A 72,089-nucleotide genomic window follows, 5' to 3' on the forward strand; every position below is an offset into this window, starting at 1 on the left:
ACGAGGTTATTGTCAGACTGAAACTTTTACTGGTTCGAAAATCATAAATATTCACTGCATAAGTCCCGACTTTGAAATAGAAAAGCATGAAAAACTGTCTGCTTACTGAAAGCTTTGGATATAATAAATGTTGCTTTTGTGCGGGGAAACTACGACAGGTGAATAGAGAATATTCCAAGAGGAAAATTTATTTAAAAATTTTATAATGAGACCATAAAATTAAACGAACCTATCTCCGATTCACAAGATTTTTAATTCTGATAAAATTTAAATTACTTTTGAAATATTACACAAATAATTTTCAAATTATTATTTAAGATGTCCCTAAATTGGGTATTATGGCCCGCTTATATGGAGGCATAAGAAGTTTAACAAATGTCTGCAGGGATCTACTTTCTAAAATATTTACCCAAGTATTTTATGCACAAACTTTTTTAGCTTGTCATAAAAGCACTGAGGGAACGATGATCCGCAATTGTCAAATCAATGTGTTGGACAAGAACAAAAAAGTTTGACGTAATGGCTATGAATATATACATAATTAAATATTTTTAGTTTTTAAATCAATACCACGTCACTATCATAAGTTTGGTCTTTTTTTCTTAACGTAAATTAAACTTGATGAATATTGCAACTCTTAAAATCTATTGTGATTATTATTTTAAATATCATTTTATAAATGATAATCACAATAGATCATTGTATTTTGATGCATTTCATTTCATCATCAAGCATCGAAATTTGATAATGATTTTGATGTATCGAAACAAGCATGACAATAAATTTTAATTTTAATGACATTTAAAACAAATTTATATCACCACAAGGTTACGATGATTAATGAAACTAACAATTGTTAAGTTTTACTTCGTTTTTCATCATTTTTTTATTGTAATAACAGATTTTTAGAAATAGTTGTATTTACTAAGTAAAACTTTAATTTAAAATAGATCAATTTTACCACAAATTAACTGCCGAATCAATTTATAAAATTCATTTTATTTTGTTACAGTATAATTTGTAATTACCAATGACTATTTTTTGTATTTTACATCTTTTATATAAAAAATAAAATAATATATAATATTGGATACAATTTCAATTAATATTTTAATACATACATATACATAAGTGAAATTGAATGCCATTTTTATTAAATTTGAATCCGTCACAGCAACCCTATTTAAATAATCCCTTAATCCAAATCTCCAAAACAGGTGACCTGGATTATATGGTGTAACAGTCTCATTTCTCCTGTCCCTTTCAGTAAAACTGAAATGGACATATAGAAGTTAATGTTGACTGAAATAATATTGGGAATGTCAGCCCTGCAAGAGAAATATGTTCGACGTTAATTTAATTATGTTCTTGTTTCGTCTGTTAAAAATACACCCATGTTGTTTGTATATTTTTGTTACTTTTTACTCAACAACATTAATCGTTGTCAAAATATACAAATTAAAATGACACACTCACATACGTCAAAACGTCATGAAGCTAGACTTTGAGAACATTAAACTATACAAATTCTAATAATTGAAATACCAGCAACAACAAAAACTGAAAAATTATAAACATTACAAATTAAAACCTATTGCTGCTGTTTACAAATACTTTGTCGTCTTCAGAATGTATATATTTATAAACATTCTGAAGATGACAAAGTATTTGTTAAAAGTATTAGATATGAGTATTAATTTATTTTAATATAAAGGATCTTTGAAAATACTACAATTAAATATACTTTAAATACTAATTACATATACTTTTGCGCTTCGAAATATTCCTCTTTACTTTTTATATTTATGCAACTCGATACTACAACTCGAACTATATTATCCATAAATTTCTTTGTCTAGTGACTCCTTTGATTATTATTTCTCATTTTATATAACATTTAAAAATAAAATAAAGGTAACGTCAATTTTTTCTATTTATCTAATTAATATTACTGGCATTATTGGGGAACCATCACGTTATATTTAAATAAACAGATACTCGAAACAGTTCTCAGTAATTTACTATGCAAAGCAAAATATTTCATATTTACCATCATAGTTGGAAAGCTCAATGAATTCATAACACATGAAAAAAAATAGATGAGGCAAAAATTTGAAAGTTCTGAAAGCTCCCATCGGGATCTACTATGGGTTTGACAAATATCTAGCACTCCCATATTCACCGCCAATGTATTATTCACAATGTACAGTCATATTAAAAACTCAACAGTTTATTCATGGAAAGCGTCACCCGAGGGTTTGATACATTTTCACATACAACCAAACTTTTATCTGTAATATATTTTCGCTTAGCGTTGATGAAACTAACCGTAACAAGCTACAATGTCGAATTTGTTTTAACAAATATTATGTCAATAAATTGTTTGTGCTTCAACTATTTGTTTTATCATAAAGTCATAAGTATTTTTTCAATAAATTTCTAAATATGAAAGGTGTGTATATTAAAGGATAAAATGAACAGCATGGTAAACGTTATATGTGTAAGTGTAAAAAAATGATCACTTAAAAAAACTTAATATCTGGTTTTTAGCCTAGGGATGCTACGACTTCGATAAATGTTTCATCTTGAGCTAAGACACTTTTAATATTGAATTAATATTGTTTCGAGAAAAAAATATTTCATTATTTGGTTCGGCCGTCACTTTGTAGTAAAATCTGACTTCAACCTGCCCCCTGTTGTCTATGTTCCCACTGATAAAAATAAATACATAAAAATAAGAAACAGCTCCTTCTCCCTCTTTATTTTTCAACGTCTTAAGGACACAACTCTATAATTTAGACTTTGCATCACATACGGTGTTTAAAAATGATGCAGAATGCATCGGAACCCATGTCGTAATATATTTTAAGAAATAGTGGTATTTGCCCAGTAAAACTTAAATTAAAAATCAAATAATTCTTACCTTATAAACAATTTATTCAGTGTAGAAGCAGCTTTGCGACTGGATTATAAAATTAGGGAAGTAATTTAATTAAATCTGGCATTCATAAGAGGTAATAAAATCGGTGGGCAAATCAGGTGTTCCGGCGGCCCCGTTCCTCTCACGGACTGCAATAAACGGAAAAACTCCGCAGGGGGGCAAGCTGCATAGCAATTAGTGTGGATGGTATTGTTAACTCCACAACTCTAAGCGGCGGTAACAAATTGCATTCCACGGAAACAGGACTGTTTCCAGCCCGTTCTGTATTTTTGAACCGGCGAATAGTCGTAGTTGGTCTACTTTATTCGATTTTCCGAATTGCCCTTCCACCATATCGGCCACCCATTCACTTGAAATACGAGTACTTTTCTAGGATTGTATCATGCACGGTACTTTGTAATGCAACACAATACCGAGGGTAACTAGCTTGTAGCATATTACGTTCGGCCATATTTATGAAACTTCAAATTCGATTCCCGACTCGGTCAGTTTATCTGGATTTGCAACCGTTGACAACATTAATTGCCTTGCCTAAATTGCATCATTTATGTACAGTACAGATAATATCATTCATTAAACGCTGATATTAGTGTTTCATTATTACAAAATGCTGATGACGTGAAATGGGGATGATTTTTTATTAAATAAATTTCATAAAATGTTTTTAGTATGTTCATACACTGGATACAACTCCCTAATAATTGTTTTTCAAATTAAATAAGTATTTGTTTAAACTGACGAACTAAAAAAGAAGCACATTAAAAAACTTATGTAGAGATACATGCATATATCGACGCTTTGGCCATCTCTGACATCAAGTATACACAAGTTTCAAATTTCAAAGGTAAACAATGTCTAAACATTGGCAGAATCGTGAATGTTACAAGTGTATAAAGTGATCACTCAACCAGCCAATGTCTAGTTGTAAGCCCTATAACTTTATATAACAAAAAATATTTGTTTTATATTTATTTTAAAAAAAACACATTACAAATACTCGTATGTGGTTAACGTATATTAATGCATATATCATAGAAACTGTAATTTAGCAAAATTTACAAAGCTCGTTTTTAAATTTTCCAAATTTGCAACCTAAATAATGTAATTTTATACTTCCAGTCTTTTTATTATTTTTCTTTAGAAACTAAAAATTATTTTACTGCATTCTTAATGCACTCCTCCGTTTAATATCCGCTTTTATGGGTCTCTTTCCAGGATGCCGACTTTCTTCTTCCGATAGTTAAATATAATGTAATTGGTTTCCAGCTAAAATACACCTACATATTACCATCGTAACTGAGTACTTCCGTATCTGTATTCACAAATTCTGCTTTTATTTGACCGAGTGTCCTACGCTTATCCTGTTAAAATTTATTTGATTTTGACGATAGTTTACTTGAGAATATGATTATAAAACAATGGTTTAATCTTTTTATGTTTAATTATAAGAGCTAAACTCCTGACCACACATCTTCTCCCGCTCTTTGTCCAAAACGAGATTTTTAGATTTTTGTATGACTCGATGCGTACCGATTTAATCGTATGAATGTTGAGGGTGTATTTTTTAAGACAGTGTTCGTTAATTAACGAATAACTTTATGTTTTGCATTCAGTAAATGCTATGATAACAAACAAGATAAACTCACAAAATTTCATCCAATCGGTTTGTGTTTCATGTATATTTTTAAATCGTTACCAGGCCAGGGTGAAAACATTTAAGCACTTCGGAGAGCCAGCTATGTATATTACGTTTACAAGGAAGTTCGGAGTTTAAACAGTATTAACATTTTAAAATAGGCGCAAAGTTTGGTAATCAACACTGCCTACATTTCTTGAATGAGATATCTGAACCGGAGAGAGAAAACTAACCTCTGTTTCATAATACGGAATAAATAAATGAATTACAAATCAGTTTGTTAGCGAGTTGAGAGAAGCTTTCATCCTCCTCGACCACACAAAACGCGAAACAAACTCCTGCTTTCAACAGTTTTTAGTTGCGGTATTGTGTCAAAGAGATAGAAAATTGTTTCAATGTAGGCGGAATAATACGAGACAATAATGAATTGCTCTTTTTATTACTTTTGTTTCCTTGAAAACTTTCATTTTTTATTAATCGTGATGAATGGTGCACAAAACTTTAAGTTTTGAGTTCTCTAACGAAATAAAAAGCTTTATGACAAAAGTTTTTTTTCATAACTTATTGTACTTTCAAATATAATTTACATTTCAAAACTGTTTTTTGTATCATTAATTTGCTTATATAAGCACTTTTCAAAAAAATCTAAAATATAAATTAAATTTGTGAATTGAGATTATCCACTAATATTTCTTGGTGAAACTTCATTTAATAAAATCATAAAACACCAATAAAAAACTTTTGGGGTTATCCATATTTGATTTTAAAATATTACCATTTAGATAAAACTTCATACTAAAAAACCTTTACAGCGGTTCTTTCAAACTGTAACGAACTTTTTCATGTAAAATCTTATTGTTCTCTATTAAAATACTATGGCTCTAGAACCATTCGTCAAAAATACATAGTGTAACCAATGGCCTACGTGATTTTATGGTTTAGGGTTTCATTATGAGGTCAAATTTTAACAATATGTGTAAATACGGATATTTGTCAGTAAACATGAAAAAAGGTTGTCGATAAAAATAAATCACTCGAAAAGCAACATTCTTCATTTTCTTACCCTTATCCGCCCTCAATATTTCAAAGAGTATTGCATCGCATGGATTATGTGTTATCTTAATTGTGAAACACGTAAAAGCAAAATAATTAGTCCGGCACATGAAATATCAATTCACGGCAATATTTTAAAAATATTCTGAAAAATGACTTATTTTACCTACCTGAGAATCGAACTCTTGATCCTTAGTACCCCAAATGCTCTTCCTCCTATATTACAAGGGTTTATGTAGCTATACAGTTAGTGTTTTATTATATATTTATAAAGTAATATTTATTTTAAAGTAATATTTTAAACAAATTTTATAATTATACAAGCGTTAATATTGTAATAATTGTAAAATAGTATTTTTTCCTTTTGTGTGTTTATTATTATATGTTTTTTTTTAAATAATAATACCTCTACCGACAAGAAATACTCGTATAAGGTGGCTTGATCTCTGCAAAAAATATGCAAAAAATGTTTGAATTTATGTATATATATATATATATATATATACGTTTATATTGTTTAACAAACAAATATAAATTCAAAAAATATATGAATGAGATTTAAATTTATTATTATGAAATTGAAAAACAAACTAAAAACAGATTAGTACTTCATTTTAAAATTAAGATATTTTATTGAAAATTCGCTTTTCATAAACCCTAGTTTTTGTGACCCCTTGTATAAATTCGAAGGGTAAATTTATCGTTAGTGGCAGTTCCCTCAGTCAACCTACAGGCAAAAAGCTTAGATTTCAGGCTCAGAAACAGTTCTGGAAACTGATCTGATTGGGCATTACTAACGATCGAATTTAGCCCGAACATATCTGAATTATCCGGATTCGAGGAGGCACACTTATCGTTAATGGGATGTAAAATCATTAGGCCAAAAAATAAAACACATATGTACGATACTAATGATGCAAGCAATCTGCTCCTAATAAAAACGTTATTTATTTATTGATTTGGCGTTTAATTTGTAGAACTCTATTTAAGAACGTTTTACCAAAGGGCTTATTCCACACAAAAAAAAATGAACAATATGTTAACAGTTACCATCTTCATGATAAATACATAAATGTTGCCTATGTATTATTTCAAAACCTGTAAGAAAAAAAGATGCAAGAGCAATTTTAAATGAGACAAGTTTTTCGATATTTCAAATTGTGATAGATTGAACGTATTTATATATATATATATATATATATATATATATATATATATATATATATATATATATATATATATATATATATATATATATATATATAAGAAGGTCGGAAGCAAAATCCATATTTTATAAAAAAATTGGTTAATAAAAAACAAAGTTAACATTTTTCCACCCTTTTTTTTAAGATAAAAGTTTATGGGAGGGTATTTTTATAAATTAATTCAAGATATTTATCCTGTTCCCAGAGTGAATACCGGGAACAGGGTTAATGGTGCACTGAAATCAGTTGTATCAAATGAAAACCAAACGGCGGAAACGGAGTGCTGATACCAACCTAAATAATGCATAGAAGAGGAAAATGGAGTTGGTAAAATAATACTGGGAGTAGACTAAATGAAGTCGAAATGAGATCTTTCGGAAAACGATGTATGATTGATGTTCAAATGATGAAATAAAGAAAAAATGCGAGGCTGAGATAAACACTATCGAAAAATTAAGAATTATGTAATATTCAGATGATTTGGACGTGATAAATTAAAATACTTTATATTCATCATATCAGGGGAGTAGGCATGAGGAAACGTATGAATGTGGAAGAGGCGAATCATTTTTGCAAAGACAGAGTTGTGCGGTGTTCTATTCCCTTTGAAAAGTTTTTAAATCCTTTTTATTTTAATAATTTTTTTCAATAATATTAAACAGCAATTAAAAAGCTAAGCAATTTTCGTATTTTTTAAGGAAAATATTTTTTTTTTATTTGTCAGTAAAAGAGGCTGACGAACGACAAAAAAAAATAATAAGCACTTTGTACGTGACATAGGAAAATTATATTTATGTACTTTAAAATCATGATACATAAATATAAAAAATTAACATATTTTCCATACGAGGCAGGTACTTGCATTCATTTTTTAAATAACTGTAGCTGCGGGAAAATTTTGATAGCTCTGCTATTTTCAGATTTTGTAATATTCGGGGAATTTTAGTGATGCTGACAAAAAGGATACGGATAAAACAGTCAGAGTTATGTCTTTAATGTCACAACAAACGATATTTTGTTTTAAATATGTTGCGACGGGAACTCGCTCACACTCCAGTTTCACATTTTACAACGTACAAAAGAGACAAAAATAATTACGTCATTCTCTTCAACTTCTTTGATGGATTCCAGAAGCATAACTCAGCAGTTTCCTCATACGAATATGCGGCAGTTAAGGGGGTATGCGCAAACATAGAATTCATTAAGCAAACGGCTGCGCGAGGGGATAGACGTGTTCATTGAAAATATTTATATTTATATTTTTAAAATCCTTACATTGCAATAACTCTTTTCATTTCGAAATTGTATATTTATTTCGAAGTAAAACTCATTATCCTCATACAAAAACGGTATTTTAACAAAAAATCAATTACGTTGAATGTTACTTGGGTTTTAAAAAATATGCAGGCTATCGAATATCTCACCTTAAACCTCTTCATTTAAACTATTTTTAAACTTAAAAATAACACTACGGATAAACAGTTATTTTCCCACGGCAGTGAAATTTATTTTATAATTATCAAAATTGAAATAAAGCACGATCATATAACAATTCATTCAACAAGCACAAATAAAGGAGAAAACGAAAAGATGTCAAAGATTTTTTTATTTTTTATTTCAAGTCCTATTCGTCCGGGTAGAAACTTTTTTTTAAAATAACAATTCTTTAAGTACCAAAAGATGGTTAAAATGGAAACCTAGAAAAATGTACATCTTAAACATTCCTAAATGATTTAAGATGATATAAATTAATGTTGTCACAATATAAAATAAAAATTAAATAATAATGAAATCAGCGGATGCAATTCAAAAACTCAAATAAAAAACGATTGAACGACAATAATGGCCGAATCAATAGCTCTTTACAGAGATTCGTGTTTAATTTACAACTTTTAATATTCACGTAGAAATTTATCAGTTGAACGTGAGCTTTTGCAAAAAAAGGGTGTTCGGGGAATATAAATGATTTACATGCGGTTTTAAACACGTGAATTATTTATTGCTCACGAATGGAAATTTCATACATATTCCACACAGATAAATTTAATGTAGCAATTTATAGAAAATTTCGCAGCTTTTTATAAGCGTGATGTATTTTATTTTGATAAAGTGCGAGAAGTGATCAACGAAGTGTACTGGGTTTAATGACTCGTCACATTTCTTATTCATCATCAAAGCTTTTACTTAAGAAGAGTCATTGACTTAAAGCGATCGTCATTAGTCAACGGGATCCCTTTCATAATACAGTCAGTCGACTTGTCTGACTGAAAAGTTGGTGGTCGTTTATGGGTAGGTATCATTCGACATAATAACAACATCACCTAGATTCGCTTACCATTTAATTATCATTTTAATTACGTAATTTTAGCAAACCTTATTTCAGCCTGAGTTTACTTATTTAATATCCTTACATTTTAAAAATATTGAAACCTCTCTAATTTGTTCTTATAATACACCAGTTATCTTCGTAACATTTTTTTTATAAAAAAATCAAATTGTACAATGACCGAATTTCCTTCTTCACTTTGTCATTTTATTATAAGTCATGATCAAAAAACATTATATTAAAATTTAAATTTAATATAACGATTTAATAGAATCTCGCTTTTTATCCACGCCCTTAGTGTAGTGGTTACAACCTGTAGCTACCATTCTGGAGGTCCCGGGTTTAATTTCCCGGGGGATCAAAATATGTTTAATTTTTAAATTTTACATAACACAGTTTTCATTTTAATATTACGCTGGATTGATTATATTGCTTTCATATATCTAATGATCAGCTTAACATTGCATCAAATTGATGTAGTGCCCTATTCACTATAGTGTGCGAATGATGGTAGGTAAGAAGATCGTTTTTTTTGTCTCCCCGCATACACCCAAAGCCATCATCTTTGTAGATTGAACCAAATTAAAAAAAAACATCTTTGCAAGTTATTTTTTGGAGTTGACGTAAAACGCATGAACCGAAAAGTGCAAAGATTTTAATTCGAAATTTTCTTTTAGCATCCGGATGAAGCGAGTAAAAATAATGAAATTATATTTACGGATAAATATATACGCACATTGACTGCCAACGTTTAAACTAGAATTAACAGGCACCGTGGCGTAGTTTGTTAGAAGCTCGACCACGAAACTGGCGTCGCGGGTTCGATTCCCGCCAATTGCAAAATAAATTAAAGAAAAAATATTTTCAATTGGTCTTAGTGTTTGTGATGTATTTTTCACATTTATCTTCCCTAGCCTTATTATCCTACCTGCAGACGAGGCACAAAATATAAACGCTTTGCAGGTTATGTCTTTAAAAAAAAACACCACAAAAAAATGTTCGGGACAACGTACGGTATAGACACCAATCTTCCACACATAAAATGATATACAAGATGATGTTACTAACATCACAACTTAACTGTGACTCACTAGAGTCACAGTTAAAAGATTTACATTTGATAAGTAATCACTAACCCGATTCATATAAATAAGAAATTTAAAAAAATTAAAGCTCCTTTTAATCCACCCCAGTCCTTATGTTCAAAGTTTCACATCGAGATATTATTAGATTTAGAAGAATAATAGAACACAGTGTATTATATTACAGTAGTAACTGGTACACTTACATGAGTGTTAGCATGTAACATATCTTCTCATCATACGAATGACAAAGTAACACACAATACGCTAACTTTGTTAACGACTTATAAGTTTAATACGTCATGTCACACACTTCCATGTTCACTTGAAGACATGTGCTTTACTTACGACAAAGTTGTGCAAATTTTACTAGCTTTCATTATCAGTTTCTGTGAATAACTGCCTCGTAAAATACACTTTTATTGCGTCACTGAATTTCATTGTGCACTTTTATATCAGCACATTCTTACATTCTTAGTAAGTATATCCATGGCCTTTGGGATTTTTAGGGCAACCCATAGTGCAGGAAGTAAGAGGTCCTGACTGTTAAAAAGATGTTGTAAAGAAAAAACGCCTTGAAGAAATTTTCATGATCCCCTCGCTCTGCAGATTTTTTATTCTTGTACTGAAAATAAATAAAAATTCGAAATGTCAACCTTTTTCAAGGAAAATAAGACTTTTCAAATTTAAACACTTGTAAGTATTAGCCAATTCAGTTTTATTATATTTCACAATACTTGTTTCGAAAACTACAAATCGTAACAAATCTGGTAAAATAGAATAAAACTCAATTCACAAAGTTAATGCTAAATCAATAAATATAAGAAAAATATTTATTATAATTTTATTTCATAAATGCCACTTTTTCTTAAAACCTACAGTGACAAATATGTATTTTGATCCATTCAGCATCATGTTCAAATTCCATACGTAAAATTTAATCTCAATTTTAGACTTAATTTTTTTTACGGATTTTGATTTCGAGTAGAAATCATTTTATTATTATTCGACAAAGTTATTTTCCAGAATGAAAACGAACTTTACCTAACTGGTTTTCACGAAAATATGCCATTGTGGTAACGTATTCTGTTTGAAGCTTAAATTTAATTTAATCCCAGTTTCATATATTTCGCCCAATTAACGTATTATCAAAATATAATATAAAAAATAATATTGCTATAAAATCACGATAAACAAAGTCTTAAAATGGAATATTTCAAAGTTAGTTTGTTAAATATTTATTAAAAGAATGTTTTATTTTAATATTTTCACTCAAAAATAGGTAATAAGTTTATTTTTTCGATTTAATATCAAGTAGGATACTATTTCATTTAGTTTGTTAAAATTTCACTATATTTTAGAACAAAAAGAGAACAGAACAAATATTCCATTATTTTTACAAATAAAATTCAAATATATACTAATGTCATGAAAATAACTATATTTATCAGATTTAATCAACGCATACTTCCGTCATCCTTTAACATCCTTCAAAATCTGTCAACAACATTTTAAGGGTGTCAAATGGATATCCAAGATTGTTTTATATTCGTAATTAATGAATGGCGAAATAGGTATTTAAATTTATTAATGTCGAAATTTTTAAGCGAATTTGGATCATCCTAAAATTCAGGTATTTTCGTAGAATTTTCTAATAAAAGCCTTACTAAATAAACTCGTATAATGAGAAAATATACGAATAGCTTTAAGACTGTTATCTTTAAAATGAAGATTACGATCTGATGAAAATACAGAATTCTTTGGACGTTAATTAAATTAATTTGATTTCATTAATGAAGTGAACGGATAAAACTCCTTTTTGTCCATGATTTCGTTCCTGTCATTTAAATATTATGTTGAACTCCCATTTACCCTAATGGATTTTATCGTAGACACTTTTGACTGAATATTCATGAAATCTCTACAATTTTCACCCAATAATATATATTTCAAAGGATATAAAAATAACAACTATATATCATGTCTGATGATGTCGGTTACGACAAAATTCAGTCGCTAGTCAAATAAAATTATATTGGGAAAAAGGTAAATAGTTATTATTTTATTATATAAAATTCAGATCCACCAAGAAATTTTAGTTCAAAACAAAAATATCACAAAGAATTTATTTAAGCAATAATAAAATCAAGAATAAAAAAAAAACTAAAGTCATCACTATCGGTTCTAGCTCTCCAAAATTAATTTCAAGTAATACATACATACTACTAATATATATCCGCCCCCTATATGAAGCATATGGAGTCCACAAACTGCCTCCAGTATAAATATATTTATATATATATATATATATATATATATATATATATATATATATATATATATATATATATATATATATATATATATATATATATAATGTTACCCTTATTCCTAAGCATAAATAACAGCTGTCGTGGAACAAGTGAGCGTATTAATTAAGACAGAAACAGCAATTTATTAATATCATAAATTACAAGACTTCAAAATAAAAACCATTAATACCATGAGTATTTCAGCAATTTGCTACATATTTTTTTTCTCCATATTATTTTCTGAAATAATAATTTCAAAAATAAGGATCACCAAACACAGAACATATAATAGATAATGAACGCTTTTTCCGTCAGATTTTATTCTCTCCTTTCTCCCTCTTTATACTTTTAGTACTTTAGGCAATGCTAAGACGACTGGTATTGAGTAAGGCTGGAAGTTTGACAATTTATGCCGCTGTGGGGGTTGGCTTCTCTCCTCGGAATAATTTTCGGATGGAATGATATTCTAATTCCTACGCTATTTCTACCGAGTTCTAGAAAGCTCGATTGAACTGCATTAACCTCTTAGAATATTTAAATCAAACGGATAACGTAGATACTGTGAGATACGAAAGTCCCTTGACATTACGAGTTTAGTAGTATTTTTTATCAAATGATAAAATCAATATTCAAACTTCAATTATATCGCCGGTACGAATACATATTTTTCATTTTAACCATTATTTGACCCAATAGTATAAAGGGCAAAGTTTTTTTTTTAATGTTCAGTAATTTTTATTTATTTTATAATACATAGATACATTCAAATATACATATTCATTTCAAACATACATTTATTATATGTATTACGGCTCTTTAGGCATGGCCTGTGTTGAGCCGAATAATAACATGTTAATACAATTTTTATATTATTTTTTTATTTTTAATCATATATATTTATATATATATATATATATATATATATATATATATATATATATATATATATATATATATATATATATATATATATATATATATATATATATATATTTATTCATAAATATATATATATATATATATGTATATATATATATATATATATATATATATATATATATATATATATATATATACATATATATATATGTATATATATATGTATATATAACATACAGGAGATACAAAAATAATTTCCAGTATAAAGGTTTTTCTATAAGATATTACACCTGGACTTTAATTAATTCACTTTCTACCTTGTCCCTTCCAATGCTAAGCAACCATCGACGGACACTGTTCTTAAAGACCTGATCACTCCTGGAAATCTTAATGGTTCAATACATCGGATCAACGCGGTGTTATCTTAATTGTTACTTATTCAATGTCAATATAAGTAATCATGTATTTAATGTACCAGTCCAGAGTAATATGAAATAAATATTAATGTCAAGACTTTGTGACACATTTTTTTAAGCTTTATTTTTAATCACTTTTATTTTTGGTTCTTTTATCCTACTTTGTCATCTTCAGGGATGTATATGTACTTAACTTAAAATTGTGAAATATTCATAGTTAGGTGAGTAGATGTGATAGGGAATGGTTAATTAACTAAGGTTTGAAGTAAGGCAGGATGGAGGCATGGAGTTCTTATTACAATTATTTCTAGAAATTGGGAAACAAATCAAATATGAATATTTACTACTAAATATTTTAATTGGTTTTTAAAAATGTATAAATTATGATTAAATGTTTTTTTCAATACCTAAGTCTGAATTATTGTTTAAATGCTTTTTCAGTTCCTAAAGTGAGTTAACATTATTTGCTAATAAAAAAAATGGTACCGAAGGAGTGAAGAAAGAACAATTACACTCATTTATGAGGCGAATGAGGCGTTGGAAATAGAAGTAGTAGAAAATCTAGGATTATTTGGCATGATCAAGTATTTCAGATACTTGAAAGTAGTAAGGTTAGAAGTAGAGATAATCAACTGGTATGTATGAAAAAATTCATGAATGTGGAAAAGGCGACGATTGTTTGCAACGACAAATTTATGTGGCGTTCTACTTTCTCTGATTATCCTTTCGAAAAGCTGTGTGATGGTTGGTCACAATATACAATTACTTTTAAAATAAACACAAATTACAAAATATTATTATAATCATAAGGATATAATTATAATTCATGAGGAAATTATTCTAATAATTTTTACCTCTCTACCTTAAGTATCTAATGCACGTCCGATTTCAGATTTTGCAGCTGTCATTCAGAAGAGCAGTTAATAAATAGCGACCCTTACGGGGGTAGGTAGTTGGAGCACTCCAGTACCGGCACTTTGGCAATTCTTCATAAAACTTCTGAAAGTTCACTACTGAAGATTCGTAACTTATAATGCAGTGCAGTTAAACCGCCGAGAAAGGCAGCTTTGGCACTGCTGAGAGGATTTACAACCAACTTCATACAGCTGAGATTACGGATTTATAACGCCGTATTTAATAAGATTTTTCATAACGAAGATAGTGTATCACATTAATAAAATACAATATTCCACGATATAATGAAATATTTAGTATAAATAATATATAAATATGTATATATATATAAATATATATATATAAACATACATGTATATATATATAAACATCACCTTAGTGTTAGGTTTAACGAGTTTAGTTGCCAACCTTTTAGTCCCGGGTTTGATTCCCAAGAGGGGTCAAAATAAATATGTTTAATAAGTGTTTTTTCACTCTGAAGTTCATGGAATAATACCCTGGACTTAACATCCCTAAGGCTAACATCCCATTAATTTGAAGAACTGCCTTGTGCATCATTGGGTGCAGATAAGGATCAGTAGAGGTATTTATATGTATTTATCTGTATGCACATTAAAATGCTTTCTAATACTCTTTATATGGAAATTACGTTGTATCTACTTATTAAAAAAACGTTTCCGTCATCCTTAATACAGAAAAGATTGGTAAACAAATTGCAATAATTGATCCTCAATACTTTCTTTCTGACTACTATTTGCACCCAATGGTGCATAGGGCACTGAATCGTATATAAGCTGATATTTACTTGATCGTTAATTGCATAAAGGCAAGGTGATCAGTGTTTCGCTTCAGGTACCGATCCAGGTTATTATTAAATCATATCAAGTTAGAAAAACATTTTTTTGTTTCCCATGAAAATCGAACCCGAGACCTCCAGCATGGTAACTACGCGTTTTATCGAATATACCATAGATAGAAGCGGTCATAAAATTACCTAAATACTGACTCGATATAAATCGATTATTAAAAAAACGGGGAGTTGTTTTATTAAACGACGATTTTTCTTTTCTTTTCAAACACGTACATATTTATAAAATTGGTGTTTGATTTAGTACAAAAAATGAGCACTTTACATTTCAATTAATAAAAATTAAGTAAAGTAAAGTGTTTTATTAATGATGAAATAATAATAATGATAATGACGTTAAACTGACCCGAGTTTATTTTAAACCGTCTGTTAATTTCGGAATTGCTTTTATAATGATCTTAATTGGAGATAAAATTTTGAATGTTTTAATAATTCGCTAAAAATCGACAAACTGCCAATCCAACTTTGTATTTTCGAATATTTAAGCCACAGCTTTTAATTAAATATTGCTCCAATTTTCAAATAAAAAAAAAACATCCGCGAATATTATATTCACGTCAAGGATATTAATTTAACATTAATATTAAAATTAGAAGGGAAATAGGTCGCTGGAAAAGGCCTTGGGAAGAAATCTTTGGGTGAGTACCTAATATTTTTTGTTCTCCCGGAGGAAGCATTTTAAATTGTTCAATTAGATTAAAAGCATGCTTGAGAAATTTTATTAGTTTTTCTGCCATAATTTTCGTCCGTTTACCACAGGAAACGCAATTTCGTAGTACCATTTTTTCTACGAAGATATTTACGGAAGTACATATTTTATTATACCCATAAGCTATTTTTAGAAAGATGCATAACTTACGTATTTAGGGAACATAATTATTTTTATATGAAATACAAAGCCTAAAAATAGTAATTTTTGGTTTCTAGTTTAGTAGAGTAATTTTTTCACGAAAATATTTCTCCTTTTTCTTCCAACCCTTATCCGTACCAAGTGGTGCATAGGGCACTGCATCGTATTGACGAAGTATTATCTTGATCGTTACTTACTTCGTTAGGGGGGCAGTCCAGGGTAATATTTAATAAATATTATAGTATAAAATCACTACTATTTATTTTCTACCCCCGTGGGAATCGAACCCGGGACCTCCAGTACGGTAGCTAAACATGCTGATTATTACACCACGGAGGCGGAGTTTGAAGATATTTACGGAACGGAATTTTATTTTACTCATAAACATACTATGTAAAGAGAGATACATATACATATGTTAAGATAACATTAAGATAAAAATCCATTCAAAATCTAATTTTAACCCCAAAATATCTAATTTTTGGTATTTAGTATTTTTTTTCTATGAATGATTTACCAAACTTCATATTTTATTATACTTAAATAATAATTATACAAATATAGATGTGTATGTTTTTATGGAACAATTTTTATTTTTATTTGTGATTTAAACAACAAAAATTTGTTTGTTTTCGGAATCAAGTAAAGTTTAGAAAAAATTTTCAGCTAAGATATTTACTAAAACATTCATTTTATTATTCTTATAAACTATGTACAGAGAGAAACATAAGTATTTTAAATTAATTATAAAAATAAAATTAAAAAACTTTTTTTTTTAAATATTTTTGGATTACGATAACTTTTTATACAAAGATATTTACGGAAGTGAATATTTTATAATACTTACGAATCATTTTTAGAAAAACACATACATTTGTATTCAGAGAACATTATGAACTGCTTCCATCTTCAAATGTAATCGAAATATCAAATTTTCATTTTATTTTTGGCAGTTTCTTCTTGGATTAAGAGACATCAATCATACAAAACAATTTCATTATTCAAACAAACATATATCTATTAAACGTCATCGTATTTTCCAAGTAATATTATTGACTTATTGTAGTCTTGCTTGCGGCTCACCTCAATCATTATTGACATTAATAATTGGCCAATAAAAGCCAAACGTTTTCAAAAAAGAGGAAGGAAACAACAAAAAAAAATATTTCCCCATTAAAGCGTTAAAATTTATTCCTCATTTTAAAACAACCCTTTTTACCCAGTGGTATACTTTTACTTGACAAATTTTGATTTACTTTATCCGAAAAGCTTTGATCCGTAATCCTTTTCTCAACATACGGTAGTAAGACGAGGGTTGTGACGTCATGTGACACTTATATTATCCCGATACTAACTCGGTAAACCCTGGAGCCTATTTTGGAAAAGAAGAAATATCATATTTTAATATTATTATACTATTATTAGTTTGCCCTGGGCATGACGCTTATTACAAGCATTTCAATATCAACATATGACTGGATTGCGTATTTATCATATAAATGGGTGTGTAATTCGAGATTCTAAATATATTATCAAAAACGTTATACTGGTAATTTTTTGTCATAAAATTCAACCTTTGTTTTTATTTTTATAAACTCTTTGTACAAAAAAAAAATCGGTCAAATGACTTATTAAAACATTTTTTATAAAGGTTATGCATACAACAACAAAAAATTGCCTTGAATGAGACCAATTTTTTAGGTATTAAAATGTCTACTTCCGAAGTGTAATGGTTAGTTCGTTTGGCTACCATGCCGGAGGTTTGGGGTTAAGTTTTCAAAGGTTTAAATATATTTATATGAATTTTCTCTCTTATATTTATTTATCATTTTCCGTCTAGATGAAAAATGCACCATTTTTGATTTAGAAACTTTACTATTTATCACTGGAACCATTACTGTCCATCAATTCTTCCTCGGTTTACTTTACCTCTCACCTTACCTTTTTCTTTTCATCAATTTACATTTTGTTTTCATCAATTTACTGTTTTATTAATATGTTATTATTTACAAGCACCATCTGATTTCTCATATCTAACGGATGTTTCAAAAGATTCAAATTTTGACTCTCTACTAAGCATCAAGTCTATATTTGGTTGATAAAAAGATATTGTTGTAATACAATAAACCTACTTATATACATTTATTCAGTTCAAAAACATAAATTTTATAATATTTATCCACATAATAGATGAAAAAAAGGTAAATACTAAAATAATTTAAATATTAAGAAATACATAATTTTCAACATTTTTGGGTTCGTCCAAATCCCTGGTAAAAAGGTCTCTGCTAAATGACAGCTTGCTCAAAATACCCATAGATGGCTCCCGTGAACTCAAACATAAAGCGTCATGAGATTTATGATAAATTTATTTTTTCAATAATTTCATTAGTGTGGTTGTCAATCATGGTATAAATGGTGAATCTTACGCGTGTGTAAAGCGATCACTTAACCAGTCAATAGTAGGCCATAAGCCTTAAAATACTTTAACTTCCATATTCTTCTTCATCTTTATTGATAAGTTAAAATGCAAAAAATACCAAATTTCACTGGTGAATGGTTTAGACTCCATCAATCTTATCATTATTTCAAACTTATCATGACTTACCAGTATTGACTTAAAATCAGACAAATTATATTTCAATGCATCCCATATAAAATGTTGCATCCGATATCGCTTACTCCTTTCAAGAACGTCTAAAATAAAAAAAAAACTTGATTTTTCAGTAGAACGTTTTTAAAGTTTAAAAATATAACTAAAAATAAATTAAAAATAAATATAAAGCCACTTATTGAACTTTTTACTGTGCAACAGATCTTTTTAGGTAAAACCTGAAGGTTTTTTCTCCATTTGAAAAATATTTAGTATATTTAAAAAAATAATTAAACTATGCATTTTCTTCAAAATGCAAAAACCACATTTTCTGCCCTGTAGCGAGTAAATATTAAGTTAAAAATATGCCTCTTTTGCTGGGATATAGTACATTTTCTGGGCATTCCGAAAGCATGTACAATTGAAAATTGACGATTTTTGATTTATGACGTTCTTGAAAGGAGTGAGCGATATATTATAGTTCGACCATTAAAAAAAATATCGGATAACTGAATAACCGGATAATCGGAGTCGGACCGCTTATGTGATTGAACCGACATATTCAAAAAACAAAAAGTATAAATACATTTCCGACTCAGGAACCACTAAAGCAATACACAATTTCCGTTCAATCTTCTGTTAGTCAATCACGTTATGACATTTGACGTTTAATCCAGTGATCAGCGGAAGAACTTTTCTACGAGTAACTACGCCTGATGTTTTGTTGTTGTTGTTGCATGATATGTAATTTTTTTAAACTTGAACGTTTACGACGATAACTCTCTCCGAATTGTTATTTTATTTCAATTAAACTGTCTATCTAACTAACCCGCAGGGGTAGGTAGAGGGAATAGAATGCCTTAGCAATTTGTCCTTACACAATATTCACCTCTTCCACATTCATATAATAAAATACTTCATTGTGCCGATTTTTTCTCGGTCTTCCTCTGCTTCTATTGCCAACCACATTCGCCTCATAAATTTCTTTAACTATCCTCTATTTACCCAATCGATTCACATGCCCGAACCGTCCCATTCCCAGGGGGACTGAACATAAATACTAGTGATTTTACACTCTAATATTTATTTATTTATTAACCTTGGACTGGTCCCTGAAGCACAGGACTAATCACCTTACCATTATCTGTTAACGATCAAGATAACACTGCGTCAATACGATGCAGTGCCCTATGCACCATTTGGTATGGATAAGGGCTAGAAGAAGTTTTTTTTACCGATATATTTATATCAAACCTAATAAAATATTGTTATATGTACATATTTAGGACATTCGCAATGTATGTCACAACAGCAAACAAGGTTTTTTATTATTATTTTAAACAGTCAGTGGTTCAAGTTATCTGTTCCTGACATGATGCCAATTTGGACCTAATCGCTTTTAGGAAAGAACCCTTACAAGGTTCATTGAACTTCACTACACTTCAATGAACTGCAATGAACATACACTAATTTTGATGTTTCATTTTCTTTGGCGGAAAATGTTTTGCAGAAACATCGCTACTTTTAAATTTTAAACACGTATAACGGGACGAATTATTATTTGAAAACTGTTTTCAGATGATGATTCTTCAATATCTGTCATATTAATCATCCAAATTGATACATTTAAACGAAGGGAAAACATAAAAATAAATCTCTATGTTCAGACATTTGAAACGTACCCATTTTATTGGGTTGTTTTGCATATTTTTATCTAAAACGCGTTTATTTACTGCTCAGTTTACCGTTCGTGAGACCGGAAGCGGAAATTACCTCGTGCGTCCGGGAGCTTCCGGTGGTATTCTATTCGGGAACTTTTTCAAATTCGAAACATTATTCGTTTCCGAATGTGTGAGTACGGTACTATGTACTGATTTCCATTGAAAAATTGAAATTGGTATATTGACAAAGCGTTTTGAGGAAACAATGTTTTAGACAAAAAAAACTTTTATTTCATTTTCAAAAAGAGTTGACAGCTTTTCAATTCATGTAACTGCACCCATAAATAGAAATTTACTAATTGTATTTTCATGTAATTGAATTATTCTGTTTTTTTATATCGTGCTACTGTTTGAAGTTTTTGATGAAAACAGAACTCAGAAAAAGAGTAAATATATTTTGTTATATTGATATGAATATTTTTTAAAGCAATAAATAATCACTTACTTTTAAATGAATTTCATAATTTTTTTGATTAGAAAATAATAAAAATAGAATTACAAATTTTACTTATTAAACCTACAAAAAGCTCAATGTAACACTGAAGTCAGTTCTAACCTAACCTAACCCAACCTAAAATATTTCAACAATTATTGTAGTTGTGATAACTTCTCACTAGTTCAAGAAATAGGGTCAGTTGTATTGTTATTCAAAAGCACAAGTCAATGCGTACTTTTTACAAAAGCTGAATTTTTTAATTTATTCGATAATCGTTTTGAAAGTTCACTTCAAACATCAAAAGAATACTGTCATTTTATTGTATTACGCACACACTCACACATACACACACACATACACAAACATACATATATATACATATATATAAATATATATATAAATATATGTATATATATATATATATATATATATATATATATATATATATATATATATATACATATATATATATATTTATATATGTATATATATATATATATATATATATATATATATATATATATATATATATATATATATATATATATATATATATATATATATATATATATATATATATATATATATATATATATATATATATATATATATATATATATATATATATATATATATATATGTATATATAAATTTGCAAACACATACCATATGAACCTTAGAAATATGCACGCTTTAGCTCATGGTCTACACATTTAATAATTACGCTAATTTATGGATGGTTTAAAGTAACTAGTAAAAATTTATTGTAAATAAATCTTCGGTTTTTGTATTAAATTATTTAACAAGAAAATTTAAAAATAAGTTTAATTTTCATAACGATACAATAACTTTGTTTAAAAAAAGATTAATCATATAGATTAGAAAGAAACTAGAAACGATTTATAGTTTGTAGGTACAAAAGAAATCATATTTCATTGAGACCTAAATAAATATTTTTACACTATCAAAATTCTGAAACTCATAATAAATAAACCTTTAAATATCAGAGGCAGGCTTTAAATTTAATTTTTAAACGTACTAATTTTTTTTTTAAAAAAACAAAGAAAATTCACTGTTGTACTCACACGAACTACAATTTAATAACAATAAATCAGTCTCTAGGTCTGGAGTGTATTCAGTAGAAACGCAACAAAGCGATAAAAGAGTGTTTAAACATTGTTACTAATGCACTGCGCACGAATTGCTCAGCACCTTTATTTATTTCGTGTTTTTCAGGCACCAACCTGAAAGCTAGACAAGTTAAATTTCAGTTGAGTCACGTAAATCCACGTTGTTCCAATGGCCGACTTTAAATTCCGTATATCTGGCTGTAAAGCAAATTTCCCACTCGACGCTAGCCCCGACGCCGACGCCTTCGGAATCAGCGCCGATTCTTCGAGCGTCCGAACCTCTAAGAGAGGATCCACTGTCCTAATGCCGACAGTACGTGAGCTTGCATAACATAGCATCTACTTGGGCTTGTTTATATAAAAATATAAGTTTTACAGTTTTAGCTTTTATGTGTATATATTGTAATTAGTTATTAAAATTTCTTAATGATTCAAATTTCATCATAACTTACGAAAAAAAAGCATATTTATTTTAAAATTAATTTACTTTACAAAATTGTGTAAAGATAAACGGCATTTATTTAAAGGTAAATATAATATGTTTCGTTACATGAAAAATTAAACGCTTTAATTTTCATGCATTAATTTAGTTGACTGGACTTTTGGAAAGTCAGAATATAAGGCATGCATAGACCAATCATGACGTATGCGGTGGAGACAAGCGCCGACACAATCTGAACCAAAAACCTAACCAGAACATAAAAATAAAGTCTCAAGGGTTATGACAGAGAAAACGCTCAGAAATAGAATATGAAACGAAGATATTAAGTGGACATGTGGGACTGAAGACATCGTACAATAAAGTACAGAAAGAAGAAGATTTTGAAGAGACCATGTCGAGAGAATGGGTGAATCAAGGATCCTATACATTGCGGCTAACGAGATACTACCGAGTCACCGCCTTTCCGGTAGACTACCGAAGAGATTAAAAGATAGAAGGGAGTCATCACAAAAGAAGCCACTTTCTTGAAAAAAAAATTTGAGTAGTGTGGTTTTCAATAATGGGTAGAATTGGTGAATGTTACACGTGTGTGAAGTGATCACTTAAACCAGCCTATGACGGTCGTCAGCCCTGTAAATGCCCAGACTTCCATAGTCTTCTTCATCTTTGATGAGATATCAAAAAATAATATAATAATTATTTATTTCACAAAAAAAGAATGAATACAAAACATATTTTTTCGGTTATTATTATTTGTTAAACAGATCATAAAACCACAAAGTAAGAGAATGAAATAACACATTACTGCTTATACCACTACAACACCTTTCTCTCAATTGAGCTCACTCAATACTTTCTGAAGTTCACTTATTCCGCCATTAAATACCCAAGTAGACTACCATTCCGGCGTTAATGAAAAACAAACAACCCCAGCACTTCCCAGAAATGGTGTACTATTATTTATCGAAGAAATAGATTATAAACTGAATGGATATAAAATATCGTTACAGGGCTGAAATAACAAACTCCACTTGTATCGTTTTGCAGTAAATAGCAGAACGGAAAATCTGCCTGGAAATTCTATTAGATACTATAATAAAGACTTTATAGGTTTATCGCTTAGTAAAGGAGAGTAATAGCTTTTTCATATTTTTTGCTACCTTTAGTATCAAAACCTGACACATCCATTTTTGGACGTAAGTTATTAATAACTTTAATTTTGAGGGATGTAAAATGTGAAATAACCTTTTTTGTATATTAAAAGCATTGTTAAGTTTATGGTACGGTAATATAACACTCTCCTTATCATTTATGGTTCACTTTGTGTAATATCACTTTAAAGTGGTATTACACAAAGTGAACGATGAATGATAAGGATAGTGTTTCACGTAATAAGCCACTGAAATCTAAAGCTTGACTGCAAATTTGGTCAATCCAAAAACATAAACTATTTTAGTGAATTTTTCGTTGTTAAGATATTTGTGTTCTTATTATAAACACAAATATTTACACTATTTTTTTACATTTAAGCGGCTAAATGCTTTTTTTAAATCGTGTGTTTTTGTTTATTTCAAATCTCAATGTCAACTTTTTATTATTAATGTACAATACATTTCCAATAATGATTTTTTTATTTGGGTAAGGATACGATAGTATAGAATATTCCCATAAAATCTACAAACTCAGCGGAACCATTTTAAACGATATTAGACCCGACTAATTTAGAGAAAAGTGAATTCAGTTTATTGATTACATAGGAGCACGGAAGGGCCGTGTTTAAGTAAGTGAAACTTTGAAATTGGTCTTTTCTTTTAAAAAGTCGCATAATTTATTTCCCTTTGTTCGAAGTAAATCGCATTATGCTGTTTGAGAGTCGGATAAATCACTTAAATTTCCATCGCGTATCTTCGATGATAAATGAATTTTAAAAGACATTTTCCACTTGGACATAGCGACGAAGAATTTCAATGAGGTTTAAATACATATTATTCTACGAATGAATAATATTACTGAAAATATTGGTGCCTCAAATTTAAATCCGATCTTAAATTATTGAGAATCGTTAACCACATTTTTATCAAAATGGATACTAAAGAATTTATTACAAATCGATTTGATTGATAAAGTTTTCAATTCTTAGTTCATAGTAAAATTTTAGTTTTTTTAATAAAAAAAAATACTACAAATGATTTGAAGCTTCTTAATTATACTTTTTCTTGTCACAAATGGGTAGAAATGGTGAATGTTACACGTGTGTGAAGTGATTACTATTGACACTTAAACCCGCCTATGATAGTCGTCAGCCGCGTAAATGCCCAGACGTCCATATTCTTCATCATCTTTAATGAAATGTGAAAAAATAATATGAAAAATAACACCTATAATTGGAGATAATCCAGATTTGTGAACAAGTATTTGGACAGACTCAAAATGTTGTAAATGAATTCAGTGTTTGCTTCACATAATGAATGTTGAAATGTAAATTTCTTAAGCTGTAATATCATTTCGATTTGAAACATCGTTTCTCACTTGAAAGGAGGCCCTAATGAACTCACCTTATGAGAGAATTTTAATCATAGGCTTTAGAATATTTTATTAAACATATCTCTAATTGTGTTTCGGCTGTGATTTCCGTCTCAATACCGCGTAAAAGGTTTTAATTTCCTTTTACCGCTTTATAAATTGAAAATCCTCCTCTTAAGGGTTTTACCTCAGAAGATCTTGAATAAAACATTTACTTTCTGTAGTCGTCACTTTTCTGTAATCGTCTCAAATAACTCAAAAGATTCTCTGTTACTAACTCGTTAATCCTTTTTAATTATAACTTTAAATTAATTTATTTTTAATAAAATCAGTTTATTTTTTCAAATGACGTCAATGAAAATTCCGTATTTTACATTAAAAGAAATAATTGACTTGTAAAAAAAACACATGTTTTTTATATTATTTTTTGACATCTCATCAAAGAAAACTTTGTTTCTATACATTTAAATATATAAACATTTTTTGAGATATGATTTTTAACATTCATTTTTTTTCTTTGCTCATATATATCAAATGTTTTATTATACATTTATTAAATTTATTTATTTATTTTAAATTTAGAATCTATTTTATTTTATTTTCTCCTTAATTAAGTATAACACGATAAAAAAAGTACCTCTCCAAGCACAAAAATAAAATATTTTTAATTAAGTGGAAATTCCTGGATGGTAAATTTACGTTTTATAATTTTTATAAAAATATTTAAACAATGGTTGAAATATATATTTACCAATTTTAAATGAACTATCCACCTATCTCAAATAATCATTACTATCTAATGAGCTATATGCCAATCATACTGACATAGCAGTGGCGTGCACAGAGAATTAATAAGAGTAGGCAGTAAAGGTAGGTAATAAGGTATTCTAGCACTACATACTAGGGTAGGCAGTAGAGGTAGGTAATAAGGTAAGCTAGGTACTACTCTCCGTCATCCGCCTCTGTGATGTAATGGTCAGCGTGTTTAGCTACCATGCTGGAGGTCCCGGGTTCGATTCCCAGGGGGGTGAAAATAAATATTAGTGATTTTACACTGTAATATTTATTTAATATTACTCTGGACTGGTTCCTGAAGCGCAAGAGTGATCACCTTACCTTCATGTAAGAAATTATCAAAATGACACTGCGTCAATTCGATGCAGTGCCCTGTGCACCATTGGGTGCGGATAAGGGTTATAAGTAAAGGTACTACTTAGTAAGGTAGGGTAAGTACTGGTTGCGTTTTTATATCACGCGGATGGGTTAGGATAGGCACTGCTTTCCTGCCTATAGGGAATACACGCCCCTGCTTATTATATCGCTCACTGCTTTCAAGAACGTCATAAATCAAAAATTTAGAATTTTCAGTTTTGCATGTTTTCGGAATGCCCAGAAAATGTACTATATCCCAGAAAAAGTGGCATATTTTTAACATAATATTTACCCGCTACAGGGCAAATGTGTTGTTTTTGCATTTTGAAGAAAAGGTATTTTTTAATTATTTTTTTAAATGTATTAAATATTTTTCAAATGGAGAAATAACCTTCAGGTTTCACCTAAAAAGATCTGTTACACAGTAAAAAGTTCAGTAAGTGGCTTGATATTTATTTTTATTACATTGTATTATATTTCAAAACTTTAAAAACGTTCTACTGAAAAATCAAGTTTTTTGATTTATGACGTTATTGAAAGGAGTGAGCGATATGTTTAATTTTTCTTACAGTTTTCGACCAACATTGAACAAATGAATAGAACGAAGTCATAATTCTCAAAGAAACTGATCTATGCTATCATCGCCCTATCATTGTTGACGTATTTATCTGTCTATTATAAAACGAATTTATTTGTTTTCTTAGCCATATTTTCATGGACACTTTCACGATAACAAAAGACTTTAAGAAACTTTGTAAATAAATACGACTGGGAGAACAATGATTTATCCAATTCCATGGCGTGCATTTTCTTCCCCATTGTTCCACAAAATGGCGTTTCAGATATTCAATTCACACTTATTATTTTGTTTTGTTGGTGAATCTGCGGTATGTTTTGTGGCTTTTATCTCGCAGTCACCGCTAATTACCCTATTGTGCGCGATTCCGACTGTTTAAACCTTCTGAGCACGGGAACGTTGACAATAGAACCAAATTGTCATTTTCCGAAGATGGAAAAACTCAAGTTTTGTACTAAACTTTTTACCGGTAGGGCTCACCTTCGGGCAACTCACTGGAGTTTTGAAATATTTGGAAATATTTAAATGATATTATTTATTTAAAAAAATATATCTTCTTTGCTTTTAACCACTATTTTAATAGTACTTCTATTTAACCGGTTTCGACAAGAACCTTGTCATCTTCGGGGATAGATATGTACATTTCTATCCCTGAAGATATCAAGATTCTCGCCGAAACTGGTTGGAGAAAAGAGCAAAAAAAATTATTAAAAACAAAATTGTAGATTTATTTTATAAAGTTTTATTAATGTGCCACAAATTATTTGGGGAAAATATTCAAGAAAAAAATCTGTTTTTATGGAAACGTTCTTCAGTAACCTTAACAAATAAAAATAAGAATGTTCGTTTGCTAAAAATATTATATTTCCTACAGTTATTCACAGATTGCATTGAAAATTCGACACAACGTTGCTCTTAAATACGCGCGTGTTTCAATATATAATATATGTGACAAGTGATTTTACTTGTGGCAGAAAAAAACATGCTTTATTTACCGATTACTTTGAACTTTACACTTTACACTTGAACACGCGCGTGTTTTAATATGTACATATATCTGTGATAGATCTTAAGGGGATTTAAGATTTTGAACAAACGAACATCTTTTATTTGTTGTTTCGGCATTAATATTAAGGCATTAGTTTACACTCGAACCCGTAGATGGAAGCATCTGTAGCTTTCGAAACTATTCGTTACAATATAATACTCAAGAGATAAAAAACAAGTGATATTTTATAATTAATTTACTTTTATTTTTATTTGTGTAAAATCTGATAAAGGCATAATTAAAGACGGTTAAAAAGTAACGAGGTAGCCTTGTTTTTAATTTCAGATTTAGAGTTTCTCGGCTGGTAAAAAATATAGTCTTGGACGGAAGTTTGTATTACATGAGGAAAACTCAAAGCTGTGGCAGTATTAATGAAAAGTTTTCCACTATGACACAGCACTTTCCTTAGAACAGCGTTAGTTACTCCGAAGCTCTTATCACTATGCATTAATTAAAGTTTAGCGAAATAGCTCCAGGAGCCTCCATCCTTCACAAGAGGCGATGCGCGATGGATAAAATGAGAAACAAGGTAAAATTTTCATTCAAAATGTATGATTATGAACCTTTAAAGACAGGGCGTTTTTCGAAAAATAATTCAAAAGCTTTTCTCGTTATTTAAAAACCGGTGGAGAAAACTCTGATTTATTAACAAGTATTTGGATGCACTCAAATGTTAATCACATATAACGCTTTGAACAAATCATCATTATTCCCATAATCACGGAAAGAATGATATAATTTATGAATGTTCATCATTTATTGTTTTGGCATTAACTGTGTGGTAATATATGTTACAATGATTAAAGAAAACACTTCGTTTTTTACCACTTGAGTTTTATTATAGACTACATGTTTCAGAAGTTGAAATTCCATCATTCAGGTCTGTATAATATGTTATTATACCGACCTGATGGTGGAAGTTTAACTTCTGAAACATGTAGTCTATAATAAAACTCAAATGGTAAAAAACGAAGTGTTTTCTTTAATCAATGTTCATCATGTTTTTATTTATTGTTTCGGCATTAACTTTGTGGTAAGAGATGTTACAATGATTAAAGAAAACACTTGTTTTTTACCACTAAAACAAGTGTTTTTTTTAATCATTCATCATGTTTAATCAAAAGAATGTTTGAATAAAATAATATAATTACTCGTGTTAAGTATTTTTTAATAATCAACATGTCATTGCACAAAGTTAATGCCGATTTATTAAACAATATAAAAATATGTACAATATTAACACGTTTAGTTTCTTATTTTTCCTTTTATTATTAAATAAAATCAAAAATAAGAATAAATCATTATTTCCGTGATCATGGGAATAACGAATAGTTCACAGCATTTTGTGATCAACATTTTGAGTGTGTTCAAATACTTCTTAACAAATTTGGATTTTCTCCACTTCGGAGATATTTTGTTTATTTTTGACATCTCACACAATTATTTGGACACACTCAAAATGTTATATAACTGATCAAGTTATAAGCTGCGTAAAAAAAATGTTTTCAGGCATTTAACATTATGTTAAAATAATATTGGGTTCAGATCTTGCATGAATCCAAATAAAAAAGCCTCAGCTTAATAAAAAACTTTCTCAATCCAACATAGATGTTTGTTGTTAAATATTATATACTGTGTCATAAGATTGTTGATTGTTGAACTAGGAGTCCCAAAATCTTGAGTAGTGTGGTTGTCAGTCATCGGTAGGATTATGCATATTACACATATATAAAGCGATAATTTAACCAGCCTATGACAGGTCATAAACCGTGTATATACACAGACTTCCAAATTCTAATTCATCTTTGTTGAGATGTCAAAGCAAATTTTCAATATCCATCGTTTGTTGCGTTGATTAACGGTGTCCGTATTAAAGGATTAAGGTTTCACTTTTCAAAAAAGGGATATTTTTCTTGTAATTTTTTTTCCTTTTTTTATATTTCAATAAATATATCGACGGCCTCTACGTAAAGTACTCTATCTGCAAATCTGTTTCTTTACAGAAGAGAGCTTAGAAGATTTTTTCAACTTTTTTTTTTATTAATAATTAACGGTTAAATCTGAAATTTTAAACAAGTATTAAACATTAAAAATAATGGATTAAATCTATTTAAAAATTTATGCTTAATCAAAATTAAGTAGTAAGCGATATAGGAGTTCAGTTCACTTCGAAAATTTGATGTAGATGGCGTCTTATACGCTTGAAAACTAGTATTTTTTTTGTTTATGTTTGTAGATAACGGTCAGTTGATAACATATAACAAATATCTCAAAATTGACGAAAATGTAGTTAGAGCACTTTACGTAGGGCACGTCGATGTGTATTGTTTTATTTTTCTGTCATAAAAATCTAAACTCATTCTTAAAAAATGTAAAAATACACTTGTTTAGTACGGAACGAAATATTTGTGTGTACGTAAAGACAAAGGTATATACATATAGTATCCTGTGTGACCGCCTTCATAAATAAAGATAAATCCATGATTTGATATGACCATAATCACAATCACGCCTAACAAATAGTCTGCCCTAATAGCCGCCTATCTCCAGCCGTCTGCCGCCCTCCGCCTAGTACCGCCCTGTGATTGATAAGGGTCGGCTAACTGATTACTCTATTCTACCGCCCTACGCAACATAAACTCGTATAAGTTCATTATTCACGAAAGAAAAGTGAAAAATTCACGAATTATTTACGCTTGTACTTTACACGTTTTTTCATTTGTTCCAACAACATTGAGATTTCCGATTTTCTAATAAATAATTCAAATAATTTACTGGAGATCGTATTTTTTTACATTTTTTTATTTCAATAACTAACTGTACAGAACGTGGACGGTTGAAAAAGACTTGGTACGATCAGATCCATCAGAACTTAAAATCTGGTGGTGTCAAAAGTCTGCGTAATCGGAAGGCATATGGTATATGACTAGATGTATGGATGTGAAGGAAGTGAGGAGTGTATGTCAGGACAGAAGAGTGAGGTATTCCATTCTCTCTGTCTACCCCTGCGGGGAAACGGGGTGATAGTAGTAGTAGTAATTGTTCATTAAAAAAATCTTACCCCTGAAACGATCAATATTTTGTTTTGATATTCACAAATTTCCGAAAGATAATATCTACTGAAGTAGAATTTATATTTTTTATATTACGATATGTAACCAGCCACGCATTGCTGTGGCTAAGCCTAGTTAAATAGAAAGAAATAAAAGACATATCGCTTATTTTTATATATTTAATTTCACAATACATATCGCTCACTCCACTCAAAAACGTCATAAATAAAAAATTGTCAATTTTCAGTTGTGCATGTTTTCGGAATGCCCAGAAAATGTTCTATATGCCAGCAAAAGAGGCATATTTTAACTTAATATTTACCCTCTACAAGGCAGAAAGTGTTGATTTTGTATTTTGAAGAAAAAATATTGTTTTATTTTTTTTTAAATATACTAATAGTGTTGTTTTGCATTTTGAAGAAAAAAAAACTTAAAAAACGTTCTCCTGAAAAATCAAGTTTTTTGATTTATGACGTTCTTGAAAGGAGTGAGCGATATGGGTTAACAATATTTTAGCGCCTATCAAGAAACATGTTGTTTGCACGAACAATGTTTAGTGATGCATGTGTTGATGTTACGATCAACACATGGTACTACCAGTGCGGTCGTTAAAAGTTTTTTTTTAAACATGTTTTTACCTGTCACAGATAGAAATACCTGTCGCAGTATGAAAATATACACAAGCATATTCAATATCTCAAAGCATTCAATGAATAACTTACAGAAATTAAAGATAAAAATACGTACATCAAACGCAATACTGCGTAAAAACTTCAAGTGAATCGTCTAATAACTTGAAGAAATTTGGACATACTAAAATTTACACTTTTATCGATATTGATTTGATGTACGAAATACATTTTTAATTTTTTTTTCTAAGGTTATGTGAAAATTTTAAGAGACATCTTTAATGAGGTATGAGTAAATAATTATAGGTGTGTAGAAATATTTCAATATCGATACCAAATTCAACCCTTCAGGAAACAGCTTTGATTTATTTTTTAATTTATACCTTACAATATATAAATATATAAAAACATAAATAAAAATCAACATTTTTATACAGATTTAGAAGAAAATTATATTCATATTGTTCAATCAGTTCATTTTATCATCATCAGTCTTATTACGCTGGAGAAAACAATATATTTCCCGACTAAGAAATCTTTTAGAAACATAATACCTATCTTAGAAATCCTCGTGTTCCAATTATTCCTTGTTTTGGTTAATGATTTTCCGAGAAAATCTCTGTTAATGTACCTAATTTTCCTTCTTAGTGAATGAAAACTAAAGGATATATCTATCTATTAATGGGCTTACCTTCACGCCATGAATTTGTGAGAGAATCCATTTATTTGGCAAAGTAATGCTTTACTTAATCTACCTATATGAAAACTCAATTAAGACATTTATTCAAGGGGCTTTACAAACTAAATATTTTTTTCTTAATAATTCTTACTCTTCTTAATTAAATACAGTGTTTATTTTATTTATTATTTCTCTTTATTAAAACCGTGAAGTAAAATGTACAGGCCTCCAAGATAATATGGATGATACATTTGATAAACTAAAATAAAACAATTAAAATAAGAATATAGCATTTAAATGATAAATTATTATTAATTTCAGCATTCACTTTGTGGTAAGATATGATAAAATTGTAAAAGAAAAACCCTTTTTTTAGCATATGAGTTATATTTATTTTATTTTAACGACTAGTTCCGGAAGCTATGCTTTCGTCTCCAGGTTTAATTATAAACATATATTTATTTTTATATTTAAACCTGAGGATTAAAAGTGATAGAGAACAAGTGTTTTTGTATTACAATTTGTAAACGATAACATTTTACTATAAACAATGAAGCAATAAATTTAAGATTTGTGTGTATTCTTGTATTTTTTAAATTATTAAATGGTACCCAATGGTGCATAGGGCACTGCATGGTTATGAGGCTATATTTTTTTATCGTTTCTTACATGAAAGCAATGTGATCATTTCTGGGCATCAGATATGGTCAGCAGCAATGAATATTTGAGGTAAATCGCAAATATTTAATTTTGACCCCTGAAAAACGAAGCCTAGAGAACGGTAGCTAAACGCGCTAACCACTACACAACAACATACAAACAAACATATACACACACAGATAATATTATGTCAAGCAATTGTTTGATATTGTCATAAGTATGTGATTTCCGATTCTAAGTGGACGGTTTCTTAGTTGTATCACTGCTAGCTTCATGGGGTTCAGTAAATCTAATATCATTGATACTGGAAGTTAGTAAAGCACAAGTAAATACCCTTGGCTTTTGAAAGGTCTGCCGCAATGGTGAGATATCAGTAGTGGTAGAACCTACAGTTACATACACACATAGCCATCTGTTTGGCGCACAGTGTAAACTAATTAAATCCCAACTTGCAGCTTCTCAGTTCTATTCCCATTGAGAAGTTACAAGCGATAACCCATTTATTCTGACAATACTTCGACATTCTTAAAACAAGTCCAATTTATAATTGACTGTAACAAACAATTTAACAGCTTGCAATCGTGTTCTGTCGTCGCAATGTTCTAGGCTTTTTAACGGTATTCCAAATACTTTATTTATTGTGTACGTGAGTATAAGCATAAATGTTCATTTTTTATTGTTCTTTAAGCCAAAAGAAGGCAACAATTTAAGTATTCAATAAATTTAATTAAGTGATATGGTTGGTTTACTTACCACTGTAAATTAACACAATTTACTAAAAAATGTTTTAAGAGACACGAATATTCTGTATGAATTTATATCTTTGTTTTGACTTATGGAATAAATACATGATTGCATTTTAAAAATCATCTCGAATAATATTTTTCCTAATTTTAACAATAAAAAATTTTCCAGCCAGTTTTAAGGCGTGAAATCTTCATGAACTCCCTTCTGAGTTGATAGGTGGGAAGATTAGATCGGAGTACAGCTTTAGATAAAACGACAAACTTTATGCGCACTTATATATATAGGAAAACGATATGGAATGATCGGGGGCTGAAAGTTTTTAAAACGTTTGCTTAAAAATAAATTCAGATAACGCGAGCATTTCCAAGTTTTGCACAAACTTAAGCGAGTTCTAGAAGAGTGACGTGGCGGGGAGGGGTTTTGTCGTCACAATTGAAAAATTGGGAAAGAAGCAAATGAAAAAATGTATTAAATTCGAGGATTTGTTTCTGTCTCATATTAAGAAAGTTTTGCGGCCAATGACAAAGATGGGGTGTTCGGAGAAAGCAATTTATTTCAATAGACTTTTTGTCTCAAACTTTGAAAGAGATTTGCCACTTTAAAGTCCCGATTTTCTGATAACTGTGACCTGGGAAACTTAGAGGAATGAGTAGACAATACCTCGAGGGTAGATTTGTATTTTTGAATTACAAAGTTACGCTAGTTTACAATCGTTCTATGTCCAATGAGCAAAAGAAAAGAGCGAAAGGATATATTCGATATTAATTAATTAATAAACTTTTTCGATCTACTTGTCTATATATATTATTTATGTGTGCTGATGTCATATGGATGATGGATAAAATACCAACGAAAGCATATTTTTCCACAGCGTCTTTAGTATAAATGTGACGGTATGACATCGCACCCATTTTCGTTTATCAAAGAAGTCACCATCATTAAAAATCTGTATTTCTAAAAGTATTTCATTTTATAACACTGAAATAACAGGCCCCAGGTTATATTTCAGGGTATTTTTTTTAACAATAATAATTTAATATAAAGGAAAGATTAAGGATCTTACTTTTATGTTATTAATTAACAAAGGAACGTTGCATTCTATTTTGAAATGCTCTATGTACAATTGATTGTAAACAATGAAAAATAATCAAACAAATATATTTCTGAGCAAAAAAATATATATCATAGGTTTCTAAATTTGAGATGAAATATTTATCGTTGATGATCCGTAGGGTAAATTATTCAGATTTTGATAAATAAATTATAATTGTTTGTAATAATAATACAAATAATGCATCAAAATAAAAACAAATACTACAACAATAAAAAATACAACGAAGTTTCTATCGCGCTTTTGCAGTGGATTGCACGAAGTTTGGTATTTTATTTGAGGTGAATACAAAACTTAAGAGACAGATCGGAAGTAGGAAGGTAGGTTTTGTGCGTAAGCTGTATTTAAATCACTATTGATTCCCTTACAGAAGGGGACGTAGTGGGTGGATGAGGGGTTGGAGGAGGTCCCATTTCGCTGGGTATATTAGTTTAAATGCGCACAATTGGATAATGTTGGGTCGGGCCGGTTGCCCCGGTTTGTTTCGCGTCGAAAAGGGAAAAAAAACTAATTGAAATATTTCAAACGGGCTTTTTTAATATCGGCCGGGTATGTTTGATGAAGTATTCCATGTTGCTGAAGAATTTCACTGAAACGTTTTATCCTGAAGAGTTGAAATAGTTTAGAGGAGTATGACATTTAGGCTGTTTTAATATGTACATTTTTTTAAACTTTTTTAAAAGGCGCAATGAAAATAAAACTGAGATTTTAGGAATTGTTTACTATGTTTGGAGTTATTTATTAATGATTTTATTTTGAAATAAATCAATGAACAATTTTTTTTAATAATAAAATAAAACCGCCATACTGCAGTATCTTGAATGATCTCTCGCCAGGGCAATCAGATCTTAGGCTCGTTTTACTCCAATTTAGTTTTGGATCCAGGACTGTCAATACTTGTTCTGCCCTCCAATTCTTCAGGAAATAATGACGGGGGACGTCATTATTTCCTGAAGAAGAAGTTGGTGTCCCATGATGTATACCAAGCATTCAACTTTCCCTCATTCATTGATTTAGATAAGACATTTTTATGACTGTACCAAGTAAAAAAAATATTTTTTTTAGTGATGATTTTCTATTTATTTTTTGACAACATTTTTTAAAAATCTTTTTGTACCTCTCCACGTTGAAGCTTGCCAATTATCATCATATTCCTTCTTTACGGTAGGTTTAGTGAGAGTCCAGTTTTTAGAAAAACAAAAAACACTGAACAAATGTAGCACCTTACTTCATACGAAGAATATATTAAAACGTTCATATCATATTTATTTACGTAAAATGTTCAACAATTAAATTATCTAATAATCGAATTATTTAAAAATCTGTTTATAATAAGACCCGAAGATGGAAGCGTCTGTAGCTTCTGAAACTAGCCGTTAAAATAAATATAACTAAAATTGTAAAAAACCATTGTTTTTATTTACAATTTAAAAATCGAATAGTTTATTATGAGATTAATAAATACCTAGATAACTTTTGGAACATCCTATATAAAGTGTATTTCGAATTCATTTCCATATTTAAGTTTGGAGAATATTTTTAATTTTGTTCTAATAGGGGATGAAATCCGTACAAATATTTGACTATGCAGTCATGAGTCTATTTAATATTTAGTTTACCTTAGCATTTTGTGTAAATGTATTGAATAAGAGCATTATAATGAATGAAGCTTTACGCTTTAAGGAACAAGGCATTTCACTTGCAAGATCAGCTTTTCTCCGTCTCTATTGTTCTCAAAGAAAGTGCATTATTGCGATTGCAACTCATGTATTCTGTTCGTTGCATTTCCAGTGCATTATTAGAATTGTCTCTTGCAAAATATTTTCCAGATGATGTGAGTACTTTTGTGAGTCGACCGTTTATTTCCGTACATTGTTAAAAATGCTATACACGTCATATTCTCAAAATGGCCTCCGGAAAATAATTTATTTTTTTAATTCCATTTCTTTTTTAATATGTTTAGTGCCTCTTTTTACATATTTTATAATTTTTATATTTTTAAAAATACAATCATTCAAATTTACAATAACCTATATTTTTATTAATTAAGATAAAAAATATTTCTGTTATTTTTATTTTGATATTCTACCCTCCAATTAAGACGATTCTCTTCAATAAACAATCTCAGATTAACTGAAGGGTCCAATATCATATTAATTAATAATGAGTAGAGCATATTATTTTTAAACACGTGTGTTAATTCAATTTGATTTTTTTTTACTTAAAAATATGAATAAATAAGTATTTTTAAATAAAATATATAACCCTTATCTGCACCCCAATGGTGCATAGGGCACTGCTTCATATAAACGCAGTGTTATCTTGATCGTTTGCACATGTAGGAAAAGTGATCAGCCCCCCGCTTCAGGTACCAGTCCAGGGTAATATTGAATAAATATTACAGTGAAAAAATCACTTGACCCCCCCCTGGGAATCGAACCCGGGACCTCCAGAACGGTAGCCGAGCGTGCTGACCATTACACTACGGAGGCGGAAATAAGTATTTTACTATCTTAAATATGTATTTTTTTACAACCCAGATAAAATATATTCTGTTATCCCGTAAAGTCACTTTTATTTTCCTTAACAAAGTATTTTGTAATGCAGGGTTAAGGGTAGTAAACAAGCCACCCTTTTTGAATATATCATTATTCCCTACACTTTAAATTTTGGATACTAAGGGATATAAACGCATTCGCTGGCATTGCACCTAACGTGATTGAAATACTATTCCCTGTATTCATAGTCCGTTTCTTAAAACACCCCTATATTTATATGGCTTCGTTTTAACGTATTTGTCCTCATTCATTTATTTTCCTGAATTTGTATGCATCTATTTGATAAAGATAATGAACACCCGGTCGATATTGAAGTTGTACATGTATATGCCCTTTTTATAACAGAAATCCTCTATGAATACTGGAACGAATCCATTGAAATAAAAATAAAAACTTCTGATATATGTATTCTCAGTCGTGAAATGGGTCGAACAAAAAGAATATGCATATACGATCTTTTTAATCGTAATATGGGTCTGCCTCCATAGTATAGTAAACGTCGTATTCGACTACCATGCTAGAAGTCCCAAGTTCGACAACAAGGGGGGGGTCAAATAAATATAAGTGTTTTGTTTTTTACTCTAATATTTATATAATCAATTTATTACTCTAGACTGTTACCGTAAACGCAGGACTGGTCACTTTGCCTTCCTTCAATAAACGATCAAATTAACAATACATCAATTTAATGCAGTGCCCTATACAGCATATGGTGCGGAAAAGGGTCAGCAATCATGTATCATAACACACACACGCTCACACGCACACATGCACACACACGCAAACTTTCACACGCGCACACAAGAACGCACATAGTAGTATGTGCCAAGTAAAACTTAAATTTAAATTAGAAATTGTTATCAGGCTGTGCGCTTTCTCATGCGAATCGATTTTTTTTTCATTAAAACACTTTTAAATGATGCATGTTCTTATGTTTTCACCTATATACTTTTGTGATTTTAATATTCATAATATATTTGAAATCCCGATAAATCGATTAATAAATCGACAAGCGCAGTGGTGTAGATGGTTTGATACTCTAGAGCGAAACTGGCGTCGCAGATTCGATTAAAAATAGGGTTGATTTTTTATGGAGATTTAGAAAACATAAATTTATTCATACTACACAAAAAAAAATTATAATATTTGACAGAAAAAATTATGACATAAATTTCCTCAAAAATTATCCTGAGCTTTCAACATTCTTTACACATTCCTTGGTTACAGCTTGAAAGAATAAATTTCTCGTTTAGTTTGCACGAATTGGGCATTTTATATGAGACCCGATACTCTACAAGCATGGCTGTGAATCTAAGCAGACCCAAATATGTACCAAACCTATATATACGTTAAAGTATTTCTAATATCGTAGTCATACAAGAGAAAGTGACCAAGTGCATTGTTTTACAAAAACGTGATCATTGACTATTTGATATCTTACTAGCTTAATATTGCCCTGAAAAAATCCCAAATGATTTTGAACTTGGAAGAAGCTAAGTTTATTTGAAAGACAGATTAGAGCGTTCTATTCTCATGTAATTTTTTGACATCTCATCCAAGATGAAGAAGATTATGGAATTTTCAATTTATGTTTTACTTAGTAAATACCACTTTTTCTTAAAATCTACTGTGACACGTGTTTCGATGCATTCCGCATCATTTTCAAACACCGTATGCGAAGCAAATTCCAAATTTTAGAATTGGGTCCTTGGGACGTTGAAGTACTAAGTAAAACATTAATTAAAAATGGACAGATTTTACCACAAAGTGACTGCCGAATCAATTAATGAAAGAATATGGAAGTCTGGGCATTTACGGGGCTGACGACCGTCATAGGCTGGTTTAAGTGATCACTTTACACACGTGTAACATTCACCAATTCTACCCATTATTGACAACCGCACTACTCAAATTCTTGGAAGTTTGTATTAAACTCAAATATATATGACGTTCTATTCTCTCTGACTGTCCCTGAGAGGAAGCGTCGTGATGGTTACTTAGTAAGTTATGTTTTATGAATTTGTCTCGTATTCATTGAATTTATTTTCTTAATAACTAGATCATTTTATTGAATCAAATCTACTGACGCGAATCTTCTGAATGACCGAATATATCTTACCAACCTTGCTCGAGTCTCGCACACCCTGCTGTATACATACATACATAATATTAAAAGAAGGGTGTGTGTCATGCGAGGGCCTAGAGTCTACCCTTACGCTGCGCACAAACTGCGCGACATGTGGTCATGACTAATGCATTCGAGAAAAGATCATATCCGACGTGACAGGAGACTTTTTTCTCTTTAAAAGATTTTTCTTTCTTTTGTGAGAATATACATATTTTTAAATAAGTTTTTTTTTTCACATTAATATATGTTTAGTACAGAAATATCTTTAAGTAGCATTCATTTCCTTGCGTTCAGTTATTTAATTTAGATCAATGATATAAAAAATTTCAATTAAGATTTTAATTGCAAGGATAAAAGCAGTGTATAAAAGCATTCAAAAAATATCATAAAAATCATCAAAACGAACAAAATAGAGCACTTAAAATACTTGACAGTCCATTTCTACTTATGCCCTTCCCTACCTCTCTGAAAAAATCTGTATGTATAGGTTTAAAATGTCCGCCTCCGTAGTGTAATGGTCAGCACGCTCGACTACCGTTCTAGATCCCGGGTTCGATTCCCAGGGGGGGTCAAATAAAAATAAGTGATTTTTACACTCTTATATTTATTCAATATTTTCCTGAAGTGGTACCTGAAGTGAAGGGCTGATCACCTTTCCTTCAACTGTTAACGATCAAGATAATTCTGAGTTTATATAATGCAGTGCCCTATGTACCATTGCGGCGCGGATAAGGATTTGAAGAAGAAGAAAAAGGTTAAAATATCAGAATCAACTGTTGACAACTTAAGTGCAGAGAATATCGACAAAAAAATTAAAATGTCACAAGTAATATTAGATTTATCCACTGTAATAGAAAAATAAATCATCTATGCCTAAAAAAAGTTATCACATTATCACAGCATTCCAAAATAATGATTCTAGTTTAAAATTATCTCTTAATAACCTTGAATGTGGCTTTAATATAGAATTCATATTTTTTTAAGTTTTCTATTTGATATGTTTAATAGAAAATGCATAAAATACACTAAACCATGTCAGTTTTATTTCACGTATTCGAAATAACCTTTTTTACTTTTATTTGGCTAAAACGGTTGTCCATTGTGCAATTGTGTATCAGCAGAAATCCCAGTTGAGTGTTTAGCCAATTAAAAGGCTATTTGAGGCGAGGGCAGTACTTGGGTTACAACTTTTAATGGAGTTCCTTTTACTGTCTGAACAGAAAAAACTTTTTTAAGAGATAAAAGAAGCAAATCGTTGTCGCTCTAAACCATTCGCAAGCATAATTCTATAATGTTAAATGTTTACAATTTCAAACGATTTATTTTGTAGAAAAAGTTTAATTGAAAGTATTTCAATCATTTCGTAATTATTTTTATATTTTGTGGTCTTAACGCTGTTGGTTATTTTTCTAACATTAAAAATTACCATAGATCCATTTGATTTAGTTAAAATGCCATGATTTATCCTGACAATAAATTATAGCAGATTTTTTTTTATAATTTTATATATTTTTTTTAAATTCGTTAATTAAAGTAACATTAATTCACTAAATAACAAAAAAAAACAACAAATGAATACACTTTATAAAATAAAACTACTTAATTTTAACCACTTTTTATTTGTACTTTTATCCAACCGTTTTCAACAAGAGCCTTGTCATCATCAGGGTTAACGAACGGTTTTGTCTTAACGAACATCGATAGACTGGTCATGTCAAACTGATGATGTCGGTAACAGCAAAACTTGGCCGCCAATCAAATAATTGCTTTTTATTTTAATATCATATAAAACGTAATTCCACTAAGAAGTATTGCTACAAAAAGATAATTTGTCCATATTTTAAGGATGTTATTATTTTTGTTATCTTACTAACAATGTTAGTTTTGTATAAAATTTATGGATCGTTAATATTTTAATAAAATTTTGTTCTGGTCGGCTTAGTAAAAATAGTCGTCATAATATTTAACAGTCTGAAATCCAACTGAAAAATTGAGGCATAATTTTACATTATGACATTTTATGTCCAAAAACGTGTTTGCTCATGTTTTAAATTTATGAATTTCAACCGTCTTTCAGCGCATTAATCAGAACGATTTCCGTAAAAGCTCACTAATTCACAACAAAGTGTTTCCAGGTGACGTCTTTTTATTACAATCCACCACATATACCGCAGCATTCCTTGTCGCAATTTCTGCTCCAGAGCAGTATAACAATCAGCGAACAAAACCACCCTCGAGGCCTATCCGCGTACAAGGTTAACCAAAAATCAGCAATAGGCCAACTCATCAAAATGTCACATCTTATATTAAAAAAAAACACTTATATTATACCACTTAAAGAGTTTTATTTCATTACACATGATAAGCTTCGAAAACTAACACACGTTTTCATCTACAGGTGAAAAGTAAAACGAGAAAAAAATTTTTAAGTATATATATATTGAAATTGATAGGGTAATAAATAGAGGGAAGGGGGGTTAAGGAACGGGACGTTTTGTAAAATGAAACAGATAATAATGGTGACGTTTTTTGAAACAGCATATTGTTAATTAACGTTTTATCAGAATCAAAATTTTTATTTTATTTAATAAAATAATAATCATTCCACAAAATTAATGCCGAATCAGTAAATAATATAAAGTCTGTAAAGTTTTTTTCCTATCCATTTTAAACCCTTTTTTGCCAAGTGTTGTTATTTTCTCAGTATCGCTGAAAGATTCCTTTCGGGGTGCGTTCATACATTTCGCCACCTACGGGAGACCGTCATGAGTCATGACGTATGCTAATGTCACGTGATTGATGACTCGAAATCATTGTTCTGCCGCTGTATGGCGACATCCTTTTACCGTTCACCCTTCGCCGGGAAACTTTGCGTAACATTTTTAAATTAGGAAGGAAACACAATGATGAACGCGACCTTGCTCCTGAAAAATATTTTCAAAACGCATTACCCATGCCCTCATTGGATTATCACGTTTGACACATTGTTCACTATAAGTTTATACTATTAAATCACACAAAAAGTTACATTTTCACCAGGATGATATTGTTCAAATTGTTCACATAAAAGTTATACATTTTCATTCCGACGAAAAGAGTTATTTCGTAATAAAAAGTACCTACCTACAGAATAAAAAGCCTTTATTCATTCACAATATTTTGTTATGACGTTATGTTATTATGGCAGGTGTCGGGGCGTAGTTGGGAAGGCGCTTGTCTGCGAAACTGGCGTCGCGGGCTCGATTCCCGCCAATTGCAAAATGAATTCAAGAAAGATTTATTTTCAATTGGTATTTCAATCAATTTTTCCTTCTCTATCCCTACTATCCTACCTGCAGACAAGCATCTAAAATAGACGTTTTGCAGGTTATTTCTTTTTTTAAAAACCTACTCTTTATTATGTTATTATCTGACTTAGTTGAACTATTAAAATATTTATTTTTTTAATACTAGCTGTAGACGTCCACGTTTTTAACAAGTTCAATTTGCCAATCCTTGAGTGTATACAAATTAAACAGCTGTCCAGAAACATGTTGTTCCCCATGAGCAATGTTCGGTATGGCGTGTATTACTTTTAAGATCAACAGGTGGCGCTGCCATCGTAGTAAAAAAATATGGTTTTTAAAAAAAACACCTCTTGCAGGTCACATATATATATGATTTTGAACAAACTAACAATTTTTTATTATTGTTATATAAAAAGAAAGATGTATGCGTGTATTCGATTGAAATGTTGTGTCATAATTTGAGAATAATTGGTGAATAACAGTAAAAAGGTACATTTACAAATACAATAATTCAATAGTATTTTAATGTTCGTAACTATTTTCCAAACTTTTTTTGTCGGACGTGATTCACAGCTGTTATACAAATATTTTACATTTTCCTTTTTTCAAAACACTACAAGCGAAATTCCAAAATAATATTCTGTCAAATATTACGATACGTTTTCCAACCTCCAACAGGCGATATTGGAAAGACCCTTATTTCCATCCACTGTGACAGATTTTAATAAAATTATACAATACCAACGTTCCAACGTTTTTTCGAATTAAAAAAGCCACACCCGTTGTCCTTATATTGAAACTTTTTTATTTAAAATATTTATTTATGAAGTGTTTACTTTAATTTTACTGTAGTGTTTTTATTTTAAAAACAAATCTAATTTAGTGGTATTACACAAAGTGAATATTAAGGGAGATATAATAATATAATTTATGTTATTTAATTTAAATTAGGGGTGTATTTTAATATAACTGTAATCATATAATACAATATAAAATTGCAACTGTTCAAGTAAAATATTATATTCATCTGTATTTTTCAATCTTTGTTTTTTGCTTATATAAGTGTTAAATTTTAATTAATTGTTGAGAATAATATAAAATCCATCGTTAAAATAAAATTATGGATAGAATTGATGAATGTTAAACGTATGTTAAATGATCACTTTACCAAGTTAATGACGGTAGTAAGCCTTGTTAATGCCCAGACATCCATATTCTTCTTCATCTATGTTGAGATGTCAAAAAATAACGTTAAAATTATTTCAACAAACAAAAATAAAGCCCATAATTCATATTTGAAGGACTAACTATGTGATTTTCCATTTTATAATTAAATGTAACTTTGTTTTAAAAAGTTTATTTCAAAACAGAGTTATATTTATTATAACAATAAAATCGTTTTAACATAATTTGATCCGGGATTACGTCTTTAAAGTGGTTCATAATATGTAATGAAATTGTTTTTTCCATCTAGGCGTACGTTTTAATTATTTTATATTATCTATCTCTTCATTGATCTGTCAATTTAAATCAATCAGAAGCAACATGTTATTTATTTATATGAAGAAAAAAATCCGGAAAAAAAATCTGAATCATTTTGAAAGTCCCTGTTTTGCATATAATAATGTTGGTAGAGTTCTGTGTAGCGCTGAAAGGGTGCGCAGGGGTGTGTCGAGCCTTATTCAAAACGCCAACTGAGAAATATTGAAAAAGTGACACGAAGCCGATAATGTATTCTAAGGGATGTCCCCTTAGGGTACGTTTACTCCGGATCTATTACGGCGATGAATTTTCTTATTACATGTACTCATTCAAGTCTTTGAAAATTTGTCACAAAATATTTTTGAGGAATAAACTTATCAGTGCTGATAAAAAGCTTTCGATATATCACAATAAAAATATTCAAAACACTTTGAACACCGATTAGATAGCAACATTACTATTAGGTATCTGAAAAGTAAACATTTTAAAAATAACCTTATATTAATATTAGCTATCCAATCTTGAAATTTTACATAGGAACATGAGTCGAAAAAGATATTGTAAAATGCTTTGGGAACCAAATATTTCAATAACCTTCCTACTGATATAAAAGAATAAATATATTTAAATTGTTAAAAATAAGTTTAATGCCTTATAAAGATACACACATTTTCTTCATTAGTATAAACAATAAATAATGAGTGTAAGTCCTTCTTCAAGTACAAGAGCTCAGTCTCTATTGGAGAGAAGAGCGTAACTAATATTAAGATTGTCAAAAGTTGAAATGTCTAGTAAATGAATATAATTGAATATATTTTTGTTTATTTTTTTTTGTAAATAATAAAAAAAATACTTTCTCTAAAATAAATAAATCAACTATCGGCATCAAGGAAGATTTTTTTACTAAGCTTTTAGCAATAATTGACTGAGCTTAGTTTCGTGTCGCATTTCCCAGAAGAAGAGGCGAGGCGTGTTTGGTTCGCCCTGTATATTGACCTGGTTCATTGTAAGCTCACGATTATATTTATTCAATGTATTTGTGTAGATTGATTCAAGTTTTTAAAGGAAAATCCTTAACTACAGCGAATCATATTTACATGTCTACTCATGGGGCCATGAGAACGATCACATTCTTCTCACAAAACACATACAGCACTCAACTATTTTACTCTCTCTTTTAAATAACACAGACATACCAAACTCTACACAGATGAACCCTCAGTCCATCGTACTTTAACATACACAGTAAAACCACGATATGATGGACCTCTATTAAATGAACTTTGGATAAAATATCTGGTCAAAAGAATCAAAAGAAACACATCCTGCTAATGCAATATTATACATCCTTAAATTCAAGTGTCGTCGCATGTGAACAATTTTAAGCGGCCATGATAATCACTACATAGCATTAGAAATTAAGACTAAACAGCCGTTTTGCTCGTAGACTGCACTTAGCCGGAGCAACAACACTGCTATATAGATCACATCTCGACGATCTTATAACGTTTATTGACTTTTCGTCAAAAAACGAAGCTTAACTATAGTTTTTTTTTATTTATTTCATAGATACATATTTGTTTCATAGATACATTTTTTATTTGACATTTTTCACTATATGTATTACGGCTCTTAAGGCATGGCCTGTGTTGAGCCGAAATACTTACATGTTAATACATTTTTTGTTTATTATTATTTTATTTTTTTATTATTAGATTTTATACATTACATACAAAAAATATAATAACAATTTACAGTATAAAGGTTTAACAATAAAATAATTACACCAGGACTTTAATTCATTCTCTTTCTACTTTGTCCCTTTCAATATTACAAGCATTTCGTAAATAAAATTAAGTAAATAGAATTTATTTAATTTTTGTTTGAATAATAGAATTTACTTTGTGTTTTTTATTGTTTATTTTTATCTAAATATAGTGATCATTATTGAAAAAAAAAATTTTTTGGATTTATTTGAAATCTATTTTTTATAATAAACCACTAACCCTAATACATGCAGGTACGTCAATTGTGTCTTTACCTACTCCTGCAGGGAAGCGGCGTGATGATTAGTAAGTTGGTTGGTTTATTTAAAAAAATGGAGTTTCAGTTGTAACGGAAACCCCTCCTCTTAATTAAATTTTAAATGAAAAACACTTATTTTATTAAAACTTGAGTTTATTTTATGACGACTAGTTTCGGAAGGTATGCTTCCTTCTTCAGGTCTAAATGTTAACTAAAGCATTATAAGTAATTAAGTGTTCTGTAAATAAGGAAAGGGGTAAGTTAGGGGGAGGGGGATTAGTCAAGGAGGCGGAGTTTGAAAATAAAAGAAAAATGGAAAGCAAAGGTGAAATTTTTTGACAGTATAATATTTTTTAAATTATGATAAGAATTTAAGTTTTTTTTTTTTATTTCTAAATTTTATAAATAATTTATAATTTGGCCTTTGTGTGATACTAGGTGTAATAATTTAAGTTTATGAGAGTGAAATGAGTGAATACATATCATAAGCCGAGACAATAAATAAAATATCCTCTTAATAAGTATGTTATATCGATGTTTTATTATACATGTTATAAATGCCATATAATGTCCCTTATAAATGTACAGTGCACAGAAGTGTGTGTTTTAATTCTATCTTTATGTAGGTTATATCGAAGAGCAAGCCATATTTCCAGCATGCATAATATATCTGGTAGATGCAGTATTCGAATTCGTGATCCAGCGAAGGGTTTTTTTGTCACTGCAGATATTCTTGGCGCCTTCCCGCTTCTCCCGGGGGAAATGTTCCACGAATTACAAGTCTGAAATATCGTTTGTGCACTCATTTGAATACACAGATCTCGCGTGCATCTTACTAGGGATTTTCATAAATGTATTTCACTACTTCACATTTTAATAACATACAAAATATTTTCCCGAGAGCGTTGTTTCTCGTTTTAACACCTTATTTTATTAGATTTATATTATCCACTGACACTTCGTGATGGAATTGCATTTTTAATTTATTATTAGATTAAAACCAATAATTTTAGCTTTTCCACTTTTTTATTTGACCAGCGACCGGGTTTCGTCGTTACCGACATCATCAGACTGGTGAGAGGCTATACAAATTGTTATGTTATATATAAAAGAAGGCAGGAGTTGATAACCATGATTTGATATAATTTTATGAGAAAATTATTTCTCATAAAATTATATCAAATCATGGTTATCAACTCCTGCCTACCTTATTTTATATTACAGTGTAGGCTTTTTGTATTGTGGAATATATTAAACCAGAATTAATATAGTCACTTAATCGAAATGCACGGGAGCTGATCTTTTATTATAGAAATTGCATTTATTATTCTGCCTCCGTAGTGTAATGGTCAGCACGCTCAGCTACCGTTCTGGAGATCCCGGGTTCGATTCCTAAGGTGGGTAAAATAAATATTAGTGATTTTTTCACTGAAATATTTATTTAAAATTATCATGGACTGGCACCTGAAGCGGAGGGCTGATCACCTTTCCTTCATGTATAAACGATCAAGATAACATTTCGTTTATATGACACATTGCCCTATGCACCATTTGGGTGCGGATAAGGGTTTTATTTATTTATTATAGATCATTAAGTGAATTTTTGTTTCTTCGAACTTAAAAAAAGATATTTTATTTTAATCTGTGTTGGGAACAGGAGGGATAATCTAGTGTGAGCCAATCAGGAACTTCTCAGCATTTGCTCATTGCTGGGAAGAAACCACGTAAAACTCCTCAGGAGAAGCCGGACTGTTGACTGTCGTCGACAGACCTTCCGTTCCATTAAAATAGGGTTTGGAATTTTGTGTCTAAGCTTAGTTTATGGTACCAATGGCCTTCACTATTTTTATCATGTATGATACCACCTCTTGTGAGACTTCTTAATGAACTAACATGTATCTGAAAGGGAGCCAGGGAGCTGGTATATAATAAGACCAGGTTTGAGATTCTATTTAAAAATAAACATTTAACTACAAATTGCAGATACTACTTACCGAAATTTATTTCTAATGACATTGTCGATTGTCGATCAGTATTGTCATGAAATTAATTATTAAAAAAAGTATAAAATTCTACTTAGTAGTAAGGTTAATTTTATCTTCACTACGTAGTTATAAAGCGCTATCGTTTCACTGTAATTCCAGTTCTGAAAGTTAATCACTTTTTATGATATTTTTACAGTTTAGACGGTGTATCATTGTTTTGTTCTATTGTTTAGTCTGTATTTTAATAATAATGGTGCATAGGGCACTGTTTCATATAAATGCAGTGTTATCTTGATCTATTACACATGAAGGAAAGGTGATCAGCCCTCCACTTCAGGTACCAGTCCAGTGTAATATTGAATAAATATTAGAGTGTAAAAATCACTTATATTTATTAAACCCCTTTGGGAATCGAACCTGGGACCTCCAGAACGATAGCCGAGCATGCTGACCATTACACTACGGAGGCGGACTGTATTTTATGTATCGTAAAATGACTTATGTTACGAAATTTCTTGGCTTTAATGACACCAAATAGTAGGTGACTTTTACTCTTTAACAATCTCTGCTCGAATAATTCTTAATAGCTCTATCTGTTGTCCTATCATAAAATGATTTATAGTATTTGAAATATTGGTTTCACAATTCACCTTTAAAAAAATATTATTTTTTACGAATTTTTTGTATCCGCGTATTATGGAGAATGCTGCCTAATTATTATATCAATAAGATAGCGCAATAAATCACTCGAAAAGTATAATTTTCCAATATGCCGATATAACGGAGGAGTATCCCGCTGAATAATATAAATCTTTCAACATAACGCGCTTGTTCGCTGGTTGCTAGCGTTAGTTATCAAGTAGGAATTTTCGATTAGCATTACCCGAGAAAAGAAATTGAAATCCCGCAATGTGGGATCACACAATCCCACTGGATCCTGCACAAAATATTGTGGGATTCGCGTGAGATAATTAGTTTAAAAATTGTCAAAAACATTAAAAAATATAATAATGAAAAGCCAAAATATCTTATTCCGTTACGTCTTTTTTTCTTCTTTCGGATTGGAGAGTCGGATAATTCGGGTTGGAGAGTGGTTTCATAGTTAGTGACGTGGAGTCACTAACTATGGAACCACTCTCCAACAAAAGTAGTTTTTTGGTTTGAACCCAGTTTAACATAACATTAATCCTATTTTTGGGAAGAGACCGCTTAGACTAACGAAAGTAGTACCAAATTGAATTATTTGTGTACACAACATTGTTATAACACAAATTATTTTCTTTTTCTAAAATAAAATTTCATAAAATCTTTTTTTTAAATGCTCTATATTATAACAAACATCATGATTTTCAGACAACTTATCATGATTGACATATTGTCAATTTATTTAAACAATAGGGTTAGACATGAAAGAATTTTACCATAACATTCATATTTCAAAATACTTACCGCATAAAAGCCCATAAGGATTATCCAATGTATTACAAATTTTGTAAATATTGTATTTTTAATGTAAATTGAAAAGACTTTGGCCACTACTTTTGTTAACGGATAACTTTATAAACATGTTACACAGTAAACATAGTAAAATAATTACAATAACCCTTGAATTAATTTTGTTTTAACCCTTTTAATCCAACGAACCCAATTAATTTTTAAAAATGTTAAATTTTTACAATTTTCAAATGTAATATTATTAAAATGATTAAAGAAAACACTTGTTTTTTACCACTTGAGTTTTATTATAGACTACATGTTTCAGAAGTTAAACTTCCATCATTCAGGTCTGTATAATAACTAAAATATAAAATTGTTCTGTAAATAAGGAGAGGGGAAAGTAAGGAGAAGGGGTTAGTCAAGGGGCGGAGTTTGAAAACAAAGGAAAAATGGAAAGCAAAGGTGAAGAATTATTTAATTAATTAATTTTACATTTTATATTTTAGTTATTATACAGACCTGAATGATGGAAGTTTAACTTCTGAAACATGTAGTCTATAATAAAACTCAAGTGGTAAAAAACAAGTGTTTTCTTCAATCATTGTAACATGTCTTACCACAAGTAAATGCCGAAACAATAAATAAAATAATTTTATTAATATGACATATTTGCATTAACGCTTTCCATGTGCCATTTTGTATGTTTTTGAACAACCATCTATGTAATACACACAGAAAACTGTACATTTTATCAGTTAGATACCCCTTAAATTTATTATTTATAACTGTGAATTACGGAAATTTGATTTCATGTTTTGAAATAAAACTAGAAACAAACTCAAAAACAATTTTGTTTAAATATTATAAAAAATGAAAAAAGCAATCCAGAAAATTTACTTTCTCGTGCCATTCTATCGTAATTTATATGTAAAAATAAACACACATGCTTTTAATTTTGGAAATGATTATTTATTTATTTCATTTTAAAAGTAGTAAATATTTCTCTATATAACAATGAAAGCTCAATCCCAGTAGGATCTTCCGGATTGAAAAGCGTGCGGGATTGCAACCCTACCCGAGCAATGTAAATATTTTTACAATACGAATTGTGACATGCGGGTAGGGAATACCGAACACCACCAGATTTTTTTCTCGGAATTTCCATTTACCCGGTCTGATATTGTATTTTCCTTTTTCTTTTATTAAAATACTTGAAAAATGATTTTCATATTTAACATCGACGTTTGACTTTGAATTATATACTAACCATAGAAACTTGTATGGATAACGAAAAGCTTGTTAAGCTTTTTATAAAATTAAGTTACCTTTGTTGAATCAATTGTTTTTTTTTTCTTAAAATAAATATTTATAAATATAAAATAAATTTTTAAGAAACAAAATTATTAATTTTGAGGCAAATGTGAAAATAGAAGCAGAAGATGATCAAAACTAGGCATGATAAATGCAAAAAAAGTACTTCAAACACTTGGAATTGGTCAAGTCAGCAGGTATGTAAGAGAACATGCATGAATGTGGAAGAGGCTTAAAAAATAGCGACAGAGTGAAACGTCGTTCTATTCTCTTCCCTATCGCTGCGGTAAAGTAGCATACTGATTATTCGGTTGGTTAATAATCATTACTTGTACATCGAAAAAAAGTCCAAATAACGTACCTACATATATTTTTAAAAATATATTAATATATATATATATATATATATATATATATATATATATATATATATATATATATATGTATATATATATATATATATACATATATATATATATATATATATATATATATATATATATATATATATATATATATATATATATATATATATATATATATATATATATATATATATATATATATATATATATATATATATATATAAATATATATGTATATATATACATATATATATTTATATATTTATATATATAAATAAAAATGTATTAAAAAAGGACTCCACCGACAAGACACACAAGGTGGCTTGGTAGATCTCTGCAAAAAAAAAATTTTCATACATTATATTATGTTTAAAATTGTGATTGAAATAAACGTATACAATTTATGTATGTTAATGAAAAAAAAATAAGGAAAAATAAAACTTTAAAATGTTCTTAAGCAATACCTTTACGAATGCAAATGTTTGATTTTCCTTCAATAATCACCCTTAAATTGCGAGACAATATTTGAATAAAACCAGCAATTAAATTTGGATCAAGCGAAACAGCTTTTGTTATTGAGTTACGGATTTGTAATGAGTTATTTGGAAATTCTGAAGTAAGTACATCTAATGTAAACTCCGATACTCAGAATACAATGCCATGCCATAAATGAAGCTTTAATAACATCAAAGGCAAATACAAAGTCAAATTTTAAAATGAAACACCTGAGTTGATAAACCAATACAGGTGCCTAGCTCTTCTTGGGGATAATTAAGTTATTGGATCTAAGTCCAGACTCTCCCCGCCGCCCTCTGTCTTCTCTCTTCCACCCTCGAGCTGTTCCCTCACACCCCGTCGTAAAATATCCCCTTTTTCCGTCAAAAGTTTTCTTTTCAATTTTCCTTCCATCACAATTCCCGCGGTTTATAATGCCAAAACTGATTATTTTCTTAACAATCTCGGAGAAAACACCGTTTTATTTTTTAATACCCTACAAAAATTAAATTTATATTTTTTCTCGCGTTTGATTTGCTTATTTATTATTTTATTAATAATAAAAAAAAATTAAAAAAAAAAATTTTTAAATAATAAAAATTTATGCATTTTCATTTCGACACAATAATATGTTCACTTAATTGAACGTTTTTTTCTTATTTTTTTTTTATATCTCAACATAGATGAAGAAGAATTGGGAAGTCTGAGTATTTAGAAGGCTTATTATCTGTCATAGGTCTACACACGTGCAACATTCTACCCATTATTGACAACCACACTTCTAAAAAAAATTGAATTTCTACATATACATACGTATATCATAAATATTATGACCTTGTGACGTGTGTGAGTTCACTGAAGGTATCTATCTATGTGTGGATTGGGAAATTTATTTTGCAGAGACCCCTTTATTTTGAAGTATATCAAGATCCTAACCGGATTATTTTACATACTAGGAAACGCCAGAAAACTTTTTTTGGACACACTCAATATGTTGTGATATTTTTATGTTTCATTTTTTTTTTAACTGAATTTACCTTATAAAAAGTTTAATAACACTGGATTTTTATAAAAATATTTTAACTATAGATACTTTTCAGGTAAAACCATGTATTGATATTTCAATGAAACACCACAAAATCTGAGCTATAACTGAAAATCAACATTAATATTTTAAATCTTCTTATTTGAATGAAAACGGTCCTTTCACATTTAGTAAAAATATTTTTTTAAATAAAGTTTAACATGTAACTTTACCTAACAAATTTACTCGACTTCCATAGCTGAGTGATTAGTTCGTTTCGCAAACAACGTTGGAGATCTCAGGTTTGATTTCCAGAAAAATTTAAAAATAAAAATAAATCACACTACTCTGAGTGGTACTCGAAGCGCAAGAGTAAACATTGTTTAATTTATATAATTAAGTATTAATTTTACATTTTATCGACATGATACAATGCCCTATAAAAAATAATTATGAATAAATACAAACTTAATATAACAAATTAAACAATGATTGTTAACGTTAATTCTTCTCTTTTAAGATCTCTTAAAAACAGCATCCTTAGTTTATCTTTCAAATGTTTGTAATAAGATCTGCAACCACAATTGTGAGCATAGGGGCATGCTTGCAGTGAAGGTATCAGGAATGCATAAACAGAAATGGCTTCTTCATTATGCGAATGTGATTCGCAAAAGACTTACGTCCCACAAAACGTTTGTCGGCATTGAATAAACAAAGCACGCCACATAAAAGCTCAAAGACGCGGGTCTACCTTTTGTGAAGTGGCTGGAGCTTTGAGGCAGCCGCCTTCAGTCGTCAGCTGCAGTTTCGCCGTGCTGAAATGGGCCAGAAAAAATATCCTATATGGAGCACAAAAGCTCAGTTCGGTACTCTGCTAGCTAATTTCTATAGAGCCCATAACTGCAGGCTGTAGTTTTGTTTATACTGCACATGAAGGCATATACTGTACATGAAATAAATACACAAAAGCCTTGTTATCATTATTTCATGTTTCCGGGATTTACTTAACTACCCTTCATTTCATGCACGTATGTTTTACTGAATTATATTTATATGAAATTTTCATGTAGTCAATTGTTATCAAAACATTTCTTTTTTATCACTATTTCTTTTCTGGATCTCTTATGTAACTAGATTTTATCTTAATTTTATTATATATATCTGTTTTACTTTTATGAGTAAATTATATTATTCCATAAAACTAATGCCAAAACATCAAATGAATTTTACAACATCTCACTGTTGATTAATGTCAAATTATTTTCATTAAATCTATGGGTACCTTTCTTTCAAGCTGCTATCATATTATATTTTTATGGTAGTTTTCTAAGCTGAAAATAATTTGTTTATCAGTACAATTAGCTCTTCCTTTTGTAAGTATTATTCCTGTTGAGCCGCTCGACTAGCATAATAAAAAGCTCAGAGCTTAACACGAAGGCTTAGCCTGACATTCCTTCATAAGCCGTACGTAGGGATCTGCTCTAAGTGTGTTAGTAGAAATGTCAGAGTGTCACGAGCTTATTTAGGACTGTCAGAACCCCGATCATTCCTCCTTCAGTAATGACAGTTCAGCATCTAGACTTCTGGATAAACTCTTCATATTTTGCAAAGCAAACTTTTTTATACTATAATTGCATGTACATGATTAAAAATGTGACTTTATTTTATCTAAATTATTGTTACAGAAATTATTACAATTTTATTTATTAACTGGAGATTTTTAATAACTTAAAAGCTATCTACAACATTTTGAGTGTGTCCAAATACTTGTTCACAAAATCTGGATTATCTCCAATTACAGGAGTTATTTTCATATTATTTTTTGACATCTCATCAAAGATGAAGAAGAATATGGAAATCTGGGCATTTACGGAAAGAATTTTCAGCCCCGTAAATGCCTAGACTTTCATATTCTTCTTCATCTTTGATGAGATGTCAAAAAATAATACTTAAAAGGTAAATTATTTTTTAATGTTTCGCTGCACCTCTCCTAAAAAGAGAGTAAGCTTTTGTGATAAATGAGGTTCTTCCACTTAATATTTATTTATTGTACTTAATAAAAAATAATAAAGTTTTTTTTTTCAGTAGTTTTATAAAAAAAATTATATTTGAATAGTAATTAATGAAATCTTGCATTCCTTTTTTTTATTGGAATCGCTAGATATTGCACTTTATTCAAGTTTTACCTAGTAAATACCACAATTCATAAAATCTATTATGACACGTGTTTTGATGCATTCCGCATCATTTTCAAACACAGCGTTTGAAACACGGTTTAAAGATAAAGTAAATATTGTTTTTTGTCATTTATACCCAAACTTGCATTTTTTTTATGTTTGAGTATATCAGCATCTCTTTTTAAAATAGTCACTATACGCCCCAGATACACATATGTAAAAATACAAAATAATGTATCATGATTGATTTATATCTCTGTATTACTGTTTACGCTCATTGAAAGGGATTTTAAAACAACAATTTCCATTATTCTTTCGAATATATTACGGAGACTATTATAAGTGTTATTATTTATTTACTTTACAATAGTAATATTATTGTAAGAGACGTTTATAAAATTACTGTAATTTCGTTTGAATGACAAGGAAAATATGCCGATTATAAAGCTGAGCCATATTTGCCGAATTTATTCAAATCATAAGCTAATTACGTTTCGCCCTTCACAAAATCAAAGCATGTCAACCGACAATTCAATAGAATCATACGTTCCGTTTCTTGAAAAGTTCCGACCCTCGGAATAATAATATTTCGACCCGTGTCAAAAGTTGGCAGTTTTCTTTTGTAAAATTCTCACCCTCATACTCTTGAAAGATCCCTATATAAAGATTCATTATGCTCTTTAAATACTTGCTTAGTGTTTAAAAAAAAACAACATTATCCGTTTATTTATTAAACGGTTTCATGTTGCCTTATCAAAATTCGGTATCCCGAATTTTGAAGAAAAAACACAAAATATTTTTTGTGTTTTTTATTTATTATTTATTGAGAACAATGCAAGTACTCTATTTTAACACCAAAATGCTAGTTTTTTTAATCTCATTGACCTACTGATTTTTAATATTATATAACAAAATTATTTCAAATGTATTCACGTAATTTCATTCTTAAATAACCTGATAACAACAATTTTAGAATTGTCAGTATTTATGCATTTTGTGATTTTATTTTTAAAGGGATAAAACGCAAAGCGATTAAGCAGACGTTAAAGAGCTAAGAGGTTAGTCTGCAAATAGGTAAGCAAGGATAGGTAAGGTAAATGTGAAAAATACATCACCAATACCAATTAAAAATGTAAAACCTTATAACAATTTAATATCGTAAAATAAAAAAAGCTTCATTCTTTATATATGATAATAGATACCTAATAGAAATTATTCATTTTAAGACTACAGTAAGTCTGATTTCTTTAATAAATATTTGTAGCTTAAGTAAGCTCCAGTGCATTTAGTGAACGTTCCTCAACCATATTTCAACGAACAACAGAAATGGCACGTGAAATTATTATTATCATCCAGTCGCCTGTGGAGATGACTCTGTGGCTCTACTAACAACTGGATGATAAGGGTTTGAAGATGCAAATTTGTTTCACAGCTCGGGGCATTAACAGCAATTAAAATCTGCATTTTGTTACCAGTTTCTCATTTTGTCGTTTGCATTCCTTTGAATTGAAATTGAAACACAACTGCCAGCGCCGCTTGCGACCTACTTTCAAAACTTTTATTCAATTCTCTACTCTATTTATGATGTTTGTGGTATGAGTAACGTTACGTGAAAAAATATCACGCATTTTTTTTTAATTATCTTTTTGCTTTGTAAATAAAATCAGCATTTCTAAATAATTTTGTGAGACTTTTTTTTTCAGCATAATTTGTAATGATCAAAAGAGTGGGGGGGAATAAATACTAGTCGAGTGTAATGAAAATGAAATAAAACTCAATAAGTGGTAAACAAGTGTTTATTTTTTTAAATAATGGCTAATGTTTCCCTTCATCTTCAAACCCTAATCTGGACACGATGGTGCATAGGGCACTGCATCATATAAACGCTGTTTTATCATTTTGATCGTCAACAAAAGAAGGGAAGGTGATCAGCCCTCCGCTTCAGGTACCAGTTCAGGGTAATATTTATTTGACCCCCCCCCCCTCTGGGAATTGAACCTAGGAACTCCAGTAGGGTAGCCTAGCATGCTGACTATTACACTACGGAGGCAAACATAAAATTATATACTAAAAACTTATTCATTATTTTTTGTTGATTTTATAACCTTATTGTGATACATTTTTTAAGAGTCAAAATTCAATATTTAGTTAGTGCTTTGTGCTGTCTGAGTATGAAGAGTATTTTCCTTTAAATGTATATGTAATACTAAACTTACGTTTACGGGACTCAGAAACACATATTTTCACGGAATACAAACCAAGTGAAAATAAGTCAACGTAAGGAGTAAAAGACGAACAACTTCTATTACAGGTTTTCCAGCGAAGTACGACTGCGCTTCCATAATAACGGAAACACAAAATGTACCAGAAATTGTTCGAAACATGTAGTTTCTTAAAACACCGTGTGTTGAAAATTAAATAGGGTGACTATAATCTTACACGTGGGAAACTTAAAAACTGATTTATGGATTACTTTAAAATGAGAGTTGACAAGATAGAGAAAGTAATTGGATACAAAAAGGAGTGAAAATTTTAAATTATAACTTAATGAAATATTTGGGTACATTATTATTTACTAATCCTAATGCTAATACTAGCATTTGTAAGACTGATCACCCCCCCTAATATACGATCAATGTAGTATCGTATAAAGTTAATATTTATTTGACAAAATATGTTTTTTTTATTTATTTTTAGCTCTTAATCTCATTTTGTTCAAATCTGTTTTTTGTTCAAAATCCTTTTTTTTGTAAATAATCACTTTTTTTTAATAAAATATTTCATTTTGTAGTAGGTGTGTATTGCCAAAATTCAAATATCCTACTAAAATTTTAATACTGTAACGAAAATCTATTCCATAAAAAGAGATAATGCCGGATAATTACCTTATCCGGTTAAAATCATTATATTCTCCAACATATTACCAACACTCAAGACCCATGTGCCAAAACACCCATAGCAAACGCAACCATTAATTTTCAAGATTTCAAAAGATAATTTATTTCCTTACTCACCTGCTCAATATTTCATGATTTGTCTCCGGCATATTTGCGTTTCTATTGGTTGACTCTGTATTATATCTGTACTCAATATTATGTATATCATCTTCCACATAACTAGACCATTATTTGACCAAAATACCAGATAATCATATAAAATACATATTATTTTTGACATCTCATGAAAGATGAAGAAGAATATGGAAGTCTGGGCATTTACGGGGCTAACGATCGTCATAGGCTGGTTTAAGTGAACCTTTACACACCTACCAATTATTGACAACCACACTTCTCAAATTCTTGGAAGTTCTATATACATCAACCAATTTTGAAACATTGTTATTGATTCACTAGAACTTCGCTTGAGACATCTTTTGGTGAGATGAAAAGAAGCTTTTTATTGAGCAGAAACAGTTTTAAAAGTATGAGTGGTCCGAATCCTGGATTATAATCACATACACACAATATAAAAAATAACTTCTAGAATTAGAGATAATCCAGATTTGTGAACGAGTATTTGGACACACAAAAAAAGGTTGTTATTTTTATATATTTACATTTTAAAGCTGTTTTGCTTTAATAGCAGTATGATTTTTTTACTATTTTTTGATCTCTCACCAATTTTGTATGAAAAGGATCATTTTTTCTCTCTTAATACATCGAATATTGACAGCCAGTAGGCAAGACATAAAAAATGATAGTTACAACTGTTGGCATCAGTTGACTATCGAATGATTGGAGAAGATTTTCTTTATGTCGAAAATCTGTCCCTACAATATTTTTAGAATTTACATAAGTTCACGCAAATAATTGTGCAAAATATTAATAATATTTGGTCTGTTAAATTCACCCTTTAAAAACATCGTCACTTTGGATTACAATAATAATTTAATGTACGATATAAAGTAACTCCTTCGCGAGCTTGTCAGGATTGATTACATTAAAACATATTTTCGCGCCGTGGTGAGCAGCAACTTTGCCGTAAGTAAGGAATAAACTTTATAATTCAATTATTTTGAAATGGATTTATCCCTGTTTAAAAAAAATATGCATGGTTTTTTATTAAATATTTACAAATATGAATATAAAATAAACTTATTGATCGTTTGGAGTATCTATTGAATCATAGAATCATTCGCTTCCATTTCATTCTAAAAATATCACTTTCTCGCAGTGAACTGAAATGGCTTCACAACACTTTGAATGTCTCAAAATACTTAGAAGTTATTTCTACATGTTTGATATCTGAACATAGATGAAGAAGAATACTGAAGCCTGAAGCGCCCTTGAGATAGTATTTTGCGAAAATGGCGGTATATAAATTTCCCAAATTTATTATTTATTTTTTGTAAGTCCATTGAACGCAATAAGCCTTGTATATAAAAAAATCCCTGTAAATACCCAAACATTCATATTATTATTCATCTATGTTAAGATGCCAAAAATCTAAAAATGACAGGTAAATGTAAAAACACTGATTTGTGAACAAGTTATGAACACAATCAAAATGTTGAGAAAATAATAAAAACATTATATATTAATGAAACTGTAAATTGACTGTCAAAAATTCAAAAAAGTCAAAATTTTTACATATTTGTTCATTCATACTATGATCAATTGCAATTTGTGTTTTTTTTTCGTTTATACTTATACACAAGCACTATCCGCCTTCTAATGTTAAATATCTGCGTAAGGTTAAAACTTTGACTAATACCACAAGTCTGTTTTAGATTGGTTGAAAGAAATTGCTTCTTAGCAATTAATTTGCAAATGTGTGTGTGTGTGTATATATATATATATATATATATATATATATATATATATATATATATATATATATATATATATATATATATATATATAAATATGTATATATATATATATAAATATATATATAATATATATATATATATATATATATATATATATATATATATGTATATATATATATATATATATATATATATATATATATATATATATATATATATATATATATATATATATATATATATATGTATTTATATTTATATTTATATATGTTTATACATTTACATATATATTAAAAGAAATTTAATAAATAAATAAATGTAATCTAGGAAAGAAAGAAAAGAAGAAAAAACACAAAAAAAACTAATAAAAATAAATTGTTTTGCCAACAAACATAACTAACGAGTGTAAGTCTCTCTCCAAGCACAAGAGCTCAGTCTCTTTATTGGGGAGAACTGCGTTTTCAAATTTAAGATTGTAAGTTAAAATGTTTAGAAAATGAAATAAAATTATTAAAAAACTTTTGTTACCATACTAAGTCAAATAAAAATTATTTAAAAAAATATTAATCGCAGAGTTTATGCAATGGAAGAAGAGTCACCTACGCCCAAACACGCGCGCAACTTGGTGAGCGTATTGTAAGCCGGTTTATTTCGTAGGATTGACTTTTTCATTTTTGCTCGTGTACCAACTCAGTCGTGAAGGATCGAGGAGTCTTGTTGTCCCGACAAAGGAGTGTTTATTTTGACGGCGGTTCCAACACAAAGGACTCTCGCAGGACGAGAATACGCCAATGGGAGCACTCGACATTAAAGTGAAAAATCTCAATCTGTTCCGTCGGTGAAAATAAGCCATTGTTCAATATCCGTGAACTAAGATATGCCCCGTTCGGGATCTCGCAGAGGAATCGAAAATTAAACCATTATTTACGTTCGTCCTGGAAAGAAAACGTAGATTTAAATCCTACGCAATTCTATTTTCCTTCAATTGATATTCTTTTTGTATTTTTTTTAACCTTTCCGATAGTACAAAAATTGATGTCTGGCGTTCTCTGTGGAGTGGGTTCTTTTTACATGATTTTTTTTATTAAATCGATGTATTATAAAAATATAAATTATGTTAAAATGTTTTTTAAAAAAATACCTTTTCGATATATTTTTCAATTAAGACAAAATTACACACAAATATCCACAGATGTCATTGCTATACAAATCACAACATACTAACTGACAGACGGACTTCGACGTTCATTAACGTCCATACTCCTTTAAGGAAAATTCGCAGTGACGTTCATTTACGTCCATACTCCCGGACTGGTTAACATGATAAATAAATTGACATATAAATCCTCACCCTGTTTTCCCTAGTAACTAACTTACTAACTAACGTCATGACGGCTTCTATATGGGGTAGGCAGAGTGAATAGAACGCCAAACCACTTTATCTTTGCAAACATTCCTGGCTTCTTTCATATTCATGCATCTCCTCACATTCCGTCTCCTAACCTAACTGCTCTAAAGTTCATATATAAACCACTCGATCATGCCGAGTTTTAGAACTCATTTTTATATCATATAATTGATACATTCCTTCAAACGTTAGTTTTTGGGAGCATCTATGGTTGAATTAAGTAATTTTTTTATTCAGTAGATACCCTTATTTGTTTTAAATGTTTGCAAGATTTTTCCCGATTTATTTCAAATAAAGTAATCACTTCATAGTTTAGTAGGCTAGTACCTAAGACAGATCGTAAACCATGTAAATACCCAGTCTATATTTTTCTTCATCTTTTTTGAGATTTCGATATAAAAATAACTCATTAATAGAAATCCCAGATTTGGACACACTCAAAAAGGTTTTGAAAACTTGTTTGAACTTATTATATCTCTATTTACTCGAATTGTATGTATTAAAAAAATACTTGTAAACTTTTATCAACCGACTTTGAGTCGTCAGTCAAATTCGATGAAATTTAAGTTTTCTTGAATTACAACAGCCTTTTTTATATATCTGTTCCATGAAATTCGTCATTACTTCTGTAATTTGTCTTATTTAACAAATATGATAAATGGGACATGATGCTGTCATGTTTCAAGATTTATTATCACCATAATATTCAAATGTATGCTTACATTTTTTAATATCCCTTATCTAATAAAGCAGTCCAAATTCTGAAATTCGTAATTTGTTTTTTTAAACACCACTATACAAAAATATTATATCTTTTATACTTTTTTTGATTTTTTTTTATAAATATATGAAATTTTGCACATTTATCTATAAATTCGTATAAAAAAAATAATTTAAATAATTATAAATACCTTGTTGTTTTGTAAAATCATCAACCTCTAACGACGAAATTTCGAATTTGCCAAACAAGGCTTTTTGTTTACGGTATAAAGTAAGTTACAGTAAGTCCAACTTAGTAAAAAAATATACGTTGACAAGGTAGATTCTTTGAATCAGTTAAAAAAACAGTATCCAAATAATGTTAGTACTTACTTTGCAAATAATTTTCAAAGTTTGTGTTCTTCCTGTTGTTTTAAAACAACACTGGATAAAAAAGGGTTAAAAAAACATCGTATTAAAAAATATTATTCATCATTGGATATCATTGCACAACCATTTACGATTTATTGCATCAGCCATTTTCTTCACTCTGCTCAACGCCTCGATGTGTGCTTTTCTGAGATGGCACTCGAGATATATGTAATTCCTCTCCACATTGGTCCAAGTTGAAGGCAGCGTTAAGTGAGGATCAAGTTAACTCCTTTCTTTGGCCTGTCCGTCTTGTGGGAGAGGGAAGGATCTCTCTTGCTCGTTTACCTTAATCTGTCCATATCACTAGTAATTGTGTCGCGTACTTTCAAAATCCACCAGATCCATGTAAGTCAATTTTACAAAAAATGCAAAATTCTTCGGGTAACATTTGTTTCAAAGATTTGTCCATCTTTAGATAAAATATTATGAAATAGAGAATTTTCCTATTTTTTGGAATATTTTCAGTATTTGAAAAAAACCACGAGACACAAACTGAAAATGACGTCATTTTAATTTTTGACCTATCCCCGCTCTCTGAAGTTTCATGAATATAGCGGAATTTGAAATACAACGTTGTTTTTAATTATTTTTAGCAGGGTTTTCAAGCACACAAGTTTTTAAAACAATAAAACCCACAATTGGCATTCCGATAGAGATGAAATCCGATATTTTAAAATCTTGCAAAATTGGATCTGGCGGATTTTGAAAGTAGGTGACACAATTATTCAACACTCTCCTCGTTCATGTTTGAAGTATAATTTATTTTTATGTTTTTTGTTTCTATAGTGCCTTTTCTTTTTTTTCAATATCCATCAGATCTCTCATTCAGATTTTTAGACTCATTTCATAATTAAAACTTTGGGATGAATATCTGTAAAAACCTAGATTTAACGTAAATTTCCCATCTTCCATATTTTTATCTCAATAGACTTCGTATTCATGTTGATTTATCAATAAAAATCTTGTAATATGTATGTTATTTACTTATAAATTTTAAATAAAAGATATAATAAATGTTTAATTTTTTCTTTTAAACAAACGTATTTTTTCTGGAGGATAATTCCTTAATTAAACCTTATATATGCATATACAGTACCTAAATATATTAGCAACAATATATCATAATATTTGGATTACAGTTTTTCCACCAAATTCATCACATTATTAAAGTTTTATATATTTTTACAATATCACATCAATATTTCATGTCGGCAATTTGTAAACAAAAAATGGCTAATAATTGTGTAACCGAATAACGTCCACCTAAAAGTGCCAAAATTACTCATTACAATTTCAAATTCTGAAAACAGTTTCGTGAAGGTACTTTAATTACAAAGTGTAAACAACCTAACTTTGCCGAATCGGATTATGTTTTCGATTCACCAAAAGGTTTACAGGAGCTGATAATTTTCAGGAATTACGTTGAATATATTCATTTGATGTACTGCTTATAAATAGCTTTTCATGATATATGGAAAACAGGTAGTTCGTCAGAATACTCAAGACAAAATAACCCTGCTATTACATTAGATAAAGCTTTGTTTACTTTGTATCGGATTTACGTCATTCTTACCCGTTATTAATTTTCATTGATGATTTATGAATCAATTTGTAAAATGAGGAATAAAAAGGATATCTTTATTTTTTCGCTCCTGTGAAATTGGCTGGTCTTAATATTAATCGTCTTTCGACTCTGATGGCTTCCAGATACCTGGCCGACAGATATTTGGCCGAGCAAACATTTTATCGAATAAAATCAAATAACCAGTTTAACCAAACAATAAATCAACATTCATAATGAGACAAAACCTAACATATTTCGAATACTATTTGACCATATTTAGTAAAATTATTTTTTAAATATTCATTCAAACCCTTATCCGCACCCCAATGGTGCATAGGGCACTGCATCATATAAACGCAGTGTTATCTTGATCATTAACACATTAAGGAAAGGTTATCAGCCCTCGACTTCAGGTACCAGTCCAGGGTAATATTGAATGAATAAGTAGTAAAAAAATCACTTAAAATAACTTGACCCTCCCTGGGAATCGAACACGGGAAAAAAATATAAAAATATAAATTACGTTTTCAAGCTTCAACCAGTATATGAAGCAATTCGGAAAGGATCTTGCATACATTTTAAATAAAGGTCTCTACTAAATAAATAAGTTACTCAAATCAAACATAGATGGTATAAAATAAAATATATAAGTATACTAAGTATTTTTCAAATGGAGAAAAAAACTTCAGGTTGTACCTAAAAAGATCTGTTGCACAGGAAAAAGCTATTTATTTTTGTACAATGTATTATATTTTCAAAATTTAAACACGTTCTCCTGAAAAATCAAGTATTTTGATTTATGACGTTCTTGAAAGGAGTGAGTGATATGAGAAGGTAGTCGCATTGCGGGTGTTAGTTTTAGATTACAATCTCTAGTTTACACGTTTTGTTTCAACTCCCTTACTGGACTCTGAAGGGTGGGTTGGGGGAGATGGGACCAGGGAATAGGACTGAGAAGGGGTTGGAGTGGAGTGGAAGTGGAGCTTACAAATGTAGAAACATCACGACTTGGTGATTTGTTTATTCAGGATACGTTCTTCAAATAATGAAGCGTTGTAATCAATACCAGGACTGTATACCAGGACTGTTGGTAATCGGACAACAATGACTGAGTATTTATCTTGTGTAAAGAAAATAATACTTGGATAATTTTACTAATTGAATTGACATCAATTTTGTACTTATGTCAATCAAAAATAGTTATACTTTGTCAGATCATTGTTTTGTATATCAAATATTTATTTATTATGTTGTACAATATATACAATTTTTTTGTAGTGTTCAGGGAAGTTATGTATATTAATTTTTTAACCAAATACAGTTATATTATCTATCTTTAACTGAAATTTAAAACCAGAACCTAACTTGTTTGCATAGAAAAAAATCTATTCTTTTTTTGAATGATGAAAAATAAAAGTTTTCTAATTTTTATTTTTATTGGTTAATATCACTTTTTCTTTAAATCCGTTTTAACTTATATCATATTCTGATATATATATATATATATATATATATATATATATATATATATATATATATATATATATATATATATATATATATATATATATAAACATATATATATATATAAATATATATATATATATATATATATATATATATATATATATATAAATATATATATATATATATATATATATAAATATATATATATAAATAAATATATATATATATATATATATAAATATACATATATACATATATATATATATATATATATATATATATATATATATATATATATATATATATATATATATATATATATATATATATATATATATATATATATATATATATATATATATATATATATATATATATATATATATATATATATATATATATATATATATATATATATATATATATATATATATATATATATATATATATATATATATATATATATATATATATATATATATATATATATATATATATATATATATATTCAAGTGGTATTGGCGATATTAAATCCTGTAAGCTATTTTAATGATTGTTAATTTATTTTTCAATATCGCACATTTATAAAATTCAATATACGTGATAGATTATTTTTTAGCACACATTATTCAAAATCTCACAAAACATCCATAGGACAAAACTAAAAAACACCAATTCATTTTATATATCAATAGGTACGAATCCACGAAACAAATTGCTTTCACTTCAGTTCACTCTCGGTACTGGAACATTTTTCTAGACTACTTCGTCTCACATTATTTCAAATTAACAGTTAGACAAGGATAACTTCTCACGTTGGGATTAAATTTGACTTTGGCGTTCTCAAGCAGTATTATTCCCTTCAGTTGTTCGAAAAGTAAATGCATCAAGTGTCAGAGCTGGTCTTTCATTATACTTAGCTCCAAATTTATTACAGGGGAACGAACGGGCTAAACTAGGTACATCAGATTTGAACGAACCCCAAACAAGCCCAAGTTCAGAAATGGCTATAAAAGAATTGTAAGTGTTACTAATTACGTCGGCGACAGCAAAAAACATTGAAAATGCTAATATGCAGTACCTATCAAGAAGTACCCTGTCCGCCATGAGCAATGTTTATTTTTATAGAGTCAGAGTTATAGAGTTATTAGTACATAACAGCAATATTCGAGAAAATAAATAGTACGGCAATAATAAATAGTTTGATTTTGAGAAGTATGTAATTTTCGATATTAATCAAACTTTATATAATCTGAGCTATAGTTATTAACATAACGTATCCCTTAATATAGTAAAAAATCTTTAGAGTAGCATGTTTAAAAATCAAATTGAAAATATTGAATGGAAAAATATAAAAGTTTTTCCCTATATCTGAAACACTATTGAAATTAAAACATTTTAATCCAAAGCAGAATACTATTTGCGATTATAAAAATGCATTAAATACTACCGAATAATCTGAAAATTTCCATTTACGTTGAGAAATTTGCTAGTTTCAATACTCCGAATAATGAAATGTTTTATAATCTTAAATCTGTATATTTTGTTTCGTATATTTAAAATATATAGATAGAAAATTTTACTTGATCCCTTGACGCAAACTTATTTTCTATTTTATCGAATATTTAATTTTGCATTGACTTAAACTTTCCTTTAAAAGTTATTATATCCAACGACATAACCCTCTCTTTGCTTCGTTAGAAAAGTAATTATCTTGTGCCAATCGAATAACCTGCCTACTAAACAATAAAGCCTTGGAATATCAAAGTTTTAAGCTTAAACTCAACCAATGGCCGTTTTTCGTGAAAAACAGATTTTACTTTTTTTAATTGATAAAAGCGGTTTAAAGTTCTTACTTTATTTTATGCTGTTTCATAAAAAGGTATTAAAATATTTATGTAATTTGACATAGTGATAATATTAATATGGTTATATATTTTAACAGAACTTAGTGGATATGTTATTAAACCAATGTTTTAAAAAAGGGGATAGCTCTCATTTTCATGATTTTATTAAGGTAATTCTTATTTTCAAACTTGAATAAAAAGTAAAATTTTTATAAGATTTATTTATAAAATATTTATTTAATATTTTATTTAAAAATATGATTATTTTTGTAGGGTTCAGAGAAGTTTGATTTATTTTTTAACCAAATACACTATTATTGACTATCCTTAAACTGAATTTTAAATCCGGAACCTATCTTGTCTTCATTTTTGTGATTTTATTAAGAAAATTCTTATTTTTAAACATGAATAAAAAGATTCAAAAACAATTTTGTTTTAACTTAAATTACTGGATGTATTAACAGAAAATCTAAGAAATTTATGTTATCCGACAACCGAAAAGATACGTTTGTATCTCAAAATCGGTAAAGAGAGAGAAATTTTATATATTTATGTGTAATGGGAAATAAAAATCAATCTGACGAGGATCAAGACTAATCCTGTCTCAAGGTTTTGGATTCTAGATGGATGTGTATATACTTCTATGTGTTTCTTTACCCGCTGTCGAACTTCATCGATGAAAAAATGATGAATTCTGTAGCATTGCTCAGCTCCCTGAAGTGGTGAGTTAAGAAAGTGATTTAAAAAACAACGAAAACGAATATTTCAAGACGATAACTTTGTGAAGCAACATAAAAGTGCTTTTATTTCGCCTCAAGACTTATTTTAAATTGAGGTGTTTTTTACTCTGCTGCGATCAATTTAAAGTTTCGCTAACAAAAAACGTAATCTTAAATTGTTCGGCTGTTGAAAATATAACGAAAAATTATTACATATTTATTTATCTCTTTACAACTTTCTTATAATATTTTAAGTTCTGTTTAAAAGTTGTTAGAATTAAACAAACGCAAACATTGTCAATTAACAACGGGTGAAATATATTTTTTTTAATAATAAATTGGGGGGTTTGTAAAACGTCTAATGAGTCCTGCAAAAGACAAATGGGCACCAGCTCAACTAAAAGCTTTCGATGTTTTAAGTACAATATATTATTCGCAATCATGTAATATTATATTCAATCGGCGGGTATGTATGAGGAGATGCATGAACGTGAAAGAGGCTAAGAATGTTTGCAAAGACAGAGTGGTGTGGCGTTCTATTCTCTTTGCCTACCCCTGCGGGGAAGCGGCGTGATAGTTAGTTATTTTTTTTTAGTAATATTATAAATTATCAAATCGCTAAATCCTTTCAAGAACGTCATAAATCGAAAATCGACAATTTTCAGTTATGCATGTTTTCGGAATGCCCAGAAAATGTACTATATCCCAGCAAAAGAGGCATATTTTTTATTTAATATTTACCCGCTATAGGGCAGAAAATTCCGTTTTTGCATTTCGAAGAAAAAGTATTGATTATATTTTTTTAAATATGCTAAATATTTTTCAAATGGAGAAAACACCTTCAGGTTTTACCTAAAAAGATCTGTTGCACTGTATAAAGTTCAATAAATGGCTTGATATTTATTTTTAATACATTATGTTATATTTTTAAACTTTAAAAACGTTCTTCTGAAAAATCAAGTTTTTTGATTTATGACGTTCTTGAAAGGAGTGAGCGAAATGATTAATTAGAACAGCTAACGACAAATCGCACTGTTCAAATACCAATAACATTTTATTTTTTTTTAAATATTAGGTTTTGTAGTATATCATATAATGATCAAATTTATTTAAAAATACTACATTGGTAGTGGTAAGGGTAATAGGATTACTCTTAGTACATATTGAAGGTGAGATAGAATTATATACAAATACGAGTATTTATATCCACAGGTTAATTGAAACCGCACAAAGTCATTTTTAATATCCCCTTAATCCCTTAATTTTCCAACCCCGTCGTATAATCCCAGTCATCTACCCTGCGACCTACATGTAGGACTGCCACCAGCAATTAGGTCCACTGATCTCAAGCTCAGCTGCACTTAAGCCATGCAAAATTCCACAGTTTAATTTCCGCCTTCACTGGAGATGTCTTACTTCAAGTTTCTACAGAACCGCAACACTGGAACTCTGGTCTTTCAGTTACAGAATCTTGAACTTTATAATTTGTACGTTTTGTGATTAATTAACGAACAAACCTTATTATTATCTCAAGAACGTGAAGTTTGCTTTCAGATAAGTAGGGAGGAAGTATGTACTATGCAACAAATAAATTTGTTTTGTAAACTATCTGGATATAAAGGAACTCGTGAGTTTCATGAATGTTTGTATTACACACTACTCTTTTAACAGGAAAGCTACATATTTCGCTTCCATCACAGTATCAAATTATGCGATGAAAAGAAAATGTTTTTAAAATTAATCGTATTGACGTGTGTTTTTTTTTACAATCAACATACGTACCAAACATGCTGTAGATGATCCGTTTCCCTTAAATTTTATCATCGCATTTCGATTCCACAGTGTATACCTATTTCTATTATCCACCCAGTCGTTAATATATGAGTCTTACGCATCGAGAGTATATACTTTTTAACCACCCAAAAGTAAATCAGTACGACTGATCAAGTTTGTACCTTTTATAGCAGTTTGTATATGTTGGCAAAGAGAGCAAATTCAAAATAATTAAATGACTGCAGTTATGAGATATAATAAAGAAGACATAAGTCGTAAGATGGAGAATCCGAAAGAAGTTAGGGGAGGGAGGAAAAGAAGAAGAGAATCCGGGGATGCAATAATATGATAAAAAAGAAGGTAAAAATTGTGAAAAAAATAAATAAATAAAAATACTCCGATTAATTCAAATATATTACATCTTATCTATCTATCTTATCTTATCTATCTATCTTATGATCCTAAGGAAAAAATATTTATATCTAAAAGAAAGCTCTTGTAATCGATAACATGGTTATTTTTAAATTTGGGGTTGTAGAATCTATATTCGAGATACGGTGGGTTAAGTCAGCCTTATTTTTAGCAACAAACATTGCCGAGAACTAATAAAAACATAAAAAATAAAACATAAACTCAACACCCAATAAACAGTTTACTATTTTATCGAGATTCGTATTGCCTTTAACGGAGCTATAAAATCACTTCACTCACTGAAAAGTGTTTTTAAATTTTATTGGCAAGCAAATTGTTATTATTGCTGATAATACGCATTTAAACCATTTTATGTTACTATTATTTTTCATGAAGTAACCGAATTTGCAGACTAAAAATGGCGTTCCAGCAAACATAGTAAAAGCAATCAATAATTCATTATGTAGCCAACCCAACACTATATTATAACTGTATCAATATATACTTAATCAATATTAAGCGTTAACTTTATGGAAAAACATGATGATGAAAATATAAAAATTTTAAAAGAATTATAAGACCACATTCCATTTTATTTTATCATTTTACTAAAGCAAACACGGCTAGTTTCAAAAACTACAGATCATGAACTATTGTTCTCAAAGTTTTTGTAGCAATATTTTGTTTTTACCTTATTTGTATTTTTTGACATCTCAACAAAGATAAAGAAGAATATGGAAATGTGGGTATTTACAGGGCATACGAGCGTCATAGGCTTGGTAAAGTGATTACTTTACACACATGGTAACATTCACCAATACACATGTACTGTGTCACGACTTTTAGGAGTTTCCAAAAAAATTGATTAGTGTCGTTGTCAATCATGGGTAGAATTGGTAAATGATACATGTGTGTAAGTGATCACGTAACGCAAACCCTGTAAATACCCAGACTTACATGTTCTTCTTATCATGTGTATGGATGATGTCAACAAATGAAAAGAAATATAACAACTCCCCAGCGGAGATAATCCAGATTTGTGAATAAATATTTGAACACACTCAAAATTTTGTAAATAATTTTGCTTGTTAACATAATGTTTTACCACAGTAAAATGAACTATCACATCACATAAATGAAATGGACTAAAATCAGTCACTACTAATTACCAGGATTTTTTATGTTGGTCAGTGTTATCAATACGGGAACATCGCGTAGTTCAGATAAATTATATCACCTTCATTCTGTTTGTTTTTAAACCATTCCATTCCACTCCACACGAATGCATGGCATAAAACCACTTCCTGAATGAGGGAGCAACATCCATTTCCGGTTATGATTTATGTGTGTAAATGTCACATCTGTGTCGTTACGGTTCACACTGCATTTCGCTTTACGCATATTAACACCCAAACCGCAGTCAGGTTGCACTTTTCCATTAGCAAAGCAATTTATTTAGTCATCCATATTAAAATACCAATAATTTATATAGTGGACGCAATTTATTAAGCAGTAATTACTTCATTAACTGTCCGTATTTAGAGACACACAGATAAACAACTAATATCCACATTCCATCTTGACTTTATCAAATTTAATTGCTTCACAATGTAAAATTAAACATATTATTTTTTGACATCTCATCAAAGATGAAGAAGAATATGGAAGTCTGGGCATTTACGGGGCTTACGACCGTCATAGGCTGGTTTGAGTGATCACTTTACACACGTGTAACATTCA

Source organism: Brachycentrus maculatus, unplaced genomic scaffold (genome assembly GCF_059751285.1).
Source record: "Brachycentrus maculatus isolate JH-2025_06_01 unplaced genomic scaffold, ASM5975128v1 h1tg000067l, whole genome shotgun sequence".
NCBI classification, from domain to species: domain Eukaryota; kingdom Metazoa; phylum Arthropoda; class Insecta; order Trichoptera; family Brachycentridae; genus Brachycentrus; species Brachycentrus maculatus.